The sequence below is a fragment of the Triticum aestivum genome, chromosome 2D, assembly GCF_018294505.1.
Source record: "Triticum aestivum cultivar Chinese Spring chromosome 2D, IWGSC CS RefSeq v2.1, whole genome shotgun sequence".
Lineage (NCBI taxonomy): Eukaryota > Viridiplantae > Streptophyta > Magnoliopsida > Poales > Poaceae > Triticum > Triticum aestivum.
In genome coordinates, this window is record NC_057799.1 from 132,087,034 (window position 1) to 132,159,122 (window position 72,089).

A 72,089-nucleotide genomic window follows, 5' to 3' on the forward strand; every position below is an offset into this window, starting at 1 on the left:
AAATCTTACTTTCCGGGTTACTCTTCGGACTTTCGGCCTTGGCAAGGGCTCCGAGTCGGAGGAAAGTATAGTTACCTCTTCAGTCACCGGGTTACTCGCTCCGGTATCATCCTGCGGATAATCAAGTCAGTAAGGTGGTTAAAAAACAGACGAAAAGCAGAATAAGAGCCTGACAAAACAAGGGTTACCTCTGACTCGGAGCTATCATCTAGCTGAAGCAGCTCTGAGGCGCTAGGCTTACTCCCCTTCTTGCGGGGAGCGGCTCTCCTGGCGGCTTTCTTAGCCTTCCTGGCCTTTTTAGCCGCCTCATGGTCATACTTGACCTTCCAGAACTTGTCATTAGCCTGAAAAATACGACAAAGATTTCTTAAGGTTCAGATGAAAACTATTAAAAGGGAAAGCAAGGTGCTCAGGTCAGTGGCTTACCGCCGGAGCCGGGTTAGCTTGGCAGAAGGGGCTTAAGCCGGTCCTCCCGCAGTCTGCTAAGCTCTCGTTCAAGAGGGACTTGGTCATGTCGTCCACGACGTCCTCAGGTAGATCGTTGGGGCTGTGCCGCAGAGGGTCATCCTTCCGGCCCGTGTAATTACACATTAAGCCGGGGCGGCGGCTCAAGGGAATCACCCGCCAAGAAAGCCAGACCCGGACCAGATCAACGCCGTTGAGGCCATTTCCCAGAAGAGCCTTAATCTTGTTGATGGTAGGGATCAATGGTTGACGCTCAGCTTGAGATAGTTTGTCTGGCAGGGGGTGATTTGGCTCCAGACGCAGAGCACGAAAGCCGGGCAGAGGGTTCTCATCAGCCGGAGAAGTGTCCTGGCAGTAGAACCATGTCTGGTTCCAGTCCTTTGGGTGGCTTGGCGGCTCAGCATAAGGAAAAAGGCAATCTCTCCGTCGTTGAATGGAGATCCCGCCAAGCTCCAAGCTAGGCCCGTTGGCGCACTCATTCTGGCGATTCAGATAGAACAACTCCCTAAAGAGCAGTAGGCTGGGCTCTTCTCCAAGATATACTTCGCAGAATACTTGAAAGTTGCAAATATTTGACACGGAATTGGGTCCTATGTCTTGCGGCCGCAGATCGAAGAAGTTCAGAACATCTCTAAAGAATTTTGAGCCGGGCGGTGCGAAGCCCCGGCTCATGTGATCAGCAAATATCACCACCTCGCCATCTCTTGGTTGAGGTCTTTCCTCCGACGGGTCAGGGGCACGATAAGACATGACCTCCTTCTTGGGCAGGTAACCCGTCTTCACGAAATCAGCTAAGGTTGCACGTGATGGGTGCCTTGGGAGCCTTGGGCGGCATTGTGAAAGATGAAGCCTATGACAAAAGGAAATGTCCGGTTCAACTATAAGCCGGAAGAAGTTTACAGTTCAGCACTCAAAATGGCGGCTTATGAAGGGGCCTAATGACATATGGCTAATTGTGTCGGGTTATCTAAAGCCGCTGTGGGCATCGTGAGTAATTCAAGTTGTCTATAGCTTTATCATAAATGAGCCGGAAATTTTACAGCGCGTGGCCTCTTTTAAGCCGGAGATATGAGCCGCCATAGCTAAACAGATGCAATTTTTGACTAAGTGTGGCGCAAACAAGTTTCACATATCGCAGTAATTATTTTGGATCAAACGATCGGCTAAAAATAAAAATTTCTAGACCTAGAACTGACACAGATGAAGTTCATAGGCTCGAACGGGGCCTCTGTGCAATGGAAAGGATCTATGTGCATTCGGAAACGGGTGCGAAATGATTACCGCAGCAGTTTTATACTGTCTAAAGATCAGGAAAAGGTGGTAAAGGTGGAATCCATCAAGTGTTCGTGATGAACGGTGACGAACACCGACGAACTCGAAGATCACTAATGCGGATCTAAGGAACAGGGAGGGGAAAACTTACAGATGCAGAGATCCGTCGCGTTTTTCTGGTCAAGTCAGGTTGATGCAGCGGCCTGAGTTGGTGAAGACGAGGAGATCCGCGGCGGCGGCGGTGGAGCTCGAGCGGCAGTACAGTAGCGAGAGGAGGAAGACGATGGAGGCGACAAGTGAATGAAGGCTCATGGGCCGGGCTTATTTATAAGGTGCGGCTAATAAGTGGGCGCGAGAAACGAGGAGGCCACGGCGTGATTATCTCGCCACAGAAGCGCCTCGATTTTTGGGATGGCCATTAAAGATAAGATCCGTTGGGATATAGCAGAATAAAAAATGAACTTAATGGAAGATGACGTCATGGCGGGTTATCAGGAATCCAGAAGATGACGTCACGGCGGGTTAAAACCTCCGTACAAATGTAAGCCGGAAGATTTTCTCTCAAAGGGATTGAAGATTGACATGAACCGGTTCAAATCAATCTGGGGCCTAATGTTGAGGATATAACCATTAGAGTCACCCGCCCAGGAGGGGCCGGTTTACGTCATAATGGTCATCACGCGAAGCCCAGCACCAAACTTGAAGACGGCGGGTCAATAATGGGCTTAAGACCCGGAGATGGCTTAAGGCCCGTAGTGTTAACCGCCGTTAGGGTGAAACTTGTAGTGTAAGGCAAGAATAGTTAAGAGTCCGAGCCGGACACTGTTATGAGCCGGCCGGGGCTCTGGGAGCCGCTGGGCGTCAACCTCTCTATATAAAGGGACGACCCGGCGGCGGTTTAGGGACAAGTAAGACAAACTCGATAACCAGGCAGGACGGTTTAGCTCCTGGTCATCGAAACCCTAATCAATACCACCTCAACTGGACGTAGGCTTTTACCTTCACCGTAAGGGGCCGAACCAGTATAACCCTCGTGTTCCTTGTCCCATTTAACCCCTTCAAGCTTCCTAGCTGCGATGGCTCCATGACTAAGTCCTTGCGCGAGGACATCTGCCGTGACAATTCCACGACAGTAAGAGTAGGAACTTGTTAGGTATATATGCAAAAACTTAGTTGTACTCATAATAGAGACGCCAACTCCAACTCGCCCACTGCCAACTCCACTCCTCTGGACGTTTCGCGTTCCCACCCACCGCATCAATATAGACGCCCACCCACCACACCACCTCCACTCCCCACTCACCACCGCCGACCACCGCCGCCATGGTGAACAGCTTGGGCTGGAATAGAGCGCTGGAGGATCTAGCCGGCGACAACCAGTCGTTCCGTGCACAGATTGCAGAGGTGTGCACCTGGTTCCCGACCCCAAAGATGATGCTCAATCACGCGAGCGCGTTGTACAAGGTGCTAATAGACGGCGAGAAGGCACGTGCCTTCCTCAAAGGCCTCACAGTGCCGCCGCCATCCTTCCTCATCTGGGCAATGCGGGAGGCCACACTCAGCGTGGATCCATACCAGCGAGCTAGGTGGTGGATGTACCTGATCGCTCTCTGACTATAGCGCCAGAAAAGCTCATGTCTGCTAGCACTACGTCGGTATTTCCCCAAAGAGGAAGGGATGATGCAGCACAGCGACGGTAGGTATTTCCCTCAATGATGAAACCAAGGTTATCGAACCAGTAGGAGAACCAAGCAACACAACGTAAACATCACCTGCACACAAAGAACAAATCCTCGCAACCCGACGTGTTAAAGGGGTTGTCAATCCCTTCCGGGGTACAGTGCCTCAAGATAGGCAAAATGGACGTGAGGAAATTGTAGTAGATTGATAGATCGAACGCCAAACAAAATAAATAAGAATAAATTGTAGCAAGGTATTTTTGTATTTTTGATTTAATAAATCTGAATAAAATGCAAAGGAAAAGTAGATCTCAAGCAAATATATGAGAAAGAAGACCCGGGGTCCGTAGGTTTCACTAGTGGCTTCTCTCGAGAAAAATAGCAAACGATGGGTAAACAAATTACTGTTGGGCAATTGATAGAACTTCAAATAATTATGACGATATTCAGGCAATGATCATTACATAGGCATCATGTCCAAGATTAGTAGACCGACTCCTGCCTGCATCTACTACTATTACTCCACACATCGACCGCTATCCAGCATGCATCTGGTGTATTAAGTTTATGAAAAAACGGAGTAATGCAATAAGAACGATGACATCATGTAGACAAGATCCATTTATCTATTGCGTAGATATAGACCCCATCTTTTTATCCTTAGTAGCAACGATACATACGTGCCGTTTCCCTTTCAGTCACTAGGATCAAGCACCGTAAGATCGAACCCACTACCGGGCACCTCTTCCCATTGCAAGATAAATAGATCAAGTTGGCCAAACAAAACCCAAATATCGGAGAAGAAATACGAGGCTATAAGAGATCATGCATATAAGAGATCAAAGAAACTCAAATAACTTTCATGGATATAAAAAGATATAACTGATCATAAACTCGAAGTTCATCAGATCCCAATAAACAAACCGCAAAAAGAGTTACATCATATGGATCTCCAAGAGACAATTGTATTGAGAATTGAGCGAGAGAGAGAGAAAGCCATCTAGCTACTAACGAAGGTCTACAAAGAACTACTAACGCATCATCGGAGACGCACCAATGGAGGTGGTGAACCCCATCCGAGTTGGTCTCTAGATTGGATCTGGTGGTTCTGGACTCTGCGGCGGCTGGATGAATATTTCGTCGACTCCCCTAGGGTTTTGATATTTTGGGAGTATTTATAGAGCAAAGAGTCGGTCCGGGGGGCACCCGAGGTGGGCATAACCCACCAGGGCGCGCCTGGGCCTCCTGGCACGCCCTGGTGGGTTGTCCCCTCCTCGGGACTCCCCCTAGGTGCAACCAGGGCCCGTTGTGTTCCTTCTGGACCATAAAAATTCATCGTGGAGTTTCGTGGCATTTGGACTCCGTCTGGTATTGATTTTCTGCGATGTAAAAAACATGGAAAAAAACAGCAACTGTCACTTGGCACTATGTCAATAGGTTAATACCAAAAAATGATATAAAATGACTATAAAATTATTATAAAACGTCCAAGATTGATAATAAAACAACATGGAACAATCAAAAATTATAGATACGTTCGAGACGTACCAGCATCCCCAAGCTTAACTCCTACTCGTCCTCGAGTAGGTAAGTGATAAAAACAGAATTTTTGATGTGGAGTGTTGTTTATCAAGTCATATCATATTCTTTTCTTTATAGCATGGACATTTGGACTTTTATGTGATTCAAAGCAATAGTCTAGTTTTGACATAATAATTTAGATACTCAAGCATATCAAGAATCAACCATGTCTTTCAAAATATCAACACTAAAATAAGTTATCCCTAGCCCATCATGCTCAAACATTGATCCGTTCATGAAACACACTCGAATATTAGCTACACCCAATACTTAAGTACGATCATATTGCCTCCTAGTTGGTGCTTTTTATGAGAGAAGATGGAGACTCAAATTCAAAATAAAATTTGCATAAAGTAAAAGAAAGGCCCTTCGCAGAGGGAAGTAGGGATTTGTAGAGGTGCCAGAGCTCAAAGCGAAAAATTAGAGATAAAAACATTTTGGGAGGTGTATCCATCCCACCAACGAAAACGAGGTAGAGCTACGAACACTTTCCATGCTAGATATGCCATAGGCGGTTTCCAAACAGAAAATAAAGTTTATTCATTTTTCCACCATACTTTCACTTTCCATGGCTAACCGTGTCCACGGGTGCCCTCCATACCAACACTTTTCAGGGAATTTATTATTTGACAACATAAAGTAAATTCATTTTTGCATTTCGGGACTAGGAATCCCTAAAACCTTTGCCTTACTCTCGTGCAATGACAAGTGAATAAACACTCATCGTGAGAATAACACATCCAGCATGGAAAATATTAGCCACCCGTTACCATTCCACGAGCAAAACAAATACACAAAAGAGAAGTTTATTATGAAAATTAGAGATGGCACATTCAAATTTGCTTAGAAAGGCAAAAGAATACCGCATATAGGTAGATATAGTGGACTCATGTGGCAAAACTGGTTTAAAGGATTTTGGATGCACAAGTAGAGGTCATACTTGGTGCAAACTAAAGGCTAGCAAAAAGATTAGGAAGCGACCAACCAAGAAACGAATAATCTCATAAGAAAGCATTAAGCATAATCAACACCGAATAATGCACCACAAGTAGGATATAATTTTCATCGCACAATTATTGACTTTCGTACTTGCATAGGGAATCACAAACCTTAACACCAATATTCTTACTAGAGCACAATTACTCATCAACATAACTCACATATCACATCATCATATCTCAAAACTATTACTAAGAATCAAATTTATTTTGTCCAATGATCTTCATGACAATTTTTACTTTATCCTTCTTGGATATCTATCACTTTGGGACTAATTTTCATGTGTTGCTTTTCATAATCTCAAACAAATATAAGTGAAGATCATGAGCATAATTTTTTTTTCTTTCTCTCAAAATATTTTGAGTGAAGCAAGAGGGAATTTCTTCAAAATTTAACGAACTCTCAAACAAATCTAAGTGAAGCAAGAGAGCATTTCTTCAAAAATACTAAGCACACCGTGTTCAAAAAGATATAAGTGAAGCACTAGAGCAAGTCCTAGCTCATAAAAGATTTAAGTGAAGCATAGAGAGCAATTCTAACAAGTCATGACATAATTTTGGCTCTCTCAAATAGGTGTGTACAGAAAGGATTGATGACTTAAAACACAAAATAAAACAATCAAAGACACATATCATACAAGACGCTCCAAGCAAAACACATATCATGTGACGAATAAAAATATAGTCTCGAGTAAAATACAGATAGTCGTTAGAAGAAAGAGGGGACGCCACTCGGGGGCATCCCCAAGCTTAGTTGGTTGCTAATTCTTGGATAATAGCTTGGGATGCTGGGGCATCCCCAAGCTTAGGCTCTTATATCCTTCTTTCATCCATCGTAAGATAACCCAAAATTTAAAAACTTCAATCACACAAAACTCACCAAAACCTTCGTGAGATCCGTTAGTGTAGGAAAAGTAAATCACTACTATAAGTTCTGTATCAAACCAATTCATATTTTGTTTTTGTATTATATCTACTGTATTCCAACTTTTTTATGGCAAAAACTCATCAATGAAAACCATAGAGCCATCAAAATAAGCACACAACACAAAGAAAACAAAATCTGTCAAAACAGATTGTCTGTAGTAATCTGAATTTTGCGAATACTTATGGAACTCCAAAAATTCTACCAAATTAGGAAGACCAGGGTAATTTGTATATAAATCTTCTGCAAAAATAATCAGGGCAAAATCTCTTTTGTGTGATTTATGAAAATTATTTTCGTGAGCACAAAGTTTCTGTCTTTTTTAGCAAGATCAAACAATTATCACCCAAGAAGATCCTAAAGGCTATACTTGGCACAAACACTAATTAAAACACAAAAAACACAATCATAACAGTAGTATAATTGTGTTAACACTCAAAAAAAGAAAGCAAAAAGCAAAAATAAATTTTATTCATTGGGTTGCCTCCCAACAAGCGCTATAGTTTTACGCCCTTAGCTATGCATAAGGCAAGGATCTAAGTTTTGTCATCTTTGGTTCGAGATCCATAAGATGCCCTCATGATTGATTCATAAGGTGGCCTAATTTTTGTTCTAGGAAAGTGTTCCATACCCTTCCTCAAAGGAAATTGGAACTTGATATTGCCTTTTTCATATCAATCACGGCACCGATAGTGCGTAAAAACGGTCTACCAAGAATAATTGGACAAGACGGATTGCAATCAATATCAAGAACAATAAAATCTGTGGGCACATAGTTCCTATTTGCAAGAATAAGAACATAGTTAATTCTTCCCATAGGATTTTTAATAGTAGAATCCGCGAAGTGCAAATTCAAGGAACATTCTTCAAGATTGGTAAGACCAAGCACATCACATAAAGATTTCGGAATTGTAGAAACACTAGCACCCAAGTCACACAAAGCAAAACAATCATAATTTTTAATCTTGACTTTGATAGTAGGTTCCCATTCATCATGCAATTTTTTAGGAATTGAAACTTCTAATTCCAATTTTTCTTCCAAAGCTTTCATCATAGTATCAACAATATGTTTAGTAAAAGCTTTGTTTTCTTCATAAGCATGGGGTGAATTTAGCATGGATTGCAACAAAGAAATGCAACCAATCAAAGAGCAACTATCATAATTAAAGTCTTTGTAATCCAAAAGAGTGGGTGCATCACTAACTAAAGTTTGGACCTCTCCAAACCCACTTTTATCACCTTTTCAACAAGATTTTACCTCTGAAATATTGGGACACCTTCTACCTAAAGTTGACTCTTCTCCAGTCCATTTTTTATCAATCTTATCTTTACTAAACAAGGAATCAATAGAATAAACACCAATCATTTTAAGATCTTCATCATTTTTGCAAGAATAATCACTAGAAAAGGCTTTCTCTAAAAATTCTCTTTTAGCTCTAAGCATAGCAGTTCCTTTCTTACATCCATCCATAGAAACATAAAGAGCTTTAATTGATTCATCAACTTTAGGAACAAAAAATTTCAACTTGAGATTTTCCACATCATGAACAATTCTATCAACACTTCTAGACAAATCATCAATCTTATTCAACTTTTCTTCTATGGAAATGTTGAAAACTTTTTGCGTGTTGATAAATTCTTTAATATTATTCACAAGATCAGAGGTATTCCTATTATTATTGTAAGGTTCATTTCCATAGGAATTACCATAATTATTAGAGGAATTACTAGGAAAAGGCCTAGGATTAAAATTTCCTCTATCAGCATTGTTTTTGAAATTATTGCGAGAAATAAAATTCACATCAATGGCATCACTATTTTGCTCAATCAAAGTAGACAAAGGCATATCATTAAAATCAATAGGATCACTTTTACTACCAACCAATTTCATAAGAGCATCAACTTTATCACTCAAAGAAAAATTTCTTCAACCGAATTAACTTTTTACTAGTAGGAGCTCTTTTGGTATGCCATTGTGAATAATTCGCCATGGTATTATCAAGCAATTCGGTGGCTTAACCCAAATTAATTTCCATAAAAATACCACCCGCGGCGGAATCTAAAAGATTACGAGAAACAAAATTCAAACCCGCATAAATTTTTTGTATGATCATCCAAAGATTTAACCCATGAGTTGGGCAATGCCTTAGCATCATTTTCATCCTTTCCCAAGATTGTGCAACATGCTCATGTTAAAGTTGCTTGAAATTCATGATCTGGGTTCTAAGGGAAATAATTTTTTCGGGCAGAAAATACTTAGTGATAAAAGCGTCTTCGCACTTATTCCAAGAATCGATACTATTACGAGGCAAAGAAGAGAACCAAATATTCGCAGAATCACGCAAAGAAAACGGAAATAATTTCATCTTGAACACATCATTGTCCACATCTTTTTTCTTTTGCATATCGCATAATTCCATGAAGGTATTAAGATGGGATGCGGCATCCTCATTAGGAGTACTGGAAAATTGATCTTTCATAACAAGATTCAGCAAACAGTATTAATATCACAAGTCTCCGCACTAGTGGCGGGAGGAGCAAGCGGAGTGCCACTAAAATCATTGTTCTTGGTATTTGATAAATCACATAACTTGGTGTTCTCTTGAGTCATGATGACCACACAACAAGATTGCACTCAAAAACAGATCTGGCAAGAAAACGGCGAATGGAAAAGGGCGGATAAAACGGCAATTTTTTTTGAAGTGGGGGGGGGGACGAGAGGCAAATGGCAAATAATGTAAATTGCGAGGAGATGAAATTTGTGATTAGGAACTTGGTATATGTTGAAGATCCTCCCGACAACGGTGCCAGAAATTCCTTTTGATCGCTCTCTGACTATAACGCCAGAAAACCTCCTATCTGCTAGGACTACGTCGGTATTTCCCCAAAGAGGAAGGGATGATGCAGCACAATGACGGTAGGTATTTCCCTCACTGATGAAACCAAGGTTATCAAACCAGTAGGAGAACCAAGAAACACAACGTAAACAGCACCTGCACACAAAGAACAAATCCTCGCAACCAGACGTGTTAAAGGGGTTGTCAATCCCTTCCGGGGTACGGCCCCTCAAGATAGGCAAAACGGACGTGAGGAAATTGTAGTATATTGATAGATCGAACGCCAAACAAAATAAATAAAAATAAATTGCAGCAAGGTACTTTTGTATTTTTGGTTTAATAGATCTGAATAAAAATGCAAAGAAAAAGTAGATCGCAAGCAAATATATGAGAAAGAAGACCCGGGGGGCGTAAGTTTCACTAGTGGCTTCTCTCGAGAAAAATAGCAAACGGTGGGTAAACAAATTACTGTTGGGCAATTGGTAGAACTTCAAATAATTATGACGATATCCAGGCAATGATCATTACATAGGAACCACGTCCAAGATTAGTACACCGACTCCTGCCTGCATCTACTACTATTACTCCACACATCGACCACTATCCAGCATGCATCTAGTGTATTAAGTTCATGGAAAAACAGAGTAATGCAATAAGAACAATGACATGATGTAGACAAGATCTGTTTATCTATTGCGTAGATATAGATCCCATCTTTTTATCCTTAGTAGCAACGATACATATGTAGCGTTTCCCTTTCTGTCATTGAGATCAAGCACCGTAAGATTGAACCCACTACCGGGCACCTCTTCCCATTGCAAGATAAATAGATCAAGTTGGCCAAACAAAACCCAAATATCGGAGAAGAAATACGAGGCTATAAGAGATCATGCATATAAGAGATCAAAGAAACTCAAATAACTTTCATGGATATAAAAAGATATAACTGATCATAAACTCGAAGTTCATCAGATCCCAACAAACACACTGCAAAAAGAGTTACATCATATGGATCTCCAAGAGACCATTGTATTGAGAATTCAACGAGAGAGAGAAAGCCATCGAGTTACTAACTACGGACTCGAAGGTCTACAAAGAACTACTCACGCATCATCGGAGAGGCACCAATGGAGGTGGTGATCCCTATCCGAGATGGTGTCTAGATTGGATCTGGTGGTTCTGGACTCTGCGGCGGCTGGATGAATATTTCGTCGACTCCCCTAGGGTTCTGGTATTTTTGGGGTATTTATAGAGCAAAGAGGCGGTCCGGGGGGCACCCGAGGTGGGCACAACCCACCAGGGCGCCCCTAGGCCTCCTGGCGCTCCCTGGTGGGTTGTCCCCTCCTTAGGACTCCCCCCAGGTGCAACCAGGACCAGTTGTGTTCTTTCTGGCCCATCAAAAATCATCGTGGAGTTTTGTGGCATTTGGACTCCGTCTGGTATTGATTTTCTGTGATGTAAGAAACATGGAAAAAATAGCAACTGACACTTGGCACTATGTCAATAGGTTAGTACCAAAAAATGATATAAAATGACTATAAAATGATTATAAAACATCCAAGATTGATAATAAAACAGCATGGAACAATCAAAAATTATAGATACGTTGGAGACGTATCAGTACCGCTACACCACCTCTCTGGCCCCGGTCCCCCTCGACGGCGACCCTGCGGACGTCGTCAGCGTCTACTCGCGCTGCCTGCTCCAGTCGACCCTGCGGACTACGACTCTGATGACGACCTGACAGAGGTTGTTGTCATCCCTGATGACGACACAGATGAGGTCGAGGTTGTGCTCGTTGCGCCGGTCGCCATTGAGGGTGGCAAAAACATGCCCATCGACGTCGAGCTCCTGCCGGACATGCCTGACATTGTGAAGATTGAAGAAGCAGAAGAGGTGGAGGAGCCAGTGCAAAAAAAGAAGAAGGGAGCAGTGAAGAAGGAGCCAGTGCGCCGCTCCATGCGCCTACATCTGCTGAAGAAGTGAAGAACAGAAGATGTCTGCAGCTGAAGAAGATGTCAGGAGCTGTGAAGAAGTGAAGAAGATTTAGTTAGGTATGCTGATCTATATATTGGCATATAAGTTACCAACTATTTTGAGTTGCTGCTATCTATCTATCTATGTTGCTATGTATCTATGTTGAACCTATGTTGAACTGCTGCTATCTATGTTTATGGCCTATGTTGAACTGAAGAACCCTATGTTTCTGGCCTCTCTTTCCTATAAATGATGTTGCAGTGTTCTGTGTTGCTATCAAGTTGTGTGTTGCATGTTTTCTGCCCATGTTGTGCGCATGTGCACACATCCAAAAATAGAATGTACCAGGTGCTCACTTTCTGCCAAATATGCAACATTCCAAACTGTACTACCTGAAGATCCCTGGGCCCTTCCAAATAAAGTGGTCTGAATTTTGCTTACAGTTAAGTTAACTAAAATTTGCTTGCATTATCTGAATTTTGCTGCAACTATCTGAATTTTGGTACAATGCACAATTTCAGTTCTCTGAAAAACAATTTCATCATCATTTCTTCATTTGGTCACTACATCAACATTTCTCAGCTCACTAAAAGCACCCTACTTGCTAATAATGACAGCTATCAGAATGGCAAACAGGCCAACATACAGAAGAGCTCCAAAACAAAAAATCTTATCCCTAAATTGCTCTCTTTCCTTCTGCATCTTAACAATTGCTCTCTTTTCTTTCTCATTCCTTTTAGTTTCCGCTTCAAGTACTTTAATCTTGGCCTCCAACTCCATGTTCTTCATGGCTAGATCCAATCACTGACTTGGCTCTGCCATCCCACTCCCCAGCCCACTCCTGAAAAAATGATGAGCAATTCAAGTCAATGCCTTAATCATCGTATAAAAATGGAATTTTTCATATCCCCAAAGTCAAGAATTGCCACCGTTATTCCTGGGGATTCATGATTGTACTTACCTTCTTGCCACCGAAGTCAAGAACTGCAGTGACCCTGGCGCTAGGTTCTCCCGGCCCGCCGCCGACCAGGAACCCGTCGGCGTCGACGCCTACTCCATGGGATCGACCACTGCCACCCCCGCTCTTCTTCTCGCCGCTGCCGCCACCGGACGCTCTCATTCTCTCGCCGTCGGGATTTGGACAGGGGGAAGGGGAAATGGGAGAGAGCTGGGGATTTGGACAGGGATAAAGAAGACAAGGGAAACAGGGATGGGCGTGATTTCCATTAATGTTGAGGGGTTTCCCGCAAAAAAGCCGGTCCGACCAGGTGTGCCACGAAGCAGCCAGCTGGGCGCCAATTGTCCGTCTCTGATTCTGATTGGCTGTGGACTAAATCATCACATAGTTTGCAAGTTTGTGGATGAGTTAATCTTCTTTTGCAAGTTTATGGACTAAACCATCACATCCAACGCAAGTTTCTGGGTCTCTAGTGCTCTTGCCTCAAAACGCTTGTATCCGGCGCACCGGCCGAATCTTTGGCCGGTCGCGGGACACGCTGGCCCTTCCACGCCCACTAAAATTGTTCCACACGATACGCATGTGTGGTGGGTCCCCGTGTACTTTCCTTTTCCCTTATCTCTTTCTTTTTCCTCGTTCGCCTGGGCACAGGACGCTGCAGCTCTCTTCTTCCACCTCTAGCCAAACACCACACACTTCTCTGCAAAAGGCGACGGGGAGCGGCGAGCAATGCCCCGGCCGATGCTACAAGCACGGTGGCCGCCGGCGGACTGGACGTGAAGGTGCGGCAACCTCTGGGAGCCAGAGCTGCAACCACCCATCGGAGATGCTACCACCAGTGGCGGTGGATGCTACAACTACCTGTCGATGGAGCTGCATCCACTGGCTTCTGACGGCGGATAGCTGCAACCGTGCATTAGGGAAGCTACAACCGGTGGCGACTAAAGCTGCAACTGGCGCGAGGGCCCGTGCTGGAATGGCGTGTCACAATGCTTCAAGACTCAACGGAAGCTACAAATGCTGGAACTAGTAGATGAATTTGCTGGAACCGGCATTTACTAGAGCTGCACATGGTACTGATTTTTTTTGTTGGAACCGGTAACAGACGAGCTGCAACCGTTGAGGCGGATTGCTGGAAGCGTTTGTCCACGAAGCTGGATCCGGCAATTGTTTTGCTTCAACCAGATGGAAGTGGCGGCGCGACGATGGGAGGTGTTGCCGTGGCGGCTGCAACCAGCAAACGGGAAAGCTACATCCAGTGTGTTTTTTTTTTTTTTTGCTTCGTTCGTGTATGTGTGGAAGCGGCGACTTTGAGAGAAGGCGAGGGCAGCGGGGCATCGCACCCAGCTACTACAACCATGGAGTTGCAAGGGGGGCTGCCAGACGGCGGAGGCACGGGGGGCGCCGTCTCTGTGAGCGCCACGGTGAGGCTATGAGCATGGGCAGCGACAGCATCCTGCAACCGGCGTTGTCAGGTGCTTGCGACGAGTCTCGAAGGAGGTCGTGGGCGCCGAGCTGGCTGCGGCGAGGGACGAGAGGACAACGCGAGCTCGATGTGCGGCGCTGGGGCACGGAGGCGCAGCTGTTTGGTGTGGGGGGAGGAGAGAAAGGTTGAAGACGAAGCTGAAATCGGACGGCGCCGCACGCTTGTATTGCACGCTGGGCAGGTTACCGGCCGAAATTCGGCCGGTCGACCGGCGCTTAGTACTGCCCATCAACTTAACACGAGGCGCTAAATATAATTGCTTAAAGTGAGATCCACTGCAACTCAATTTTGGCGAAAATTTCACATGTGCAAACATAGCAGGACGTGTCGAATTTCGCCGCGCACGAAGTTTCGCGGAAAGTCCCACGAAGTAAAACCCATCGGTGTACAATTTCCTCAATCAGAGACACACATCCTCTGTGAAAAAGTCACGAAGCCAACCATTTCAGTGAGCCAGCCACGCGCATTCACTCACCAACACCATCTTTTGAGTGTCCAAAGAGAATTGGAATCGAGGTAGTTGCGATAGGCTAGGCACTGGGTCTGCAGTTGAAGGCCGGCCGCCGGCCAAAAACCCTCTTTTTCCCCTGCTCATCCAGTGTTCTCACTTCTCGGGGCCGGAGAAGCACAATGGCGTCGCTCGCCGGAGCCGCACTCGCCTCCTGCAGCATCCTTCTCCTCCTGCTCGTCCCCTGCGCCCAGGGGCAGGGGCAATCACCCGAGGCGCCGGAGGAGGCTTGGGCCGAGGGGCAACCACCGGAGGCGTCGGAGGACGCTTTGACGATGCTCTTGTCCGAGGGCGGGTGCGGCGCCTTCGCCGGCCTCGTCGCCGCGACGGCCGGCGTGGGCGACGCGTTCCGCGAGCATATCGGCAGCGACCTGGGGCTCACGATCCTCTGCCCCGACGACGAGGCGGTGGGGACGTTCATCCCGAGGTTCCATAGCCTCAACGTCGACGAGCAGGTCGCGGTTCTCTTGTACCACGGCCTGACGATGGCCTACTCCGAGGAGCTGCTCAGCTGGGTCCACTGGGAGGAGTTGACGCTTGATGGAGTGCAGATGCTCACCATGCGTCACCACAGCGGCAGGGTGATAGTTTCTTCGTCACGGAGCGAGGCCAGGATCACCAAGACTGTCGTCGACGACGATCATCTCGCCGTCTACCTCATCGACGCCGTGCTGATTCCGGCAGATCCCAAGCGTCAAATCTCGTTCTGGGGTGTTTTGGCACTTATCGTCTTCCTTCTGGTACTTGTTGTCGTCGGGGTCGTGGCGTCGTGAGTTTTCTTTCCTCACGCTTAATTCCGCTGCGATCAAATGGAAGCACATGCAAAAGCGCAGCACGTACGCCTGTCCATAGCATCAGTTCATGCGATTTGTTGGTGTGCTAGAGGATTCCATGTATAAATCGTATAGTACATTTAGTCGACAATAATTTAGATTTGGGCTTTCTGTACATACGTCAATTTAATAAACATTACTAGTTTTTGATTAACTCGACTATTATGCTTGAGGTTCTCCAGCCTTTTCTAAATCTTGATTATGCACTGTATGTGTTATTACAGTATTATTTTGCGGGTAGCTAACTGTATCTATGTTTATTTACCCTGCAGAATATTGATGTGGCATGCGCTTGTTTATGTTTGTTCTCTCTTGTGCCGGCTGAGAAGATGGTGCAAGGATCGCGCCACTGCCTACGTTTCGGCCGCCCGTGTCACTTCACATGGACAACAAGAACAATAGTCTGTGGCCGCTGAACAGTGCCTCGCCTCCCCTCGTATTCCCTCTTATGGTCTGTACTCGTCGTATAGTTTGAACGATCAGGTCGGTGACTTGTGTATATAGTGTTTGCTCACTTTTGAATCTAGGCTTCGTTTGATTTAACAAAATGTTGGTGACTATGAATTCGATATGTAGTAGTGCTATATTTTGAGGCAACTTCTACTGCAAGCATCCGTCCATGGGGCCTGGATTAGCATCTTTTATTGCAATATTGAGTTATTATAAAGAAAGTGTAGCATGCATGCTAGATGGGGGAGGTTCCATTTAATTTATAGTTACTTTCAACAACTTTTTCAAAACTCATATGTCCTGCAAATGACATGACGTGAACGGACGTGGCGATAAATGACAAAGCAAAGTGCTGTTGATCTATTGATTAGGTTGTGTTTTGGGCCTGTTCAATCCAGAGCATGACAAGGTGAGTTCACACATGTTGCTCAGGTGTTCCATGTAATTTATACTGTATTCATGATCTTGTGCGTACATACAGTCAGCGGTCTGCTCTAACATATATGTAGGCTGCGGGCTGCCAACTGATTCATTGTTATGAAGATGCCAGGAGCTTATTCTGCAACATAATCGTGCTGTTTCATGTGCATGCAGCAAGTGTATATTCCTTGCCACAGTACTAGCAGTAGCACGCATAGATGCCATGTTCACAGTTTATCCGTAGTAAAATTGAAACCATCACACAAATCGCCTGCTTTACCTCAATTCGTCCCCTAAATTATGTGCCATGTGCCGACTCGCCTGACTAATACTGATGTGCAATTCAGCATCATGTCAGCATGGCGTGTGTGCTCGGTCTGTTAGAACAGAATGCAAAATGTTGATGAGAACATATCATGTGAAACCGCGTTTCCGTGCGCCTAAGGCACCGTGTGGATTTGAGCTATTGGATGGAAAACCAACGGATAAATTTGCATGAAAAATAGTTGCTGGCACATTTGCAAAGAGGGCCAAGAATTTCGTCAAAGTGAACATGTAGGCCGAGGGTTGATTTTGTTTAAATGTAAGATTCTTTTTGCAAACTATATTCACAACACCATCTATGTCTTAATATTGTTTATCGGGTTTTCATCCAATGGTCCAAATTCGCATGATGCATTGGGTGCACAAGAAGTCACGTTTCACATGAAATGCTCTTGATAGCCCCAACCATGCAGATTCGTGAAGTGCGCATAGCTCTGATGGTTAGGATCCTTGCAGTGGAACCAGCCCACTAGGATTCAAGTTCTAAACTTGACACTGGTACTCGCATTTTCTGTATTTATTTCGGGCTTTTCGACGATGTTCATTTAGTGGGAGGAGATGTTCTCGTCGACTGCGAGGCGACTGGTCACTTCATTAATCTCACAATAATGTGCCAACTCGGTATGTTGAAGGTACTAATAAGAGTAGGGTATGCATGCATGCATGCATTTCTGGGCGAGTGTATGTAAGCATCTATGTTTGTATTGTGTTTGAAAAGAAAAATGCACGTGCACATTCACTCACCACTAACACCATATTTTGACATTTCTGCTTCGGTACACCCCTCCTAAACACAAAGACGGTTTAGATTAGCCCATACCTCTTCATAACAAAGGACATGATAGTCATATTTCGCAGTATAAGTATACGCCATATACTTGCGAGCTGGGCCGGCCCATCTATCTTTTTTTTTCTCTTCTAATTTTAAATCGCAAAAAAATGTGATAGTAGCTGGATTCTAACAGGTTCAGAGTCCGACACCATATCAACTAGCTATCATTAGTTCACGATTTTACAGGTGTCTTTCCTATTCTTTTCTTCTTTCCTTTTATTCTTTTTCCCTTTTTCCTTTTTCCTTGTTTTTTTGTTTTTTCTAACGGTTTTGTTGGGTTTCCGTTTTCCTTTACTTTTGTTTTCTTTTTTATTTTACAATCTGCAAACTTTTTTCAATTTCGTTTTTTCAAGAAATGATTTTTTTAGTTTGTGAACATTTTGTCAAACTTGGTGAAATTTTTCCAAATTTGGAATATTTTTCTAATTCATAAAATATAATATTGATGAATTTTTTTCAAAATCGATGAATCTTTTTCTTAAAATTGATGAACTTTCTTAAAAATGAAAATTTGATTAATTTTTTGTAAAATCGATGAACTGTTTCAAATCCTTGAAGTTATTCCAAAATCCGTGAAATTTTCTCGGTTCATGATATTTTTTAGTTTATGAACATTTTGCAAATCCGCTAATATTTTTCAAATCCATGAACTTTTCCAAAATGATGAACCGTTTTTGAAAGTCAACGATCAAAGGTCAAACATGTCCATGGTCAACTTGTCGTCCAGATCAACCATGAATAATGTTTTGGTCGAACCACGAAGAAGCGATCGGGCGTATGCTCTAAGAGCGACAGCTGACCGCTTGTGTAGTTGGGCCAACCCATGAAAGGTGGTGTGCAAGTGTTGTGTCCATGAAAAAGTGTTCAAGTTTGGAAACATTTCGTACACAATTCAAAATTCCAAAATTATTGTTTTGAAGAAAAAAAAGGTTAGGACCGAAGAAGTTCATGTTGATTGATATTGATGGAAATTACAAATAACAGAAGCATTCAAATTAGGAAAAATTATATGCTCATGGATGCACCCGTCTGGTCTAGTCTGGCACGCTCCTCTACACTGGTGTTTTTTTTACTGCGGATAGATTACCACAACTTCTTGCAGCTACCTGGACCGGACATATGAGGCATTCATGACAGGTATGAACAATGTCCCACACCGTTGGCACGTTGCGACACATCTGGTTATTTATCGCGCCTTTTCACAAAAACTCCAGAAAATGAAAAACTTGGCAAAAATCCAAACAACTTGGCATAATGCCTTTAATTGGTAATAGAACCTGGTGCGAAAATTGTGGGTCCATTTGATGGATGTCGAGAAACAACATCCTCTCAAACGGAGCCATCTAGCACCCGAACACCCTCTGTTGACATGGTTTGTTTTCATACATTCTTGAAACAACCTCAAGTTTTGCAAGCAGGTGGGCAAGCCCATGGTAGGCATTCATGCATGGTTTGAATGACTTCTGACACCATATGCAAGTTGTGACACGTTCGGCCATTTATCGACTTTTTTTACCAAGAAAACTTCAGAAAATACAAAACTTGTCGAGAACCCAAACAACTTAGCATGGTGCCTTGAGTTGGACATACAAGGCTAGGAAAAAAATTAGGGCCATTTCAAGGATGTTGAGAACTAATGTGCTCTCAGACGGAGCCTTCTGAACTTCCCAAACACCCTTCATTCAACATGGTCTATTTTTAAAATCCTTGAAATTTGCAAGTAGGTGGGCATGCCCATGGTAGGCCTCCATGTCAGATTTGAACGATTTCTACACCGTGTGCAAGTTGCGACACGTCCAACCATTTATCTGCTTTTTTTATCAAGAAAACTCTAGAAAATACAAAAATTACCAAAAATAGAAACAAGGCATGATGCCTTAAATTGATCATACAAGGCCATGGGGAGAAATGGGGCCATTTTAAAGATGTCAAAAAACAACGAACTCTAGGACAGAGCCTTCTCGCCTTTTGACACCATTTGCAAGTTGCGACACATTCGACCATTTATCTGTTTTTTATCAGAAAACTCCAGAAAATGTAGAACTTGTGAAAAAACCAAACAATATGGCATGGTGCCTTGAATTGGTCATACAAGGCGATGAAAAAAGTGGGGGCCATTCAACGGATGTCATAAAAAACGTGCTCTTAAAAGGAGCTTCTGGCCTACCCAGGTACCCTCATTGAACATTGGGTTGCTTGGACATCCTTAAAATGACCTCAATTTTTTCCACCAGGTGGCCATGCCCATGGTAGGCGTCTGTGCCAGGTTTGAACGACTTCCGACGCCGTGTGCATGTTCCGACATTGTCGGATCACGGGTTCCGGCAAAACTCTCAAGGTTCGAACACTAGGGTGCGCGCGAAGATCTCCCACTACTGATCCACGTCCTAACTTCTCTAAGATCTCAAGGACTAACTTGACGAACTCGCAACACAAGGGACACAAGGTTTATACTGGTTCGGGCCACCGTTGTGGAGGAATACCCTACTCCAGTGTATGGTGGTGGATTGCCTCTTGGGCTAAGGATGAACAGTTACAAGGGGAAGAACAGCCTCCTGAGGTCGAGGTGTTCATACGCTCGGTGTGTGGCTAAGGGTTGGCTAAAGATCAGATGCCTGAGGCTCCGTTGCCTCCTACTGTGGTGGCTAGTCCTATTTATAGAGGCCCTGATCCTCTCCCCAAATATTGAGCGGGAAGGGAGCCAACAACGGCCAATTTGAAAGGGGACAACTAGTACAACTTATCCTGACAAAAGCAGTCTTCGCCTGCAAAAGGCTCTGGTTGACTCCGCCTTGGGTTCCATGTTGACCTCCGTCTTGCCGTCCTGCTGGTCTTGGTCTCGTTGCACCGATATGGAAACCTTTGCTTGACGCCTCGGTACTCCGCGCCTGCGCTTGCCCCCTTAGCACCAAAGAGGAAACAAGTACATTGTGCGTGCTGGCGCCCGCCTGGCCTTGATCGTCATGGCTCACGTCACGAAGGCCTCGCGAGGTTTGCCTAGCCTTGATCTCTCCGCTCCTCGCGAGCCAACCTGGTGAGGCTACTCCCGAAGAGACCTTGCGTCGTCCGCCTCGCGAGGCTTGGCCCCTCGCGAGGGTCTTGAATGCCTTGTTGATGAAGATGGGCCGTACGGGCCCACTTGCAGAGCCACACCATGGGCCGCAGGCAGGCAAGTCTGGGAACCCTCGTTCCCAGAATGCCGACAAACATGTCCGTCCATTTATCGACCTTTTTTTCATTGAGATAACTTCAAAAAATGTAGAACTTATCAAAAACACAAACAACTTTGTATGGTGCCTTGCATTGTTCATACAAGGTCATGAACTTTTGGGGGGGGGGGGGGATTTTAAAGATGTCGAGAAACAAAGTGCTCTCAGACTGAGTCTTCTGGCCTACCCGGACACCCTCCGTTGAATATTATCTATTTTTAGACATTACTAAAATGATCCCAACTTTTACAAGCAGGTGGGCATGTCCATGGTAAGCACCAATGTGAGGTTTGAACGATATCTGACACCGTCTGTAAGTTGCGATAGTTAGACCATTTATCACCATTTTGATAGAGAAAACTCCAGAGAATGCAAAATTTGTATAAACGAAAACACCTTGTCATGGTGCCTTCAATTGATAATACAAGCCAATTAAAAAACTATGGTCATTTAACGGATATCGAGAAACAACGAGCTCTCAAATGGAACTTTTGTAAGGACATGCCAATGGTAGGCATTCACACCAGTTTGGAAGGAAAAATATTTAAAATCATAATTTAAACAAATACTTAAAATTGTTACTTTTAAGTATTTAACAAAGCTAATAAATACAAAAGGACACAAATATTTGACGGAAAAAAGAATTTAAATAGTTACTTAAAATTGTTATTTCTGTATTCCAAGCAATTTTTCAAATTTGTAAATAAATTTTCAAAAGAATAATAAAGTTCAAAAAGGAGAAAAATGAGTTAACATAAAATGAAAATGAAAAAATATAAAAAATGCTTAGGCCTTGGCCCAACTAGGCGACATCATTGCTCCTGCCAGGCGCCTGTTAGGCCGACCCAAGCGCTCATGGATATGAAAAAAGTAAATCGATTTTTTTAAATGTTCATGGATCTGAAAAGTTTTACAGATTTTCAGAAAAAGGTTAAATAAATAAAGTTGCAAAAAAATATTCCCTGTTTTGGGAAACTCAACTTGCCAGCCGGTTTTCAAAAGAAATATCAATTTTGAATTAAATTCATTGTATGTAAAAAATGTTCACAATTTTGAAAATCATTCACGTGGTTTCAAAAAAAATTCATGCATTTGAAACAATTTCAGCCATTTAAAAACAAGTTCACAATTTTTTTTTATTTTTTTGAAGGATTTGAAAAAAGTTCACGGATTTGAAAAAAGTATCTTGAATTTAAGAAAAGTTCATATCTTTTGAAAAGTTCAGGAATCCGAAAAACGAAAAAAAAAGAAAAAAAAGAGAAAAACACACATGAAAACTCAGCAAAAAAAGGAATAAAAGGAAAACCCCTATGTTTTATAAGTAAGTATGGTGCGTAGCTAAATTAGCCACAACTATGAACGTGGCCAGTTGGTTGCCTCGCTGTACTATCTAAGTGGAAGTCTCTAGTTCGAAGCTGCATAATTTTTTAAACTTCAACAAAAGGGCAAAAAAAAAGTGAAGAGAAAAACAATGTACGGGCCTATACGTATATACATACTGGGGGGGGGGGGGTGTTGGGGTTGTACGGAAGCGTGACCACCACATTTCCATCTCAGGGCCGCCACGTCGGATCGAAGCGAGCGCGTGGGTTGGGCCAGCTTGTTTTGAGTGGGTCACCTGTTGAGCGTTTACCGGGCTGAATAATAAGAAGGAAAAAAAAGGAAGCGGAAGCTTAACACGAAATCATTAATTAAGGAGTACTCGTTGCAAAGAACCCTCCATCTTCCCAGGTCACGACAAGTGGCGCACATGCAGCGTGCCACTTGTCGCAACCTGGGAGTTTTCCCTTTTTTCGTAGATTCGTTTATTCAAAACGTTTTATCTCTTAAACCGTGCGTCCAAATCTCAAACCGTTTTCACCACTGGATTCCTCGCGTCAAGATCTTCAAAACTAGATCCCATGTTGATAGGTTTTGACGAACTTTTTTTCACAAAAAAAACCGGATAAAAAAACCAAACCGGGAGCATGGTTTTTTCCCTTTCCGGAAAAGGCACGCCCGTGCCTCTCGCGAAATCACAACCGTACCTCTTGTGGAAGCAAAACCGTGACTCTCGTGGAAAGAAAAAAAACAACAAACGCGTTTTTTCCCTTTTCGAAAGAGGCACGCCCGTGACTCTCGCGAAAGCACAACCGTGCCTCTGGCAAAAGCAAAACCGTGACTCTCGCGAAAGAAAAAAAAAACAGAAAATGCGTATTTTTTCCTTTTCCGAGAGGCACGGCCGTGACTCTCACAAAAGCACAACCGTGCCTCTCGCGGAAGCAAAACCGTGACTCTCGCGAAAAAAAAAACAGAAAACGCGTTTTGTTTTTCGTTTTCCGAGAGGCACGGCCGTGACTCTCACGAAAGCACAACGTGCCTCTCGCGGAAGTAAAACCGTGACTCTCGCGAAAGAAAAAAACAGAAAACGCGTTTTTTTCGTTTCCAAAAGGCACGGCCGTGACTCTCGCTAAAGCACAACCGTGTCTTTCGCGAAGAAAAAACGTGACTTTTCACGAAAGAAAAAAAATAAACACGTTTTTTCGCGCAAATTTTTTTTTTGTCGAAACGCTAAGGAAGACCGAGGAAAAACCAAAACGTCAAAAAAACGTTTAAAAAGCCGAAAACACGTGCGAAAAATAAAAAAATAAAATCTGAAGGGAGCGTCCAAAGCGCGACACGTGGCGAATGGCTGAGAGCGCGCCAAGTGACGCTGATGGCTGCGAGGCTCTAGAAGGAGCGCTAGTTGCTCCCAGCTTAACAGGCAAGGAGAAGGTCGCTCCGCACTCAGATTCTTTTTCCTCTTCCTCAAGCCCACAAGCAACCTTCCGACCTCTCCTCTCTCCCCTGTGCTCTCCGCCGCCGCCGTCCTGCCTCACCCCATCTCCTTCCCTTGTCCGGCGCTCCACCCATCCGCTCTCCCCATTTTTGTGCGAAACCCGCGATGGCGGCGGCTGATTGATGTGGGATTTGGCGGTAGCGACGGGGGCCTCAAGCAGGGATACGAGGAGAAAAGAAGATGGTCCTAGAGCACGAGGCGGGGATCCAAAATAGATCCCGGGATCAGCATCATGGCCGCGGAGACAACGGCCTTCTTTTTTTTTGTTTGGCGGAATGACAAAGGCCTTCTTCGACTCCAGACTGACCGCAGCCACGACGTTCCCGTGTGCCTCGGCGAGGTGGGCCAAGCTGGCGCATACGGCAAAGAGCGGCTGCGGCACCAGTGGAGCTGCGGCTGGTGGTGGATGGCCGCGAAATCGACTGGTGGCGCCGTCGTGGAAAGCTTCCACGCTCTGCAGCCGCACGGCGAGTCTTCCTCCTCCTCCTGCTGGGTCACAGATTAGTTCAATATACTGTTAGTGAGCGAGCAAAGGACGAATAATTATTAGCAGGTTCCTGTTCTTGACACTCCTGATGTTGTTTTCTAGAGCAATGCTATTGCACGCTATGGTATATAGTTGCGATAGGCTAGGCACTGGGTCTGGAGTTGAAGGCCGGCCGCCGGCCAAAAACCCTCCTTTTGCCATTCTCATCTCCATGCTCCTCGGTGTTCTCACTTCTCAGGGCCGGAGAAGCACAATGGCGTCGCTCGCCGGAGCCGCACTCGCCTCCTGCAGCATCCTTCTCCTCCTGCTCGTCTCCTGCGCCCAGGGCCAGGGGCAACCACCCGAGGCGCCGGAGGAGGCTTGGCCCGAGGGGCAACCACCGGAGGCGCCGGAGGAGGCTTGGCCCGAGGGGCAACCACCGGAGGCGCCGGAGGACGCTTTGACGATGCTCTTGTCCAAGGGCGGGTGCGGCGCCTTCGCCGGCCTCGTCGCTGCGACGGCCGGCGTGGGCGACGCGTTCCGCGAGCAGATCGGCAGCGACCTGGGGCTCACCATCCTCTGCCCCGACGACGAGGCGGTGGGGACGTTCATCCCGAGGTTCCATGGTCTCACCGTCGACGAGCAGGTCGCGGCCCTCCTGTACCACGGCCTGACGATGGCTTACTCCGAGGAGCTGCTCAGCTGGGTTCACCGGGAGGTGTTGACGCTTGATGGGGAGCAGATGCTCACCGTCCGTCACCACAGAGGCAGGGTGATACTTTCTTCGTGGCCGCAGTCGACACGGAACAAGGCCAGGATCACCAAGACGGTCGTCGACGACGACCATCTCGCCGTCTACCTCATCGACGCCGTGCTGATTCCGGCAGATCTCAAGCGTCGAAGAGTTGTGGCACTTATCGTCATTATTATTCTGGTACTTGTTGTCGGCGGGCTCGTGGCGTTGTGAGTTTTCTTTCCTCACGCTTAATTCCGCTACGATCAAATGGAAGCACATGCAAAAGCGCAGCACGTACGCCTGTCCATAGCATCAGTTCATGCAATTTGTTGGTGCACTAGCTCGCTCTTGTTCCGCCCCACAGAGTTTTGAGCGCCTTATTCGAGCTGGTGCTAGAGGATTCTATCTATGTATAAATCGCATACTAGTACAGTTAGTCAACAATAATTTAGATTTGGGCTTTCTGTACATATACGTCAATTTAATGAACATTGTTAGTTTTTACGGGAACTCGTATATTTTATTACAAACCCCACCGTTAGTTCATTTCAGAGGGGTGTACCGAAGCAATGCTTGTACGGCTGCTTGAATTGCTCCAGCTTTTCTAAATCTTGATTATGTACGCTAACTGTTTCTGTTATTATTGTTATTTTGCGGGTGGCTAACTGTATCTATGTTTCCCCTGCAGATTCTTGCGGTTTCATGCACTTGTATATCTTGGTTCTCTTGTGTGCCGGCTGACAAGATGGTGTAAGGGTCGCGCTGCTGCCTACGCTTCGGCCGCCCGTGTCACTCCACATGGGCAAGGACAACAAGAACATTAGTCTGTGGCCGCTTCGGAGTGCCTCGCCTCCCCGGGTCGTTCCTTCGTACTTATTTCCGTTCGTGGTGACAGATTTCACGGGTGTTTCCTCTGTCTTCGATGCATATAGTGGTGTTCAGCGGGGTGGTGGCATGGTCAGTTGATGAAACTGCAGGATCTAGATCGTGTTATTTTTCTATGCATATAGTATACTTATATATATCTTTTGCCGGGAACACTTTCTATGTATTTTGTGTTTACTTACTTATGGATCTAGGCTTCGTTTGATGTAACGAGATACTGGTGACCATGAGTTCGATATGTAGTGGAGTAGTAGCATTGGAACTTCTATTGCAAGCATCCGTCCATGAGGCTGCATTAGATGAGGGAGGAGTTCCATTTTATTATGCACCATAGTTACTTTCAACAGCTTTCAGAAAAACATATATATCGTTCAAATGACATGATGCGAACCGACTTGGTGACAAATGACAAAGAAGTGGTGTTGGCATGTTAGCATGACAACATAATTTCACACACGTTTCTCAGGTTGTTCCATGTAACTTATATTGTATACATGATCTTGTGCGTACATACAGTCAGCGGTCTTGTCAACCATATAAGTAGGCTGCAGGTTGCCAACTGATTGGTCGTTAGGAAGGTACCAAGAGCTTATTTTGCAACCTAATCATGTTGTTCATGTGCACGCAGCAAACGTATACTCCTTACAATGTACTATCAGTAGCATGCACATGTGCCATCTTTACAAAAAAAAAATTAAATTGAAACAGGAGGCAACAGATTTGCCTCATCTCATTAGTTAAGAAGAAGAAAGACAAGGTTTAAAAGGTAATATGACCATAAAGATCACTGACCGGACGCGAAAACCGCACCCAACAAGACCTTACAAATCCGGCCCAAACGCCCAGAATAACCGACACTCCCCATACCCGGCCCATACATGGGGCGGATATGGGGACGCCCGAACGCGCCCACTGTGTCGGCTCTGACAAGCCCGACCCATCCCAAATACTCTCAAAATTGACTAGTCCTCCACTTTGACCGATATCCTCCTACCTCCATCCTACATTTCCTGCCTCTGCATCGCAGCCCACCTCCTCCCTTGCTCGCTGTCCTCGTCCGTCGTCGCTGATGTCATCGTCGACAACCCTGTCTGCCACCATGGGCACGGATGATGCCTCGGTGGAACTGGTCGGCCTCCCCAGCCTGATGGTTCCTTGCAAAGTGGAGAACCTTGCCCGGAAGGACCGTCGCCGGAGGCGGCGGCGAAGGTAACTGCAGAGGTGCCCGGTCCTAAGTTGACCTTTGTGCCCGGTGCTAAGGACATGGACTTTGGTGCGACACAGACCAATCCGGAGGTTGTAGCCATGAGGACAAACAACTTGTCGGTGGTGCCCGACTCCGTTCCGCCCTCCCAGTGGAAGGGCATCCTAGATTTGAGATTTTCGCAAGCCGCCCCCGGTGCGTCCACGATGACCGACTCGCCGCAGCTCCAAAGGCATCGGGTGACATCAGACAATGTAGGCTCCGGGCATGCCCACACATTGTTCGACGGAATGTCTGACCAAGAGCAGGTACAATCTTTGCTCCATTCACGCTTGCATTCATAAATTGTATTGTTGCACATACCATCACATCAAAGTTGTAGGACGATAGTTAAATTGCGATGCATATTGTAGGAACAAATATTGCATAACAAGATAAATGATGGTCAAGAGTCTTTGCAATTTACCATGGAAGATACCAATTCCTCGGTGTTTGAAGTTGGGAAAACATCACACACTAAAAGAAGAACATAATGAAGCCAAGAGGTCTAGCATTCACACAATTTGAAGATGTATAGTTCTGTGAAAGTTGATGTAACACTAGCATGGATCCGATATGTGGAACTAAGCAAAAAAGGCAAGAAATATTGGAAAAATTCTCAAACTATAGCATGAGAAAAAACACTATGTGAAGCCACACCCAATTGCTAGCAACCATGTCTCGTGCTCTCTCCAACATAGATGGTCACTCATCCGAGATTCCATGAACAAATTTGTCCGTTAACTCAAACAAGTTGTTGGCCGGGACCAAAGCGGCATCGGAGTTTAAACCCATGCAGCTTTTACTGCGGCATTGTACCATCAAGTAGAGAAGAAGGCATTCACCTTTTCATATTGTTGCATGAAATTGAATGGGAAACCCAAGTGGCAAAGCTTCCTCGAGGAGATTGAAATCAGCACGAAGAAGATGAAGAAAAATGATGGGTCTGGCTCCGCTCAATCAATTGGATTTCATGAGGAGGAAGAAGAAAATGGTGGGGCGGACATACAAGAAACTGTGCTGAAGAGAAACCGGCAAGTTATGGCGAACAAGTGGGAGAAGGAGAGAGTGGCGCGTGAAGGCTTGGCAAGAAAAATGTCCGCCACTTGGACGGCCAGTTTTTCCGCCAAGGAGGTGAGGAAGGAGGAAATGTACAAGATGTTCGTAGATGTGAAAAAGAAGAAGATGAAGTTAGACCGGGAGAGGTTGAACTTGGAGAAGAACAAAACAAATTGAGACGCTAGAGAAGATTGCAAATTGGGAGCTTCAACAAAACAATGGAAGGAATTGAGTTTGAGACAAAGAAGTTGAGGCTTGTCAAAGAGACAGAGGAGTCAAGGATCATGTTGCAAGACATCAACCTCTTGGATGATGAAGCCAAGAAATCGTTGCTTCGCATGAAGAAGATTATAAATGACGGCAACAAGTCAAGTCATTCATTCATTCGTGTATAGCTTATCTATGTATGAATTGTTCAAAAAAAATTGGCATGTAATGAATTTCCATTTAATTTGTATCATTGAATTTATGATGAATTTGCGTTGTATGATGGACGTGTGTGGATTTGGGTATTGAGATATGTGGAGTGTTGTTGTGGAGGAGAAAAGAGGACTTGCCTGATGCTGTCCACGAACGTACAGGGGCTCGGATATGGCAACTATGGTTGCAGACGCTCTTATGTCCCCATTATCTAAGTGGATCTACATCTGGGTATCTGGCCCAAGTGGATAAACCCCCATCATGCGGATTGGTCTTCCGCTATGTGAATGATGTGGGCTTGGGCCTCAGTGGGCCTACTATGTGAGAGATAACCACGTCATTAGCCCTCCAATCCGTCTGGATCTTGAGAGCTAAGTCTCGTGATCCGTCGGAGCCGATTGGATGTTCGTGGAAAAAGGTACTCCCTCTATCCATATATATAGGGCCTAATGCATTTTTAGACTAATTTTTGACCACATGTTAAAGGAATAATATATGACATGCAAGTTACACAAAGCATACCGCCAAATTCGTATGTGAAAGGAGCTTCCCATGATATAATTTCCACACTATACAACTCATATACTATCAATCTTATCAACAGTCAACAGTTAAAGGAATAATATAGGCCCTATATATATGGATGGAGGGAGTATCGTGAATGTTTGCCAATTCAAGGCGACTCGCGAACTTGCTAAAGAGCGATCCTGATGGATTCTAAGAGCCAATCTTTCACAGTTTGAGTCTTTCAATACAGATTCATTAGAAAAACTTTAGTGATGCTCAATCGTCTCTCGGAAGAGGTTGACTAGTGATCCAAGTGAGGATATACCAAAAAAATCAAGTGATGGATTAAGCATTTGAGCTGATTCTCTCAGAGAGATGCCAAGCAATATCCCGGAGTGTAAGTGCATCTAGTGCCACCCCTAGTTGGTTTTGGAGTATTGACGACAAACTTGGTTGAGGGACTAATGTGTTTGTGAGAATTGCAGGATAACACAGGTAGTAGTCCCACATTGATTCGGTTTACCTACCAGAGATGACCCCTAAAAATGTGTGAAGACATTGAAGACAATGGTGGTTTGTGAAGATATTCACAACGAAGATTATGACTTGAGAAGACATTCACGTGAAGACTATGGAGTGCGAAGACATAGTTGTTTCGTAGTTTCCTTTTCTTTCTTGTTGAGTCATAGGAACCACCGCACTGTTAAGTGGGGTCCAAGTGAACAAATTCAGAGTGACTGAAGTGATGCTCAACCAAATCCTATGTCTGCGAGCGAAGACAATGAGAGCAAATCTTATCTTGAGCTGGATAAGTCAGCTTTACTTGTAGCCCAAGTCAAGCTGCCGCGTGTGTTTGAAATCTGACCGTTGGACACGTGTCAGTTCCTTAGTGACCCAGGGTCATTTCGGACAAATCAGGTCGGGTTGCGTCCTGGCTATAAATAGCCCACCCCATACACCATAAATTGGTGGTTGCTCAGAGTTAGTGCACGACTTTTGTCGTTTGAGAGCAACCCACCTCGGAAGCATTTGAGAGAGAAATCCTTGTGAGGACAAAGCCCAAAACACCCAGAGCCAAAGAGTGTTAGGCATCACTGAAGTCTTTCTGTCCGCATGATCTAAAGACTTGTTACACTTGAGGACTGTGAATCCTCCAACCGGTTAGGCGTCGCGTTCTGAGCATCCAAGAGTCATTGTGGATTGCCGGTGAACGAAGTCTGTGAAGGTTTGGAAGTATACCTTGAAGACTTACCAGAGTGATTGGGCGAGGACTAAGTGTTCTTAGCTCAAGGGGAATAAGGTGAAGACGCGGTCTTCTGAGTTAAATCTCAGCCTCCCTAACCAGACGTACAGTTGTCACAGCAACTAGAACTGGTCCAACAAATCCTTGTCCTCTCCAAGCAACTGGTCCTATCTCATACCTCACTTTACTTATAGTTTGTCTTCGTAAAGTCGTTGCCTCGTTGCTTGAACTGATTGGCTTCACTATGTAAAGACCGTTTGCTGTTTGGCTTCATACTATCTTCCATCCTGATCCATACTACCTAGCTGCTGATAGTCTTCGTGCTTTCACTTTATTGGTTACTTGACTATGGCTTGTCTAGTGTAGTCTACCTTCCGCTGCATATCAATAGGTTCATTTCTACTGTTTGTCTTCAAAGCCCCTGTGTTTTGAAGACTTTCATAAAAATCGCCTATTCACCCCCCCTCTAGTCAATAACTAGCACTTTCAATTGGTATCAGAGCGAGGTGCTCCCTTGTTCTGTGTGATTCGGTTTAACCACCTGGAGTTTTAGCTATGTCGTCTGCAAGGATAATCAAAGTCTCCACTGCGTGCCCTGTCTTCAATGGCACTAATTACCCCTACTAGAAGAATAAGATGCGTATGCATCTTGAAGCCATTGACGTCGACCTCTGGTATGTCGTCAAGAACGGCGTTCCCAAGGTCGGTGAAGGTGTCACTGCTGCTGATGTCAAGAGGTTCATTCAACTGGACTCGACTGCCAAGAACATCATCTGTGGTCATCTGACCAAAGGACAATATGGTCGTGTGAGTGCTCTGGAAATTGCGAAGCTAGTCTGGGACTGGCTCTCCAAGGTCAACAAAGGCGTCTCAACCCAGAGGTACTCTAGGATCAGTGTTCGTCGCAACCTCTTCAACCGCTTCAAGAGAAATGACAATGAGAATGTCCAGCTCACATTTGATCGCCTCACTGATATCACAAATGAGCTTCACGCGCTCAGCGCCACTGAGACCATCAAGCACGAAATCGTCAAGACGCTTCTAAGATCGCTTGACAGCTCATTCGACACCCTGGCCCTGATGATTCAAGAACGCCCTGACTTCAAGACTCTCTATCCGTCTGACATACTTGAGAGGCTCAACACACATGAGTTCCAGTTATCTGAGAAAAGGCATATCTATGGTCCCAATTATGGCCAAACTCGCGCTTTGAAGGCAAAGGTTGTTTCCTCATCTGAAGAAGAATCTGACTGTTGTTCCGAGGATCCTGAAGACATTGGAAAGGAGCTTGCTATGCTTGTGAAGAAGTTCCAGAAGTTCACCAAGAAGAAAGGCTTCGAAAAGTCTTCAAGATCCAGCTCAAGAAATGATGAAGCTTCCCCTCGTGATCACAAGAAGAGAACATGCCACAAGTGCAAGAAACCTAGTCACTACATCTTTGAGTGTCCACAGTGGGACAATGAGACCAAGAAGAAGAAGAAGAGCAAGGAATATGATTCTGATGACAAGAAGAATAAGAAATCCTCAAAGTCTTCTTCAAAGTCTTCATCAAAGTCTTCATCACACAAGAATAGATCATTTGGCAAGGCTCATGCGTTTGTTGGCAAGGAGATGGATTCAGAGGAGGAGTCTTCTTCTAAGGAGGCAGAGGTGGAGTCTGAGGAGGAGTCCGATTCAGGCGTGGCAAGCCTGGCTCCAGCTACTGCTTATGTTGTCAAGTCCATCTTCAACACTGAAGACAATGGCCCCGTCACCAACACTAATGATGAGGATGACTCTGCTCCCACCTACTGCTTCATGGCACGCGGCGCCAAGGTAAACTCACGCGATGCTTACTTTCAAACATCAAGCGAAGATGACTCTGAATGTGAATCTAAACCTAGCTACAAAACACTTGCTCAAATTGCAACTGAACAACGGAATGCTATGGAACATATTCAAAAATTGCTAGACAAAAGCGATGACCTGTTGGACGCGGAAATGACCCGATCTCAGTCCTTAATTGAAGACATCAAAAATCTTCATGTTAAGTACGAGGAACTTGAAAGTCGTCATGAAACGCTCTCAACAACTCATGAAAAGCTTTCCTATGATTATCTTCAAAGGAAGCAAGAACTTGAGAACTTGAGAGCGGCTCATGAAGATCTTCAAAAGGAGAATGAGTCACTTCGCGCTCAACAGATCAGTTCCGCTCAGAAAGGATTTGAACCATCATGTCTAAAATGTACTGAGTGTGATAACGCTGTCTCTATTGTTGAATGTTCTACTGCTGCTACTGTTGCAATATCTTCAACTGCTGATGTGGTAACTAACCCCTCTACTAAGGATACCACTACTATTGCTGATGAGAATGCCAGGTTGAAGACATTGCTTGAGATAGGAATTTACAAAAGTCTCAAAGGGCATCAGACACTATGTGATGTCCTCAAAAAGCATATTTTGAACCGAAACCCTAGGGAAGAGGGTGTTGGGTTCGAGAGGAAAATGAATGTTTGATGGTTCTTACTGGAAGCCTGAGCAGTATCCCAAAACCACATGGGTTGCTACAAAGGGACCTTCAGTGGATCTGTCTACCTTATCTGGCTTCACTTGTGCTAACCTGATTATCATTGATGAATCCTTTGATGCAAACTATAAACTGTTTAAGAATCAGAATGGTGAAGTGTTTGCCAGGTATATTGGTACTAACTACAGGAATGGGCTGCTACCTCTTGAGCATTCGTTGGTTTTCCCTTGAAGAGGAAAGGGTGATGCAGCAAAGTAGCGTAAGTATTTCCCTCAGTTTTTCAGAACCAAGGTATCAATCCAGTAGGAGACTACACGCAAATCCCTCGTACCTGCACAAACAATTAACAACCTTGCAACCAACGCGATAAAGGGGTTGTCAATCCCTTCACGGCCACTTGCAAAAGTGAGATCTGATAGAGATAATAAGGTAAATATTTTTGGTATTTTTATGGTATAGATTGAAAAGTAAAGATTGCAAAATAAATGGCGACAGAAATAGCTAGTTGACGGGAGATTATTATGATGGAGGATAGACCCGGGGGCCATAGGTTTCACTAGTGGCTTCTCTCAAGATAGCATATTCTACTGTGGGTGAACAAATTACTGTCGAGCAATTGATAGAAAAGTGCATAGTTATGAGAATATCTAGGCATGATCATGTATATAGGCATCACGTCCGCGACAAGTAGATCGAAACGATTCTGCATCTACTACTATTACTCCACACATCGACCGCTATCCAGCATGCATCTAGAGTATTAACTTCATAAGAACAGAGTAACGCATTAGGCAAGATGACATGATGTAGAGGGATAAACTCAAGCAATATGATATAAACCCCATCTTTTTATCCTCGATGGCAACAATACAATACGTGCCTTGCTGCCCCTGCTGTCACTGGGAAAGGACACCGCAAGATTGAACCCAAAGCTAAGCACTTCTCCCATTGTAAGAAAGATCAATCTAGTAGGCCAAACCAAACTGATAATTTGAAGAGACTTGCAAAGATATTAAATCATACATATAAGAATTCAGAGAAGAATCAAATATTGTTCATAGATAATCTTGATCATAAACCCACAATTCATCGGATCTCGGCAAACACATCACAAAAAAGTATTACATCGAATAGATCTCCAAGGGAATCGAGGAGAACTTTGTATTGAGATCCAAAGAGAGAGAAGAAGCCATCTAACTATTAACTATGGACCCGAAGGTCTGTGGTAAACTACTCACACATCATCGGAGAGGCCATGGTGTTGATGTAGAAGCCCTCCGTGATCGATTCCCCCTCCGGCGGAGTGCTGGAAAAGGCCCCAAGATGGGATCTCACGGGTACAGAAGGTTGCGGCGGTGGAAAAAGTGTTTCGTGGTGCCCCCGGATGTTTTTAGGGTATAAGAGTATATATTGGCGAAGGAAGTAGGTCGATGGAGCCACGAGGGTGGGGGCGCGCCTACCTACCTTGTGGCCGCCTCGTTGCTTCCTTGACGTCCACTCCAAGTCTCCTGGATTGCGTTTGTTCCAAAAACGATCCTCGCGAAGGTTTAATTCCGTTTGGACTCCATTTGATATTCCTTTTCTGCGAAACACTGAAATAGGCAAAAAAAAACAGCAATTTGCACTGGGCCTCCGGTTAGTAGGTTCATCCCAAAAATAATATAAAAGTGCATAATAAAGCCCATTAAACATCCAAAACAGATAATATAATAGCATGAAACAATCAAAAATTATAGATACGTTGGAGACGTATCAAGCATCCCCAAGCTTAATTCCTGCTCGTCCTCGAGTAGGTAAATGATAAAAACAGAATTTTTTATGTGGAATGCTACCTAGCATAATTGTCAATGTAATTTTATTTATTGTGGCACGAATGTTCAGATCCGAAAGATTCAAGACAAAAGTTTAATATTGACATAAAAATAATAATACTTCAAGCATACTAACAAAGCAATCATGTCTTCTAAAAATAACATGGCCAAAGAAAGTTATCCCTACAAAAGCATATAGTCTGGCTATGCTCTATCTTCATCACACAAAATATTTAAATCATGCACAACCCCGATGACAAGCCAAGCAATTGTTTCATACTTTTGATGTCCTCAAACTTTTTCAATCTTCACGCATACATGAGCATGAGCCATGGAAATAGCACCATATGTGGAAAAGAATGGTGGTTGTGGAGAAGACAAAAAGGAGAAGATAGTCTCACATCAACTAGGCGTATCAATGGGCTATGGAGATGCCCATCAATAGATATCAATGTGAGTGAGTAGGGATTGCCATGCAACGGATGCACTAGAGCTATAAGTGTATGAAAGCTCAACAAAAGAAACTGAGTGGGTGTGCATCCAACTCGCTTGCTCACGAAGACCTAGGGCATATTGAGGAAGCCCATCATTGGAATATACAAGCCAAGTTCTATAGTGTTAAATTCCCACTAGTATATGAAAGTGATAACATAGGAGACTCTCTATCATGAAGATCACGGTGCTACTTTGAAGCACAAGTGTGGTAAAAGGATAGTAACATTGTCCCTTCTCTCTTTTACTCTCATTTTTTTGTTTGGGCCTTTCTCCCTTTTTTGGCCTCTTTTCTTTCTATTTTTTTTATTTTTAGTCCGGAGTCTCATCCCGACTTGTGGGGGAATCATAGTCTCCATCATCCTTTCCTCACTTGGGACAATGCTCTAATAATGATGATTGTCACACTTTTATTTACTTACAACTCATAAATTACAACTCAATACTTAGAAGAAAATATGACTCTATGTGAATGCCTCCGGCGGTGTACTGGGATATGAAATGAATCAAGAGTGACATGTATGAAAATCACGAACGGTGGCTTTGCCACTAATACGATGTCAACCACATGATCATGCAAAGCAATATGACAATGATGGAGTGTGTCATAATAAACGGAACGGTGGAAAGTTGCATGGCCATATATCTCGGAATGGCTATGGAAATGCCATAATAGGTAGGAATGGTGGCTGTTTTGAGGAAGGTATATGGTGGGTGTATGATACCGGCGAAAGGTGCTCGGTATTAGAGAGGCTAGCAATGGTGGAAGGGTGAGAGTACGTATAATCCATGGACTCAACATTAGTCATAAAGAACTCACATACTTATTGCAAAAATCTATTAGTTATCGAAACAAAGTATTAAGCGCATGCTCCTAGGGGGATAGTTTGGTAGGAAAAGACCATCGCTTGTCCCCGACCGCCACTCATAAGGAAGACAATCAATAAATAAATCATGCTCCGACTTCATCACATAACGGTTCACCATACGTGCATGCTACGGGAATCACAAACTTTAACACAAGTATTTCTCAAATTCACACCTACTCAACTAGCATGACTCTAATATCACCATCTTCATATCTCAAAACAATCATAAAGAATCAAACTTCTCATAGTATTCAATGCACTTTATATGATAGTTTTTATTATACCTATCTTGGATGCTCATCACTTTAGGACTAAAATTTTAACCAAAGCAAATTACCATGCTGTTCGAAAGGACTCTCAAAATAATATAAGTGAAGCATGAGAGATCAATAATTTCTATAAAATAAACCACCACCGTGCTCTAAAAAGATATAAGCGAAGCACTAGAGCAAAATTATCTAGCTCAAAAGATATAAGTGAAGCACATAGAGTATTCTAATAAATTCCGATTCATGTGTGTCTCTCCAAAAGGTGTGTACAGCAAGGATGATTGTGGCAAACTAAAAAGAAAAGTCTCAAATCATACAAGACGCTCCAAGCAAAACACATATCATGTGGTGAATAAAAATATAGCCTCAAGTAAAGTTACCGATAGACGAAGACGAAAGAGGGGATGCCTTCTGGGCATCCCCGAGCTTAGGCTTTTGGTTGTCCTTGAATTTTACCTTGGGGTGCCTTGGGCATCCCCAAGATTAGGCTCTTGCCACTCCTTGTTCCAAAATCCATCAAATATTGACCCAAAAACTTGAAAACTTCACAACACAAAACTCAACAGAAAATCTCATGAGCTCCGTTAGTGAAATAAAACAAATCACCACTTTAAGGTACTGTAATGAACTCATTATTTATTTATATTGGTGTTAAACCTACTGTATTCCAACTTCTCTATGGTTCATACCCCCCTGATACTAGCCATAGATTCATCAAAATAAGCAAACAACACACAAAAAATAGAATATGTCAAAAACAGAACAGTCTGTAGTAATCTGTATCAAACGCAAACTTCTGTAACTCAGAAAAATCTACCAAAATAGGACGACCTAAATAATTTGATTATTGATCTACTGCAATTGGAATCAGTATTTTCTCACTTTCTGGTGATTTTTAACAATTGTTTTCGTGAGCAGAAAGTTTCTGTCTTTTTCAGCAAGATCAAATAATTATCACCCAAGAAGATCTATAGGTTTTACTTGGCACAAACACTAATTAAAACATGAAACCACATCTAACCAGAGGCTAGATGAAATATTTATTACTAAACAGGAACAAAAAGCAAGGAACAAAAATAAAATTGGGTTGCCTCCCAACAAGCGCTATCGTTTAACGCCCCTAGCTAGGCATAAAAACAAGGATAGATCTAGGTATTATCATCTTTGGCATGTAATTCTTCAATTGAACACTTATAACCCGTAGGAGTTTCCTTCTTTTTATTAATGATCAAACTCCTAGGCAAGAAATGAAGAATTTCATTTGTAGCAAAGGGTTCCTTAATGATAGCAAGAAAGTTGGGGTGAACACTTATTGACTTGAGATCCGCATTTTCCTTACTAGAAGATTCACCCTTATTTTTAGGAACATACATAAATTTGGCAACTTTGGTAGTAGGAGGATTTGGAGTATTTCTTACGGAAGAAAAGGCAGACCCTAAGTTGGTAATAATATCCTCAAGTTTATCAATTCTTGTGGAATCTTGATCTATTTTTTCGTTAACTATGGGTTCCTTTTCCTTAAAAAAATTAAGAGTAACTCCTACCTTAGATCCATATTGGGTAATTTCGTTGTGGATCTTTTTATCCAAATTCTCGATCAACTCTATAGTGGCAACTTTATTTTCAATAATTTCAAGCCTTTGCATCACATGTTCCAAAGTTAAAGTGGTTCCATTAACCAAAAGAGGTGGTGGGCCGAATAAATCTATCATAGCATTATAAGAATCAAAAGTATGACTACCCAAGAAATTCCCTCCGGCAATGGTATCAAGAATATATCTATTCCAAGGAGTGATGCCTACATAAAAATTGCGAAGAAGAATGGAACTGGATTGCTTCCGAGTAGATCTATTCTGAGCATTGCAAATTCTATACCAAGCATCTTTCAAATTTTCTCCCTCCCTTTGTTTAAAATTAAGAACTTCATGATCGGGAGTACTAACAATGATAGAAGGACTAGCCATGATGGTGAAACAAATGATCTAACACACGGAGACACAAGAAGCAAGCAAACAGAGACGATCGAAAAAAGGGCAAATAAAACGACAAGGGTGAAGTTGGGGAGAGGAAAACAAGAGGCAAATGGCAAATAATGTAATGCGAGGGATAAGAGTTTGTGATGGGTACTTGGTATGTCTTGACTTGTTCGTAGATCTCCCCGGCAACGGCGTCAGAAATCCTTCTTGCTACCTCTTGAGCATGTGTTGGTTTTCCCTTGAAGAGGAAAGGGTGATGCAGCAAAGTAGCGTAAGTATTTCCCTGAGTTGTTGAGAACCAAGGTATCAATCCAGTAGGAGACTACACGCAAATCCCTCGTACCTGCACAAACAATTAAGAACCTTGCAACCAACGCGATAAAGGGGTTGTCAATCCCTTCACGGCCACTTGCAAAAGTGAGATCTGATAGAGATAATAAGGTAAATATTTTTGGTATTTTTATGGTATAGATTGAAAATTAAAGATTGCAAAATAAACGGCGACAGAAATAGCTAGTTGACGGGAGATTAATATGATGGAGGATAGACCCGGGGGCCATATGTTTCACTAGTGGATTCTCTCAAGATAGCATATTCTACGGTGGGTGAACAAATTGCTGTTGAGCAATTGATAGAAAAGTGCATAGTTATGAGAATATCTAGGCATGATCATGTATATAGGCATCACGTCCGCGACAAGTATACCGAAACGATTCTGCATCTACTACTATTACTCCACACATCGACCGCTATCCAGCATGCATCTAGAGTATTAAGTTCATAAGAACAGAGTAACACATTAGGCAAGATGACATGATGTAGAGGGATAAACTCAAGCAATATGATATAAACCCCATTTTTGTATCCTCGATGGCAACAATACAATACGTGCCTTGCTGCCCCTGCTGTCACTGGGAAAGAACACCGCAGGATTGAACCCAAAGCTAAGCACTTCTCCCATTGCAAGAAAGATCAATCTAGTAGGCCAAACCAAACTGATAATTCGAAGAGACTTTCAAAGATATCAAATCATACATATAAGAATTCAGAGAAGAAGCAAATATTGTTCATAGATAATCTTGATCATAAACCCACAATTCATCGGATCTCGGTAAACACACCGCAAAAAAGTATTACATTGAATAGATCTCCAAGAGAATCGACGAGAACTTTGTATTGAGATCCAAAGAGAGAGAAGAAGCCATCTAGCTAATAACTATGGACCCGAAGGTCTATGGTCAACTACTCACACATCATCAGAGAGGCTATGGTGTTGATGTAGAATCCCTCCGTGATTGATTCCCCCTCCGGTGGAGCGCCGGAAAAGGCCCCAAGATGGGATCTCACGGGTACAGAAGGTTGCGCCGGTGGAAAAGGTGTTTCTTGGTGCTCCCGGATGTTTTTAGGGTATAAGAGTATATATAGGCGAAGGAAGTAGGTCCGTGGAGCCACGAGGGTGGGGGCGCACCTACCTACCTCGTGGCCGCCTCATTGCTTCCTTGACGTCCACTCCAAGTCTCCTGGATTGCGTTTGTTCCAAAAACAATCCTCGCGAAGGTTTCATTCCGTTTGGACTCCGTTTGATATTCCTTTTCTGCGAAACACTGAAATAGGCAAAAAAAACAGCAATTTGCACTGGGCCTCCGGTTAGTAGGTTAGTCCCAAAAATAATATAAAAGTGCATAATAAAGCCCATTAAACATCCAAAACAGATAATATAATAGCATGGAAAAATCAAAAATTATAGATACGTTGGATACGTATCATGGGCCACCTATGAAGAAGATCTTAGTGCCCAAAAGTTGTCTTGAGAATCTTCTTGTGAATGTCATCATGACACCACCTGGGAAGAAGACAAACCCCAGACCAAAGGCTTCATATGGTCCAAAGGCTTCATACAGATAGAGGACTCACCAGAGTCACCTAACGCCAATGTTTTGCAGGGAAACCATACTCAGACTTATGAATATGAGCGTGTTTCGTCAAACCGCTATGTTCATAAGACCAAGAACTTTTCTGCTTATTCTTATGAGTATTATTCACCACCTGTAAGGCTATTTTCTAGGGCTCCAAATCCGAAGTTCTCAGATGATGCACTTAGACTCATTGCTTCTAAGCCACCCCTGAAGATGTGGGTGGTTAAGAAAAATCAACTCTCTTTTGCAGGGAAAGGTCTCCAGCCGGAAATCAAAGGCGTTTGATGCTTATGCTGGGGACCTAAAACATCTTGTGGGGCGCAAGATAAAATGCCCAAATGGTCTTACTATGTATTTTGTTCCTGGATTCCTTGACAATCATCCTATCTGCCCTAACCAGGATCTGAACTTTGATAATATGCTTGTTCGTCAAATGTTTATGCTTCACATTTCCATTGGTGAAGCCTATCCCCCTAACTGCACTGTAGGGTACGATACCAAAGTCTTCTGAGTGGATTATGTCAGTGGATGCACTAACCACATGACTGGTGATCGAAGTCTTCTCATGGACTCAACCTTACGTCCATCTGACAAAAGTCACATCACATTTGCTAACACTAGTAAAAGGAAGGTATTGGGTCTAGGTAGAGTTGCAATCTCAAAGGATCAGCACATGGATAAAGTGATGCTTGTTGAATCCCTTGGTTTCAACTTAATGTCTGTCTCAATGCTTTGTGACTTAAACATGATTGTGATATTTGGAAAATATCGTTGCCTTGTTCTTATGGAATCTGACAAATCTCTAGTATTTGAAGAGTACCAAAAAGATGATCTGTACATGGTAGATTTCTCAGCAGGACCACAGTTGGCCGTATGTCTTCTAGCAAAAGCTTCAGAGTGTTGGCTCTGGCATCGGAGGCTAGGGCATGCTGGCATGAGGAACTTGTACACACTCGCGAAGAAGAAACATGTCGTAGGCATCGAGGGCGTCAAGTTCAAGAAGGATCATCTCCGTGGTGCCTGCGAAGCTGGAAAGATGACAAGGGCCAAGCATCCCTCGAAGACAATCATGACGACATCTCGTCCCTTCGAGCTGCTTCACATGGACTTATTTGGCCCTACTCACTACTCTACTCTTACTACCACTGCTTGCCTCTATGGCTTCATCATTGTTGATGATTACTCAAGATATACATGGGTGCATATAATCCTCTACAAGAATGAAGTGCAAGATGTCTTCAGACGATTCGCCAATTGTGCCATGACGAACTATGGCATCAAGATCAAGCACATCAGAAGTGACAACGGCACAGAGTTCAAGAACACCGGCCTCGACACTTATCTTGATACATTGGGCATCACTCATGAGTTCTCTGCTCCATACACACCTCAACAGAATGGCATCGTGGAGCGCAAGAACAGAACCCTCATTGAGATGGCTCGGACGATGCTTGATGAGTACAAGACTCCAAGGAAGTTCTGGCCTGAAGCCATTGATACTGCATGCCACGTCATCAACCGTGTTTATCTTCACAAGCTTCTAAAGAAGACATCCTATGAGCTCCTAACTGGTAAGAAGCCAAATGTCAGTTATTTCAGAATATTTGGTGCTAGGTGCTGGATCAAGGATCCACATCACACTTCAAAATTTGCACCGAAAGCACATGAAGGTTTTATGCTTGGCTACGGAAAGGATTCGCACTCCTACAGAGTCTTCAACCTCTTTCACTATAAAGTGGTTCAAACTGTGGATGTGCGGTTCGATGAGACTAACGGCTCGCAAAGAGAGAACCTTCCAGATGTGCAAGATGAAGTCTCACCTAGTGAATCGATCAAGCTTAATTATGGGTACTGGAGAAATCATACCTTTAGAGGCACAGGCTGAAGAAGAAATCATCATTTTTGCACCTAATCAACCTGAAGGCACTGCTCAGCCTGAAGCCAATGCTGAAGACGAAGACAATGATCGGCAAGGGTAAAATCTTCGTCCAGTTCATCCTCGTGTTGCAAATGATGTACAGATTGAGAAGATAATTGATAGCATAAATGCACCTGGTCCACTCACTCGTTCAAGAGCAACACAACTAGCAAATTTCTGTCGGCACTTTGCATTTGTCTCTATATCTGAACCCAAGAAAGTTGCTGAAGCCTTCATGGAACCTGAATGGATTCAAGCTATGCAAGAAGAGCTTAAATAGTTCGAGGTGAACAATGTGTGGGAATTGGTTAAGCGTCCTGATCCTCACAAGCACAATATCATAGGCACCAAATGGATCTATCACAACAAACAAGATGAGCATGGTCAAGTTGTCAGAAACAAGGCTCGTCTCGTTGCTCAAGGATACACTCAAGTTGAAGGGATTGACTTCGATGAAACATTTGCTCCGGTGGCTAGGCTTGAAGCCATTCACATACTGCTAGCCTATGCCAACCATCACAACATCCTCCTGTACCAAATGGATGTGAAGAGTGCTTTTCTCAATGGCAAGATTGAAGAAGTGTATGTTGCACAACCACCTGGCTTTGAAGACCCAAAACATCCTCACAAGGTATACAAGCTCAACAAGGCACTGTATGGCCTCAAACAAGCCCCTCGCGCTTGGTATGACACACTTAAAGACTTCCTGAAGAGCAAAGGCTTCAAACCTGGTTCCCTGGATCTCACTCTCTTCACGAAGACATACGATGGTGAACTGTTTGTATGCCAGATCTATGTGGATGACATTATCTTCGGCTGCACTGACAAGAGATATAGTGATGAGTTTGGGCACATGATGCAAGAGCAATATCAGATGTCCATGATGGAAGTTTGAAATGCAAGACTGCAAAGGGTACACGACGCCAATGCCAACCAAAGGTCAATTGGGTCCCGACGACAATGGTAAAGAGTTCGATCAAAAGGTATATCGCTCCATGATTGGTTCTTTACTCTATTTATGTGCATCTAGGCCAGATATAATGCTTAGCGTTTGCATGTGTGCCCGATTCCAAGCGGCACCAAAGGAATCGCATCACTTAGCAGTGAAGCGAATTCTTCGATATTTGGCTTACACCCCAACACTAGGATTATGGTATCCAAAGGGCTCAGAGTTTGATCTAGTTGGATTCTCAGATGCTGATTATGTTGGTGACAACGTCGATCGCAAGTCCACATCAGGCACGTGTCACTTTCTTGGACGATCTCTTGTCTGTTGGTCTTCAAAGAAGCAGAACTGTGTATCTCTCTCCACTGCTGAATCTGAATACGTTGCTGCTGGATCTTGCTGCGCTCAGCTTCTATGGATGAAGCAAACTCTCAAGGGCTATGGCATCCATCTGAAGCAAGTGCCACTTTACTGCGACAATGAAAGTGCCATCAAGATTGCCAACAACCCAGTCCAGCACTCGAAGACAAAGCACATTCAGATCCGTCATCACTTTCTATAAGATCATGTCATGAAGGAAGATATTGATACCATTCACGTCAACACTGAAGAGCAATTGGCAGATATCTTCACAAAGCCCTTGGATGAGAAAAGGTTTTGCAAGTTGCGGTGGGAGCTAAATATCTTAGAATCCTCAAATTTCTTGTAATTGGACACACATCCTGACGGTTATGCATATTGAAGACTTAGTTGTGCAACACACGAAGTAACGTATATCTTCAATCAATGAAGACATACACTCTAAGTGTGAATACATTAATGCGGAATTTGACTTCGGAGCGCCACGATAATTGTGCGTCGTGTCTGAGTCTAATACTTCATATACGGTGGGTAACGCCACCACCAAAGTCTTGTTTGAAGTGTTTCAATTGGCGTCATAATTGCATAGTCTTCGCATTTGATTTGTCTTCAACATTGATTTGACTTCATGTTTATCTTCACAATGTTGAGTTGGTCTTATGCTGATATATACATATATTCATGTTCAGTCCTCTACAGCATTCACTTATAGCTATGTCTTCATATTTGAATTTTTCTTGATCTAAGTGAATGTGATCGGACCCTAACCCCTTCTGTGCTTCTACCTCAAATTCTATCTATCTATATCATATGCATTCTATTGAAACCTGTCGATTGTCTTCTCTGAATCCTTGTCAGCAGAAGACAAAGAGACAAAAGTTTAAATCTATTTTTAGTGCCATATACTTATTGCCCGAATACCGGAGAAGCCGGAACGACCACCCGACAATCCAGGCATGCGTGGGAACATGGAACAACTTCCAATAAGTTGCATGCATGCCCTGTGTCCTTCAAATGTGAACCGCCAGGGGCACCTACATAATTACGCTGTGATGTCCCTCTCCTTATAAATATACACTCACCACGGTCATTATCTCTTCTTCCACCTCGCCACCTCGCACAAACCCTATCGCCTCCACTAGCTCGCGTCGACGTCGGAGACGAAGCGCTTTGCTGCCGCGACTTCTTCGACGCCGTCCTCACGCCGGCCACGGACCTTGTCCTCTTCGCTGCCGCCGTAGGTGTCTTCCGCCGCCAAGTTAGGGCGCAGAAGATTGAACTGCTCGGCCTCTCTCTCTCCACCTCGTCTAGCAGCTCATCCGCGGTAATTAAAACTTACTTTTTACAACCTTTTTGATCTGTCAAATCCATCCACTTCAACCAAAAGTGGTTTCTTCACTTCCAAATCTGGATCTGTCTTTATCTGCATCTCATATCATGCCAAGTATATTCACTTATGCTTCATAACTAGTTAGATTCATCACTTGTACTTATTCATGGATTCGTACAAATCTGGAACCAACTCTCATCAAATAAGTGAATGTCTTCGCACTATGAGGTCAATGTCTTCAAACTGATTTATCTTCAAAATCTTCTGAGAATGCATATGACCTCTTCCCCTTCCCTCGCACCACTAATGCTGTCACAGGTACAGGTCCGTGGGAGAATCCCTTGGTTCTCATAGTCTGCATTCGTTTGCAGAGTTCCTGTCTGACCAGAAAAATTAGCAAGGAAAGGCGGCAGGCAGCGCCGTGGAGATACAACTAAGGATTTACCTCCTGATCTGTTTGAAATGTACAAAACCGATCCTGAGGAAAGCTATGGCCAGCGCAAGACTCGAATCCAATGGAGTCGAAGATATTGGGCAGAGGAATGGTTCAAGTACAACTTCGTAACCCGGAATATGCAGAGAACAATGCTATCAAGCGCCCATGGGGAGATATTCTGTACAAAAATCTGCAGCCCAAGTCCAAGTCTGAAGCCATTGCTCAAGGCTTCTACCCATGCATAGTCTGAGGACCGAAGCTAGAGAATTCTGACCCATCATCTATGTTATGGTGTCATGAAGACAATCTTTTCAAGCGCAACTATCAGTTTGCAAAAGGTTCTGCTGTGAAGAACAAGAAAGATCTTGGCCTCAACTTCAACCCTGGTCCATCTGCTCCAAGGGCTGATGGCACACGCGATGCCAATCCCAATGCCATCGACCCCTTCGACAACTTTGATGGCCTCCTCTCTCACATCGTAGCTCAGAGGGCCACCGTAGATCAATCTGCTGATGACGCTGACTCTGAAGAAGCGCCAGCACCACCAAAGCCGTGGAAGAAGAAGAAGACAAAGGCTTTGAAGCCCTCTGCCACACCAAAAGCTTCGATTGTGAAGCCATTGGCCACTTCACCTCCTGAACCTAGTGCGCAATCTGAAGATCTGTCTTGTGTCTCCAAAAAGACCGAGAAGACCAAGAAAACCAAGAAGCCCAAGAAGATTTCTGGGTATGAACTGACTCCTACTGCAGTTTTGTGCAATGAGGATGAAACCATTGATCTGTCCAGCGATGAAGATCTTGGTGATGATGCCCTTGAGCAAGTGATCAAGAGGAAGCAAGAGGCGGAGATCTTCAACGATCTACCCCTCTTTGATGTTGATATACTGAACAACTTCATTGATGAGTGGTTTGACGACCAGAGCATAAGCATTGATGATCTTCAGCTTCCTGTGGACATCAGCGTCACCTTCCACAGAGCCATTGCTAATGAGTTGGCCTTGGCTCAGAAGATTTTTGAGCTCAAGAACAAAATTGATTATGAGAAGGCTCACTTCAAGAAGAACATGGCCAAGCTCAGCGTGGCAGATGTTCAAATCTTCAAGAAGATGTTGCATGAGCTCAAGGAACAGTTTCACAAGAAGCGTGAAGAAGCAAAAGGTTCAAGAGAGCGCATGAAGTACTTTGCACAGAAATGTGTTCAAGCACACAATGAGGCTGAGAAGCGCAAGGCTCTTGGGCGTCCTGGCATCGACCCCAAGATGGCTGCCAAGCAAAAGAAGTCTGTTGTGGCCCAATCTGAAGCATCAAGGCAGGAAGAACCTCGCATTGTCTTCCTTGCCAGCATGACAGGCTCGAAGCCGAAGGTCCCCTGAGTGGCTTCAGAACTGAAGAAGACAAGGGCGGCTGAAGCCGAAGCCAAGAAACGCAAGCATAAGAATGCTTATGATGATGCACCATCGAAGAAGAAGCCGAAGACAAAGTCTTCAAAGAAAGAGCGTGCTGCAGCCTCTCAGCCCCTCATTGTTGAACCCATCTCTGTCACTCTTCCAGCCACCACCAACAAAGATCGTCGCATTGTGATCCACACGCCTGCTTCCACGGAGGCTCATGAAGATGAAGAAGTTCCAGCTGTTGACCCCATCATAGCTGAAGACATTGGTCGTAAAGACAATGTTGAAGATGATGAAGTCCTTCCTCAACTCGACCACCAATTGGTGTCATCGCCTGTTCTTACGAACAGCAAACTCATCAGCATTGGTCATCCATTGACACCAATTGCTCAGGATGATTCATGGGCGGATCACCCTCAACAAGACACCCCATTCATGATGAGACACCCAGAACTCCACCACCTCAAGTCACCACTCAGGTGCTTGACGACGACTACATGGTGCAGACCACTCCATCACCACAGGCGTTGCCCGCTTTTCGCAGGCTTCGCAAAGGCCCTAGGCCATAGGTCACCATGTCGAGCATTCCGGAAGTGGAAGCGCAACAAAGCTCAGTAGCACGTCAAGTGTTTCCTGAAGCCACCCCTACTTCGAATGTCTCTGAGTCTGAAGCTAAAACTGCTGAAGTCATTTCGGCTGCATCAGCCGATGAAGATCAAGAAACAAGAGAAGAAGAAAGAGTTGCCACAGCCCCTGCTGCTGATCCAGTCATTCTCTAGGAGAATGTGACTATGCCCGACCCTCCTGTTATTGAAGAAACGAAGGTTGAAAACACTTAGACTGCCACAAACAACGCTACTGACACCAATGACGTTGTCATGGCCGAAGACAATATGGAGCCTGAAGCTAATATGGTGCCTGAAGCTCAAGTACAACCTGATGCCACTATGAATGTTGAAGCCACTGTTCCACCTCCAAGGCCTCACACCATTGAACAGGCCTATGATCGCGGCCAACTTCTCACAGTGAGATGGCCCATTTTGGTTCCTCCAACTACTCCCGGACCACAGTACGACTACCATGTTGAGTAGAGGCGTCAGGTTCAGAAGCCAAAGCCCAAGCTGCCAAGGCTTCCAGGTGCTGCCACATCGCCAGGATCGTTCAGCGTGACCAGATTCAGGGCACACAACACATTCTTCGACAGCGCCAAGAATCCATATACGAAGCCAAAGATCTCTTCTGATCGCTTCTGGAGCTATCCGCAGCGCAGCTATTACTCCTGCATTCTATACAATCAAGAGTGAATATTTCCTCACATGCGTCTTGATCGTAAAGCTATTGCTGGGCTGCCCTGTCTTGAAGATGCACTGGACTGCTTCAGGGATGCTGGTCTGCTGCAATTCGTTACTGATAAAGAGCACTGGAATGAAGAGCTTCTGCTGCAGTTCTATGCCACACTTCACATTCGTGGCTACAACAGGGATCCAAAGACATGGATCCTTGAGTGGATGACAGGGGATGTGCATCATGAAGCCAAAGCTCAAGACATCATCGAGCCCACTTCCCTGCCCACTCCAGGTGAGCTATATGAGCCTGATTGTCACCTACACAGAAATGAGCTGCAAAGTATCTTTCAGAAGCCTGAGCCGAATATGAGCCAGATGCTCAACATGATGAAGCCATTGCCTCAAGATGCTGAATATCCCAAGGAATTCTTCGTCAAAGACCTCGAGTAGTTGCCCTACACAGTGTATCACATTCTAAGGTGTACTCTATGGCTAATCAAGGGATATTCTTCTGAAGCCAAACTTGAAGGAACCATGAAGACTTTGGTATTCTATATTGCCAATGGCATCAGATTCAATTCCCAGGATTTCTTCATCAGACAACTTGCTGCATCTGGGATTGATCTGTTTGGCTTGAAGTTTTATGTTCCATGGGTGATGCGCCTGATCAAACTCCATTCTTCTGTTGACTATTAGCCCTCAGCGTGCAACCATCTGGTTTTTCTGCCCGAGGTCGATCTGTCCGTTGAAGCCATCTACCCTGATCCTGCCAAGGAGCCTCTATATCCTCACAATGTTGATCGTCAAAGCTTCACGCAACCAATAGAAGGAATTCATGTTCCCAATGCTGCCACTACTGCTTATCCTCTGGCTGGCAATATGCGTGAGCCACATCATGCCAACACTGAAGCCACTGCTAGTACAATCTCCCAAAGGCCTCCGAAGCGTTCTCATGTACTCAATGACCGAGAGCTTCTTGTGGCCTTACATCAGAAGCAGGACAAGCACCATGACTGGCTAAAGCGTCAGATGCAGAGTATCTTGGTGGACGTCAATCACATCAGAAACTTGGCCACCAAGAACTCATTCGTAGCCCATGAAGCCTGTCGGCGGTCTTGGAAGAGTCTCACACTACTATGCCCTGAAGAAGATCTTCACGAAGATGGCTTCACTGAGGGCTTCAAATTTGATTCCAGACCTCCATGCAATGCAAGCTGACGCCGCACTCCATCAATAGAAGATTCTGAGTATTTATCTTCAGCTGCAACTGTTGTTGCGAGAGTTGTCGATGAAGAAGACGACGCCACTTCACCGACCATGGCTGCACTGCATCTCGACACTTCACCAGGCCCTTCTGCACCACTGATACATCTCCAATGTATCTATAATTTTTTATTGTTCCATGCTATTATATTATCTGTTTTGGATGTCTAGTGGGCTTTATTATGCACTTTTATATTATTTTTGGGACTAACCTACTAACCGGAGGCCCAGTGCAAATTGCTGTTTTTTTGCCTATTTCAGTGTTTCGCAGAAAAGGAATATCAAACGGAGTCCAAACGGAATGAAACCTTCGCGAGGATCGTTTTTGGAACAAACGCAATCCAGGAGACTTGGAGTGGACGTCAAGGAAGTAACGAGGCGGCCACGAGGTAGGGAGGCGCGCCTAGGGGGGTAGGCGCACCCCCACCCTCGTGGGCCCCTCATGGCTCCACCGACCTACTTCCTTCGCCTATATATACTCTTATACCCTAAAAACATCAAGGAGCACCACGAAACACTTTTTCCACCGACGCAACCTTCTGTACCCGTGAGATCCCATCTTGAGGCCTTTTCCGGTGCTCCGCCGGAGGGGAAATCGATCACGGAGGGCTTCTACATCAACACCATAGCCTCTCCGATGATGTGTGAGTAGTTTACCACAGACCTTCGGGTCCATAGTTATTAGCTAGATGGCTTCTTCTCTCTATTTGGATCTCAATACAAAGTTCTCCTCGATTCTCTTGGACATCTATTCGATGTAATACTTTTTGCGGTGTGTTTGTCGAGATCCGATGAATTGTGGGTTTATGATCAAGATTACCTATGAACAATATTTGATTCTTCTCTGAATTCTTATATGTATGATTTGATATCTTTGCAAGTCTCTCTGAATTATCAGTTTGGTTTGGCCTACTAGATTGATCTTTCTTGCAATGGGAGAAGTGCTTAGCTTTGGGTTCAATCTTGCGGTGTCCTTTCCCAGTGACAACAGGGGCAGTAAGGCACGTATTGTATTGTTGCCATCGAGGATAAAAAGATGGGGTTTATATCATATTGCTTGAGTTTATCCCTCTACATCATGTCATCTTGCTTAATGCGTTACTCTGGTCTCATGAACTTAATACTCTAGATGCATGCTGGATAGCGGTCGATGTGTGGAGTAATAGTAGTAGATGCAGAATCGTTTTGGTCTACTTGTCACGGACGTGATGTCTATATACATGATCATGCCTAGATATTCTCATAACTATGCACTTTTCTATCAATTGCTCGACATTAATTTGTTCACCCACCGTAGAATTTGCTATCTTGAGAGAAGCCACTAGTGAAACCTATGGCTCCCGGGTCTATCTTCCATCATATAAGTTTCTGATCTATTTTATTTTGCAGTCTTTACTTTCCAATCTATACCATAAAAATACCAAAAATATTTATCTATTTATCTCCATCAGATCTCACTTTTGCAAGTGGCTGTGAAGGGATTGACAACCCCTTTATCACGTTGGTTGCAAGGTTCTTATTTGTTTGTGCAGGTACGAGGGATTTTTGTGTAGTCTCCTACTGGATTTATACCTTGGTTCTAAAAAACTGAGGGAAATACTTACGCTACTTTGCTGCATCACCCTTTCCTCTTTAAGGGAAAACCAACGCATGCTCAAGAGGTAGCAAGAAGGATATCTGGTGCCGTTGCCGGGGAGAACTACTCACAAGTGAAGACATACCAAGTACCCATCACAAACTCTTATCCCTCGCATTACATTATTTTCCATTTGCCTCTCGTTTTCCTTTCCCCCACTTCACCCTTGCCGTTTTATTTGCCCTTTTTCCGTTCGTCTCTTTTTGCTTGCTTCTTGTGTCATCGTGTGTTGGATTGTTTGTCACGATGGCTCAAGACAATACTAAATTGTGTGACTTTTCCAATACCAACAACAATGATTTTCTTAGCTCTCTGATTGCTCCTATTACCGATGCTGAATCTTGTGAAATTAATGCTGCTTTGTTGAATCTTGTCATGAAAGATCAATTCTCTGGCCTTCCTAGTGAAGATGCCGCTACTCATCTAAACAACTTTGTTGATTTGTGCGATATGCAAAAGGAGAAAGATGTGGATAATGATATTGTCAAATTGAAGCTATTTCCGTTTCCGCTTAGAGATCGTGCTAAAACTTAGTTCTCTTCTTTGCCTAAAAATAGTATTGATTCACGGAATAAGTGCAAAGATGCTTTTATCTCTAAGTATTTCCTCCCGCTAAGATCATCTCTCTTAGAAACGATATTATGAATTTTAAGCAACTCGATCATAAGCATGTTGCACAAGCTTGGGAGAGGATGAAATTAATGATACGTAATTGCCCTACACATGGTTTGAATTTATGGATGATTATACAAAAAAATTATGTCGGATTGAATTTTGCTTCTAGAAATCTTTTAGATTCGGCCGCGGGAGGCACTTTTATGAAAATCACTTTAGGAGAAGCTACTAAACTCCTAGATAATATTATGATTAATTATTCTCAATGGCACAACGAAAGATCTACTAGTGAAAAGGTTCATGCGATTGAAGAGATTAATGTTTTGAGTGGAAAGATGGATGAACTTATGAAATTGTTTGCTAATAAGAGTGTTTCTTCAGATCCTAAGGATATGCCTTTGTCCACTTTGATTGAGAATAATAATGAATCTATGGATGTGAATTTTGTTGGTAGGAACAATTTTGGTAACAACGCGTATAGAGGAAATTTTAATTCTGGGTCGTTCCCTAGTAATTCCTCTAACAATTATGGTAATTCCTACAACAACTCTTATGAAAATTTTAATAAGACGCCCTCTGATTTCGAGACTAGTGTTAAAGAATTTATGATTTCGCAAAAGAATTTCAATGCTTTGCTTGAATAAAAATTGCTTAAGGTTCATGAATTGGCTAGGAACGTGGATCGAATTTCTCTTGATGTTGATTCTTTGAAACTTAGATCTATTCCACCTAAGCATGATATCAATGAGTCTCTCAAAGCCATGAGAATTTCCATTGATGAGTGCAAAGAAAGAACTGCTAGGATGCGTGCTAAAAAGATTGCTTTCTGAGAGCGTGTTCTTCTAGTTTTCATGATAATAATGATGAAGATCTAAAAGTGATTGATGTGTCCCCTATTAAATCTTTTTTTTCTAATTTGAATCTTGATAATGATCGGACTGCAAATGAGTCAACTTTAGTTAGAAGGCATCCCAATGATTCGGAGTTTTTAGATCTTGATGCAAAAATTGGTAAAAGTGGGACTGAAGAGGTCAAAACTTTACATAGCAATGAACCCACTATTTTGGATTTCAAGGAATTTAATTATGATAATTGCTCTTTGATAGATTGTATTTCCTTGTTGCAATCCGTGCTAAATTCTCCTCATGCTTATAGTCAAAATAAAGCCTTTACTAAACATATCGTTGATGCTTTAATGCAATCCTATGAAGAAAAACTTGAATTAGAAGTTTCTATCCCTAGAAAACTTTATGATGAGTGGGAACCTACTATTAAAATTAAGATTAAAGATCATGAATGCTATGCTTTGTGTGATTTGCGTGCTAGTGTTTCCACGATTTCAAAAACTTTGTGTGATATGCTAGGTTTCCATGAATTTGATGATTGTTCTTTAAATTTGCATCTTGCGGATTCCACCATTAAGAAACCTATGGGAAGGATTAATGATGTTCTTATTTTTGCAAATAGGAATTATGTGCCTGTAGATTTCATTGTTCTTGATATAGATTGCAATCCTTCATGTCCTATTATTCTTGGTAGACCTTTCCTTAGAACGATTGGTGCAATTATTGATATGAGGGAAGGAAATATTAGATTCCAACTTCCGTTAAGGAAGGGCATGGAGCATTTTCCTAGAAAGAAAATTAAATTACCTTATGAATCTATTATGAGGGCCACTTATGATTTGCATGCCAAAGATGACAATACCTAGACCTATCCTTGTTTTTATGCCTAGCTAGGGGCGTTAGACGATAGCGCTTGTTGTGAGGCAACCCAATTTTAATTTTGTTCTTTGCTTTTTGTTCCTGTTTAGTAATAAATATTTCATCTAGCCTCTGGTTAGATGTGGTTTTATGTTTTAATTAGTGTTCATTCCAAGTAAAACCTATAGGATCTTCTTGGATGATAATTATTTGATCTTGCTGAAAAAGGCAGAAACTTTCTGCTCACGAAAACAATTTTTAAAAATCACCAGAAAGTGAGAAAATACTGATTCCAATTGTAGTAGATCAATAATCAAATTATTTAGGTCGTCCTATTTTGGTATATTTTTCTGAGTTACATAAGTTTGCGTTTGATACAGATTACTACAGACTGTTCTGTTTTTGACAGATTCTGTTTTTCGTGTGTTGTTTGCTTATTTTGATGAATCTATGGCAAGTATCGGGGGGTATGAACCATAGATAAGTTGGAATACCGTAGGTTTAACACCAATATAAATAAATAATGAGTTGGTTCATTACAGTACCTTAAAGTGGTGGTTTGTTTTATTTCACTAACGGAGCTCATGAGATTTTCTGTTGAGTTGTGAAGTTTTCAAGTTTTTGGGTAAAGATTTGATGGATTTTGGAACAAGGAGTGGCAAGAGCCTAAGCGTGGGGATGCCCAAGGCAACCCAAGGTAAAATTCAATGACAACCAAAAGCCTAAGCTTGGGGATGCCCCAGAAGGCATCCCCTCTTTCGTCTCCGTCTATCGGTAACTTTACTTGAGGCTATATTTTTATTCACCACATGATATGTGTTTTGCTTGGAGCGTCTTGTATGATTTGAGTCTTTGATTTTTAATTTGCCACAACTATCCTTGCTGTACACACCTTTTGGAGAGACACACATGAATCGGAATTTATTAGAATACTCTATTTGCTTCACTTATATCTTTTGAGCTAGATAATTTTGCTCTAGTGCTTCGCTTATATCTTTTTAGAGCACGGTGGTGGTTTATTTATAGAAATTATTGATCTATCATGCTTCACTTATATTATTTTGAGAGTCTTTTAGAACAGCATGGTAATTTGCTTTGGTTAAAATTTTAGTCCTAAAGTGATGACCATCCAAGATAGGTATAATAAAAACTATCATATAAAGTGCATTGAATACTATGAGAAGTTTGATTCTTTATGATTGTTTTGAGATATAAAGATGGTGATATTAGAGTCATGCTAGTTGAGTAGTTGTGAATTTGAGAAATACTTGTGTTAAAGTTTGTGATTCCCGTAGCATGCACGTATGGTGAACCGTTATGTGATGAAGTCGGAGCATGATTTATTTATTGATTGTCTTCCTTATGAGTGGCCGTCGGGGACGACCGATGGTCTTTTCCTACCAATCGATCCCCCTAGGAGCATGCACGTAATACTTCACTTCGATAACTAATAAATTTTTGCAATAAGTATGTGAGTTCCTTATGAGTAATGTTGAGTCAATGGATTATACGCACTCTCACCCTTCCACCATTGCTAGCCTCTCTAATACCGCGCACCTTTCGCTGGTATCATACACCCACCATATAACTTCCTCAAAACAGCCACCATACCTACCTATTATGGCATTTCCATAGCCATTCCGAGATATATTGCCATGCAACTTTCCACAGTTCCGTTTATTATGACACGCTCCATCATTGTCATATTGCTTTGCATGATCATGTGGTTGACATCATATTTGTGGCAAAGCCACCATTCATGATTTTCATACATGTCACTCTTGATTCATTGCATATCCCGGTACACCGCCGGAGGCATTCACATAGAGTCATATTTTGTTCTAAGTATTGAGTTGTAATTTATGAGTTGTAAGTAAATAAAAGTGTGATGATCATCATTATTAGAGCATTGTCCCAAGTGAGGAAAGGATGATGGAGGCTATGATTCCCCCACAAGTCGGGATGAGACTCCGGACTAAAAATAAAAAAAAAGAGAAAGAAAAGAGGCCAAAAAAGGGAGAAAGGCCCAAACAAAAAAATGAGAGAAAAAGAGAGAAGGGACAATGTTACTATCTTTTACCACACTTGTGCTTCAAAGTAGCACCGTGATCTTCATGGTAGAGAGTCTCCTATGTTATCACTTTCATATACTAGTGGGAATTTTACATTATAGAACTTGGCTTGTATATTCCAATGATGGGCTTCCTCAATATGCCCTAGGTCTTCATGAGCAAGCGAGTTGGATGCACACCCACTTAGTTTCTTTTGTTGAGCTTTCATACACTTATAGCTCTAGTGCATCCGTTGCATGGCAATCCCTACTCACTCACATTGATATCTATTGATGGGCATCTCCATAGCCCGTTGATACGCCTAGTTGATGTGAGACTATCTTCTCCTTTTTGTCTTCTCCACAACCACCATTCTATTCCATATATAGTGCTATGTCCATGGCTCACGCTCATGTATTGCGTGAAGATTGAAAAAGTTTGAGAACATCAAAAGTATGAAACAATTGCTTGGCTTGTCATCGGGGTTGTGCATGATTTAAATATTTTTGTGTGATGAAGATAGAGCATAGCCAGACGATATGATTTTGTAGGGATAACTTTCTTTGGCCATGTTATTTTGAGAAGACATGATTGCTTTGTTAGTATGCTTGAAGTATTATTATTTTTGGGACTAACCTACTAACCGGAGGCCCAGTGCAAATTGCTGTTTTTTGCCTATTTCACTGTTTCGCAGAAAAGGAATATCAAACGGAGTCCAAACGGAATGAAACCTGCGCAAGGATCGTTTTTGGAACAAACGCAATCCAGGAGACTTGGAATGGATGTCAAGGAAGCAACAAGGCGGCCACGAGGTAGGGAGGCGCGCCCCCCACCCTCGTGGGCCCCTCGTGGCTCCACCGACCTACTTCCTTCGCCTATATATACTCTTATCCCCTAAAAACATCGAGGAGCACCACGAAACACTTTTTCCACCGCCGCAACCTTCTGTACCCGTGAGATCCCATCTTGGGGCCTTTTTCGGCGCTCCGTCGGAGGGGGAATCGATCGCGGAGGGCTTCTACATCAACACCATAGCCTCTCCGATGATGTGTGAGTAGTTTACCGCAGACCTTCGGGTCCATAGTTATTAGCTAGATGGCTTCTTCTCTCTCTTTGGATCTCCTCGATTCTCTTGGAGATCTATTCGATATAATGCTTTTTGTGGTGTGTTTGTCGAGATCCGATGAATTGTGGGTTTATTATCAAGATTATCTATGAACAATCTTTTATTCTTCTCTGAATTCTTATATGTATGATTTGATATCTTTGCAAGTCTCTTCGAATTATCAGTTTGGTTTGGCCTACTAGATTGATCTTTCTTGCAATGGGAGAAGTGCTTAGCTTTGGGTTCAATCTTGCGGTGTCCTTTCCCAGTGACAGCAGGGGCAGCAAGGCACATATTGTATTGTTGCCATCGAGGATAAAAAGATGGGGTTTATATCATATTGCTTGAGTTTATCCCTCTACATCATGTCATATTGGTTAATGCGTTACTCTGGTCTCATGAACTTAATACTCTAGATGCATGCTGGATAGCGGTCGATGTGTGGAGTAATAGTAGTAGATGCAGAATCGTTTCGGTCTACTTGTCACGGACGTGATGCCTATATACATGATCATGCCTAGTTATTCTCATAACTTTGTACTTTTCTATCAATTGCTCGACAGTAATTTGTTCACCCACCGTAGAATTTGCTATCTTGAGAGAAGCCACTAGTGAAACCTATGGCCCCTGGGTCTATCTTCCATCATATAAGTTTCCGATCTATTTTATTTTGCAATATTTACTTTCCAATCTGTACCATAAAAATACCAAAAATATTTATCTATTTATCTCTATCAGATCTCACTTTTGCAAGTGGCCGTGAAGGGATTGACAACCCCTTTATCGCGTTGGTTGCAAGGTTCTTATTTTTTTTGTGCAGGTACAAGGGATTTGCATGTAGTCTCCTACTGGATTGGTACCTTGGTTCTAAAAAACTGAGGGAAATACTTACGCTACTTTCCTGCATCACCCTTTCCTCTTCAAGGGAAAACCAACGCATGCTCATGAGGTAGCAACCACCAAACTCCAGCGTCGACCCTGCACCTTCATCTACTCCTAATGGGGACGAGTAGATACTCTATGTCTTCAAACCTTTTTGGTCATTACTGACAAAATGGGGAGAAGCATATGAGTTGATAATCGTCAAGCGGGTCCTTATGGGTGGTTGCACTATTTTTGCCAAGTGTTTACAACTCTCGTCTTTCGATATATTTGGTTCTTTTGGTTGTAACACTTAAACTCGATGGTCGTCTGCTACTTTTTCTACTACTCTGTGATGCGATGATAAATTCCGCATGAAGTCATTCCGCAGACGTTCATTTTTTATTATGCATGTCATTATCTTCGTTATATCTTTCTATGCATGATGAATTGTCTTCATAAGTTGAAGAGGATCTCCACAAAGTAAAACCTGCCATGTGCATTTGCATTGAAAAGCAAACTACTTATATGCACATCTTCACGGGGAGCCTTTTGCTACTTATGAAGACAATGCCTTAATCCTTAAACTTTCACATACTTTTATCCCCGTTGAAAACTTCAACCAGTTTCTCATCAATCACCAAAAAGGGGGAGATTGTAAGTGCATCTAGTGCTACCCCTAGTTGGTTTTGGAGTATTGACGACAAACTTGGTTGAGGGACTAATGTGTTTGTGAGAATTGCAGGATAACACAGGTAGTAGTCCCACATTGATTCGGTTTACCTACCAGAGATGACCCCTAAAAATGTGTGAAGACATTGAAGACAATGGTGGTTGATTATGACTTGAGAAGACATTCACGTGAAGACTATGGAGTGCGAAGACATAGTTATTTCGTAGTTTCCTTTTCTTTCTTGTTGAGTCATAGGAACCACCGCACTGTTAAGTGGGGTCCAAGTGAACAAAGTCAGAGTGACTGAAGTGATGCTCAACCAAATCCTATGTCTTCGGGCGAAGACAATGAGAGCAAATCTTATCCTGAGCTGGATAAGTCAGCTTTACTTGTAGCCCAAGTCAAGCTGTTGCGTGTGTTTGAAATCTGACCGTTGGACACGTGTCAGTTCCTTAGTGACCCAGGGTCATTTCGGACAAATCAGGTCGGGTTGCCTCCTGGCTATAAATAGCCCAACCCCTACATCATAAATTGGTGGCTGCTCAGAGTTAGTGCACAGCTTTTGTCGTTTGAGAGCAACCCACCTCCAAAGCATTTGAGAGAGAGATCCTTGCAAGGGCAAAGCCCAAAACACCCAAAGCCAAAGAGTGTTAGGCATCACTGAAGCCTTTCTGTCCGCGTGATCTGAAGACTTGTTACTCTTGAGGACTGTGAATCCTCCAGCCGCTTAGGCGTCGCGTTCTGAAAATCCAAGAGTCATTGTGGATTGCCGGTGAACGAAGTCTGTGAAGGTTTGGAAGTCTACCTTGAAGACTTCCAGAGTGATTGGGCGAGGACTAAGTGTTCTTAGCTCAAGAGGAATAAGGTGAAGACGCGGTCTTCTGAGTTAAATCTCAGCCTCCCTAACCAGACGTACAGTTGTCACTACAACTGGAACTGGTCCAACAAATCCTTGTCCTCTACAAGCAACTGGTCCTATCTCATACCTCTCTTTACTTACAGTTTGTCTTCGTGAAGTCATTGCCTGATTTTTTGAACTGATTGGCTTCACTGTGTAAAGACTGTTTGCTGTTTGGCTTCATATTATCTTCCATCCTGATCCATACTACCTAGCTGCTGATAGTCTTTGTGCTTTCACTTCATTGATTACTTGACTATGGCTTGTCTAGTGTAGTCTACCTTCCGTTGCATATCAATAGGTTCATTTCTACTGTTTGTCTTCAAAGCCCCCGTGTTTTGAAGACTTTCATAAAAATCGCCTATTCACCCCCCTCTAGTCGATAACTAGCACTTTCACGGAGGAACGCCAATTTTCATCAACTCAAGATCCAAACTTGTGATTTGAACACTTTGGATCCTAGAAAAAGGTCCAAACTGATCCGTGTGGGAGCATTGAGTTCACCCTTTATCGAACGTTCCGGAGTGGATTACCTCGTTTGGTACCTTCTCCTAACGGATGAGAGGTAATCATTTGTGTTCTTCCAAAAGATTTTCTGCAAACTTGCGGGGATAGCAAGAGATTTTTTTGATTCCCGAGCGTAATCTCCATGCACCATAGCAAACGCGATAATGGGCACTGGAGGCGCCTTGACTTGCACGCCCACTAATTCCACTTGCTAGAACCGCTCTAGTCAAGGGGAATCTGTGCACTGTAGGTCTGGTCAACGGATGGTGGAGATATCGCGTCGCTTGCTGCTTCCCCGTTATAAATAAGGGACGGAGAAAGGAGTACATCACAAATCCCTTGTTTTACCCCCAAATTTCCCATCCGGATCTGCCGTCGCGCTAAGAGCATGGTTAATAGGAGAGGCAGCAGTCGGCTCTATAGTCAAGTCCATGTCATCTATAGTCTTCATATAGCCAACACCATATAATAGGACAGCTATAGGTTGGCTGTTGGGTTGGATTTAAGTATTAATCTTTGCATGCTGGGATTGGAAGGAATGGCAAAGCGTTGGTTTACCGGCAGCTGCAAGCCAACTATTGCGCCTCGTAATGTGCGTATATGCGAGCGACTAGTGAAAGAGCGGGCTCTGCTCTCTCTCCTCACTTCTCTCTCTTCCATGTAGGATTTTTATGACGTGGCAAGTCTTCTAGCTTGCTAAGTAGGACTTATTATACTTGCTCTAATGCTCTTCAGGTTAACCCACGCACTCCGACCGCCGTGGAGTATATATCACCGACCGTGAAAAACATCAAGTGAATTGAGAGAGGAAATGAGTAAGGCATCAAAGTATACCGATTTGGTTTAGATTATGGACTACAATAGCGACCCTTGGCTGGCCAGATGACATTGCGAACGACGCAACGGGCAATTTTAGTGTTTGGGGATAGCATTTTTGATAAAAAAAATGTCATTTCATTTTTTTAGTGCATTTTTCATCCAAAATCTGCTACCGTTAGATCTTGATCAGGCAGCTATGAGGGGGTTCGCTGGGAATTTCCTACTAGAAACGGTCGCCTAACATTCCCCTAGATTATTCCAAGGTACTTTAGAGCAACTCCAACGGGCCGACCCAAACGGATGGCGATTTCGTTTGCTTTTTGTCCGTTTGGGTCGGCCAGGCGGATACGGACGTCCGCTTTCGCATTTGGGCCGTCGTATACGCCCAATGCTCGCCCGACCCATTTTGACGGCGCCGACAAAAAAAACTGTACATGCATATTTAAAATAAAAACAACTTAACTAAACATTAAAGCCAGCCAGAAAGGCCGGTGACAGTCCACGCGTCCACATTAGCATTAAATAAAACTAAAAAAACTAAACTACGAGGCGGCGCGCTGCCCTAGGCGTTGTAGTCGTCGTCGTCCTCGGGGTCGGTGAGGTCGATGAGCGTCGGCGCAGGGCCGGTCTAGGGGAACGCCGTGTTCCAGGCGGCGGCGATGTAGGCCGCGGGCAGCTGTTTTGGCGCAGGCAGTGCGGGCGCGGGGGGCTGTTCCGGCGCGGGCAATGCGGGTAGTGCCGGCGTGGGGGGCTGTGCGGCCGCCTGTGCAGCCGCGGCCTGGCGCGCCTCCTCCTCGAGGTCGCGCTCGAGCATCTCCTCGTATTTGCCGCGACGGCGCTCCTCGGCTAGCCGGTGCTGGCGCCACATCTCGAGGTACGCCTGCTCCTGCGTCGGGGACGCCCCCATCCAAACCGGTGGCGCGGACACCCACTCGCGCAGCACTCCCGTCCAGGAGTAGCGCTCGATGGGCTCTGGCTCCGGGTCGGCCTTGACGAGGCGTCAGGGAGGGGACGACAGCGCCACCGGCGCACCACGTAATCGCCGGCCGCGGAAAGGGCAAGGACCTGCGCCATGGCCGCCTCGTAGCGAGCCTCCTCTTCCTCCACCGCCTCCACTCTACGCCGCTCGTCCTCCTCGCTCTCGCGGTAGACCGCTGCAAGGGCCGCCTGGTAGGCGTCCTCCGCCGCCTGGTCCTCCTCCCGGACAACGAGCGGGGGCGGCGGCACGCTGCGGTCGACCTCGCGCACGCCGCGTTGCCTTGCCTCCTCGTGCTCGAAGGCGAACCACCTCTTCCAGTTCGGCGAGTCAGTGGCATAGGTGGCGTCGCGGCGCTGCTCCGGCGTCAGCAGCGCCCGCCGGCGCCGCACCTCCTCCGCGTGCGCCCTAGCCGACCGTGACGCCGGCGGCACTGGGATCCTCTCTGGATCCAGATGTCAATCGTGCGGCAGGATGACGTCGGGGTACGGCAGAGGCACGCGGTGCTGCCAGTGCCACTCCGCCTGGTGCACTGGTACGTTCACGCGCATCCTCTGCCGGCGAGCCGGCGCCGGCCGAGGCGGTAGGAACTCCGAAGGGAAAGGGATTGCGGGGGCCTTGCCCTTGGCCTTGCTGCTGCTGTCGGCGCCGGAGAAGAGCCCAATTTGGCTAGGGGTTGGCTAGGGTTTGCCGGCGACGGGGGAGCGAGTTTGCCTAGATGTGGACGGCGAGTTTGGATGAGGACAGCCCCGCCGCACGGTCGGCTTAAAAAAGGCCAACTGCCGTCGCTGACGCGTGGGCCCATGGTCATAAATTAAGCTGACCGCGTGGGCAGCGGGTAGTTGGACGACCGCCAGGTGAGGACGCGGCGGACAGCGAGAAGGCGCGCGTGGCGTCCATTCGGCGTCTGCGCCGACGCATTTGGGGCGCAAATTTGGGCCGCAAATGCGTCGGCGCGGACGCGAAGCGGACGTGATTTGGGTTTGGGTCGGCGCGTTGGGCCACCACTTTTGCCCGCGCCGACCCAAACGGATGTGGGCGGACGAAATGGGTCGCCCCATTGGAGTTGCTCTTATGCATCTTAGCTTTTGTTTTGTGCGACATCGATTCATATATTATTTTACATATATTACCAAAAAATCCAGAAGAAAAAAGGGGGAGGAGGGTGTGAGAGGAAAAGACGGGGGCTGAAGATGAGACGAACCTACCAACTTTCGTTAAACCGTACGCATTCACTCAGCAGAACCATCTTTTGAGTCGTCACCGCCACATTTCCAGTTGGATGCAAGGAGAAAAGGGAGCACATGGAAAGACAGAGTCGAAAGATAATTGGGATCGAGTGTGTTGTGAACTTGTGATAGGGGTTGGTCACTGGACCTCGAGTGGAAAGCCGGCCAAAAACCCTCTTCCCCCTCTGCCGTGCACTGAACACACGACTAGCACACGCGGCGACCACCGTGTGGGAGAAGCGCGATGCCGTCCGCAGTCCCTTCCGCCGCGCTTCTTCTCCTCGTCGTCCTCTCGGCCGAGGGGCAGCCGTTCAAGGGCCTCGTGCCCAAGAACGGGAGCGTGGTCTTGGTCGGCAGCAACGTCACCGCGACGGCCGGCGCGGCAGCGATGTGCTACCAGACGAGCGCAGTCGAAGAAAAAGCCAAGCAGAACAAGGCGGCCCTCGACGTGGCCCCTCTCGCCGTGTGCCTCGACGACGACCTGTTGCTGCCGGGGGAGCTGCTGCTCAACGGCGCGGGCTCAGTGCCGTCAGCGCGCCAGTCCGCGCCTACACCTGGAGCATCTCCTGCAGATGCAGATAAGAAGGGCTTGAGCGGGCGAGCAAAGGCATGGTGTTTCTGGGCCCTCGCCGTGGCGGCGACGGCCGTCGTTTTCGTTGTGCGGTCAGTTTTACTCTCTTGCGCTTCTTGATTCATCCCTACTACTACGGTGCGGAGCGGAGATCTAACGAACACGATATTGCATCCGGTGCTCAGGCCAGAAACGTTCCTGGTCTCGCGCATCGGCCCCATCTCCACTGATGACGACGTGCCAGTGGTCGACGGCGATGGCGAGCTCTTCGACTGCGCCATCTGCATGGAGACGGTGCCCGGCGTCCGCAAGTTCAGCGTCAGCTCGTGCGGCCACGCCTTCTGCTCGGGCTGCGTCGTCCGGTACGTCGCGGCTAAGCTGGGCGAGAACGTGCCTCGCGTCAAATGCCCCGACCCCGGCTGCGAGGAGGGCGCCGTCGAGCCGGAGAGCTGCTTCGGCGTCATCTCCTCGGACCTGCTCGACAAGTGGGGTTTCCTGCTGTGCGAGTCCGCGCTCGGCGCCAAAAGAGTGTACTGTCCCTACAGAGAATGCTCGGCGCCCCTTCTCGCCGACGCTGAGGCCGGCGCGGCGGCGATCGCGGAGGCCGAGTGCCCGCACTGCCACCGGCTGTTCTGCGCCCGGTGCGCGGCGCCGTGGCACGCCGACGTCGGGTGCAGGGAGTTTCAGGAGCTCGGGCAGGACGAGCGCGGCCGGGAGGACCTCTTGCTGAGGCGGCTCGCCGGACGGCAGAGGTGGCAGCGGTGTCCCAAGTGCAAGATGTACGTGGAGAAATCGGAAGGATGCAACTACATCAAATGCAGGTACGGATCAGATTAGAACTCCTGACGAATCGCCTGTTGCTATGCTTGACAAATGGAAATTATTACGGTCCGATTATCAAGTTAATCCGTAAATGTGAAATGATTTGTGGCATCCTTGTTTGATTTATTGTAGGTGTGGATACAGCTTCTGCTACAGATGTGCATTCAAGGTGTCCGCGCGAACCCATTTCTGCAACAAGTGCAAGCGCTAACGATTTGCTTGCTTATGCATCCAAGTTCCAAGGCGGCTTTCACCAAGGCACACATACTGAGCTCTATTTATTAACCAGCTACTAATGCATCGCTTCACCTTGGTCATGTTTATCTCAATCGCAAGATGGAAATCTAGGCATGATATAGATACCTTACTTAATCAGGTTTTACAGAACTGTACTTAATCAGGTTTTACCGAACTACGAACATAATCTTCTTCACTCGATTCAGCTTTCAGTTGTGATAATGGCTTGCACAAGCCCCAGGTAGTCCGTCTCAAAGATAACACGCCCCATGCCATGTTCCTCAGCTAGGCTGATAGAGCGCATCAGAGCAGTAGCTTCAGCATGCAGGGCTTCACTCATGTGGTCTAGCTTGCGAGCAGCAGCAAACAGAACATCATCTTTATGATTTGACAATGAACTCTGTATGCAGAGTTGCAGACCGCGCTGAGAAGGGTCCCTTGCTATCGAACTGCCACGCAAGAAAATCCTCATGGCGTTCAAAAATGGGAATTTTAAGGATCGCATCAGCCTCTTCCTCATTAAAAAATTTCCTTACTAGCTGAACATCTCAGGAGTGTGTGTAAGGATCGATTAGCTCGTCAACTCTCGTCAGCAGAGTGTTACCTCTTGGGGATCTTCTGAAGCATACATCACCCGTAGGGAGCCATGGATCTTGCCAAATCCGAATGTGCTCGCCCATACCCACTCTCCACGCCATCCCCTCCTTGATTACCTCCACGGCCTGCAAAATGATGCACCACACATGACTGATTCCAGGGGCTGCAGTGGCTGTAAGTATGTTGTCGTCCGGGTAGTATTTTGCACGAAGAACACGGGCACAGAGCGATTCTGGCGCATGGATCAGTCTCCATACTTGACGAGCAAACGTCGCGATATTGAAGGAGTGAAGATCCCGCCTTGCTCCCTAGGTAGTGCCAACTTATCCGAGCCAACCCATCGGTGTTTGTGCATGGGCGGCAGCTCGACCTTCGGGAACGACGGCAACCCCTGGAACGGCGGCAGCAGCTGTTGCTCCGGCGCCACCTCGGGCGCCTCGACCGGGTAGTCGTCCTCAGGCGACGACTCCGGCGTCTCGGCCGGGTAATTGTCCTCAGGGGCCGTCTCCTCCAGGCCCCGTGCCGCGCTGGCCATGCCGGCGCACGAGAGCAGCAGCACGTGCACGGCCAAGAAAAGAAGCGCGGTGTTCTTGGAGGAAGCCATGCCGAGTGGAGCTCGATCGATCGCTTTCTTGGGGCGTCTGTGTGGGATGATCTATGTGATGTTTAGTTCTCTTGTGCGCGCTCCTACTTATAGGACGTGACGGAACGAACGATGGTGCGTCAGCGTGTTTTTGTCTGGGCGGCGGTTCTGGCCTCACGTTGGGTGACCTGCCTGATTTTGCGGTTGGGTCCGGTGTGTTTGGGAGGTTTTGGCGTCTGTGCACACCCCGCGGTTTGGTTGGAAAACTGACGGGTCATCACAGTTGGTGAACGAACCATCACATTGGTGTACATAACCTTCACCCAGTATCTAGCTCAAATATTTGGGGCTGACCGGCATCATCCATATCCAGACTATATGCAGAAATGATATATATCGCCCATTGCAATTTTTTTTTGGAAGGGCATAGGTTCTTTATTCAATCACAACATCCAATGGTAAAATACAAATATCAGGTAGTGAATCTAGCCAAATATATCGGCCGGCGCTCATAGATGACGCCGCCTTTGCCAAGCTATGAGCTTCTAATGTAGACTCCCTCTTCTCATGAACCACATTAACTCTAGCAAAGAGCTTACTTCTCTCTTCCACTTCCCGCAAGATAAGTGAATAAGTGCAATTCGCCTTCCTTTATGTATTCATCACCATTTCTATACAATCAGAAGCAAGCTTTACCGGCCTGATATGAAGATCTTGGGCAAGTGCAAGGCCTTCATTGCATGCTATAGCCTCCAAACATGATGGATCTGTCTGGCCATCAAGAACCACTGTAGAAGCCCGCAAATAATGTCCGAACTCATCCCGACCGCTGCTGCTCCTCCTCTTCGCCCGTCTCTCGAGAACCCTCCGTCAACATTTATTTTACACCACCCAGGTTCCGGCGGAATCCACTTTCCATTGCGCCTTGATGGTTCCCCTGTTGGTTGTACTTCCCTCTTTAATTTTACCGGCACCTCAATTTCTTCTAGATACTTTGTGATGAAATCGCGGGTGGATATAAGATTCTGGAACTAATACCATTGCCAAATCATCTTGTTTCAGCGTATCAAAAAGCCAAAAGAGCCAGATCCGCGCATCTTCTAATATGTTAATGATCACATTCTCTACTACTTCCTCATCTACTAATGCCCATGCTGATCTCCACATGTTGCAATCTAGCAACGCGTATCTCCATGCATCCGAGGTTGCATTGCAAATTGGGCAAGTATCACCCATGTCCATATTTCTATGAACACAAACTTCTCCGACATGGATAGACATATTTGCTAGTCTCCATACGAACATCCGCACCTTGGCAGGAACTCGAACATGCCACAACTTCACCCAAGATTTTTTGGTCTCGGTTGTGTTATTTGTTGGGTTTATGTTCGAACATGCCACAAATTCACCTGTTGCAACTATTAGCGTAGGTATCGCCAATATGTTTCTCTGACTGGACCAGCCCGTTAGCAGCGAGAATAGCGGGAATGGATACAATTTCTTTTAAGGGACCGCTCACTGGCGCTATCTCTTGGCCGACCCATAAGCAGAGGCAGTCTCGTCCGAGGAGGTTTTGGGCTGGTTTTCAGAAGGTTCTAGGACTTTCCACGCGGTTTTGGGAAAGTTTAACAAGTTTTTTTACTGGGTTTTCAGATTTTTTTCTCTGTTTTTATTGTTTGTTTTTTATTTTTATTTTTATTTTTTTACTTCATGATTTTTAAAATTCAAGAACATTATTTGAATTTGTAAATATTTCTGTATTTGGTAAAAAAATCAAATTTGCCAACATTTTTCAAATTAGTGAACAGTTTTCAAATTCACGAACTATTTTTGGATTTTGTGAAGATTTTTTAAATTTTGTGACTTTTCCCAAATTCATCAACTTTTTTGTTTTCATGAACATTTTCCATCTTTGTGAGCATTTTTCAGAAACAAATTGTGTTTTTTGGTGCAGTAGAAATAAAAGAAAAAAGTCGAAAGGGAAAAAACACACCCAAATAATACTACGAGCTAGGTTAGAGGGGCTAGCGAACGTAAGTGTTAGGCAATCCGATCTGGTCATAGGCTGCCATATTTAGTGCTCCTATATTTGCATATAAATCGGGCCATTATGGTTAGGATTGTATTGATTTCTTTCCATGATTATCTTGTAACCTGTCTATATATATGAGGTAACACGGAACCCACACTTGTGTGGTCAATTACCCCTGCCTTCTCTTTCTATCATGGTATCAGCCAAACGATTCTCTTTCATCCCCATCCACTTCCGCCGCCGCCCTAGGGTGCCGCACCGCCCCTCCTCTCCACCTCCAGCCGTCGTCGTCATGCCCGACGCCGGCCCTCTCCATCCCCACGCTGCCCTATGGGCGCAAGCCAACTCCATCCAGAACATCAAGAGCCTCATCCCAGTCACCCTCGACCTCAAGGCGTCCAACTTCTCCAAGTGGCGCAACTTCCTCACCATTGTCGTCAACCAGTTCACCCTCGCCGATCATCTTGAACCGGCACCCCCTCCAGCTGACGCGGAGTGGCTGCGGATGGACTCCACCGTCCTTCGTGAAGGAAATATGCCCTAGAGGCAATAATAAAGTTGTTATTTATATTTCCTTATATCATGATAAATGTTTTATTCATGTTAGAATTGTATTAACCGGAAACTTAGTACATGTGTGAATACATAGACAAAACAGAGTGTCACTAGTATGCCTCTACTTGACTAGCTCTTTAATCAAAGATGGTTAAGTTTCCTAACCATAGACATGAGTTGTCATTTGATGAACATGATCACATCATTAGAGAATGATGTGATTGACTTGACCCATCCGTTAGCTTAGCACCATGATCGTTTAGTTTATTGCTATTGCTTTCTTCATAACTTATACATGTTCCTATGACTATGAGATTATGCAACCCCCGAATACCGGAGGAACACTTAGTGTGCTATCAAACGTCACAACCTAACTGGGTGATTATAAAGCTGCTCTACACGTGTCTCCGATGGTGTTTGTTGAGTTGGCATAGATCGAGATTAGGATTTGTCACTCCGATTGTCGGAGAGGTATCTCTGGGCCCTCTCGGTAATGCACATCACTATAAGCCTTGCAAGCAATGTAACTAATGAGTTAGTTACGGGATGATGCATTACGGAACGAGTAAAGAGACTTGTCGGTAACGAGATTGAACTAGGTATTGAGATACCGACGATCGAATCTCGGGCAAGTAACATACCGATGACAAAGGGAACAATGTATGTTGTTATGCGGTTTGACCGATAAAGATCTTCGTAAAATATGTATGAACCAATATGAGCATCCAGGTTCTGCTATTGGTTATTGACCGGAGATGAGTCTCGGTCATGTCTACATAGTTCTTGAACCCGTAGGGTCCGCACGCTTAACGTTCGATGGCGATCGGTATTATGAGTTTATGTGTTTTGATGTACCGAAGGTCGTTCGGAGTCCCGGATGTGATCACGGGCATGACGAGGAGTCTCGAAATGGTCGAGACATAAAGATCGATATATTGGAAGGCTATGTTTGGACACCGGAATGGTTCCGGATGAGTTCGGGCATTTTCCGGAGTACCGGGAGGTTACCGGAACCCCCCGGGGAGTCAATGGGCCTTATTGGGCCTTAGTGGGAGAAAGGAGGAGGCGGCCAAGGTGGCCCCCCAAGCCCAATCCGAATTGGGAGGGGGGCCGGGCCCCCTTCCCTTCTCTCCCTCTCCCTCTTCCTTCTTCTCCTACTCCAACTAGGGAAGGGGGGAATCCTACTCCCACTAGGAGTAGGACTCCCCCTTGGGCGTGCCATAGAGAGGGCCGGCCCTCCCCTCCTCCACTCCTTTGTATACGGGGGAGGGGGGCACCCCATAGACACACAAGTTGACAGTTGTCTTAGCCGTGTGCGGTGCCCCCCTCCACAGATTTCCACATCAGTCATATCGTTGCAGTGCTTAGGCGAAGCCCTGCGCCGCGCCATCGTGCTGATGAAACTCTCCCTCAACCTCAGCTGGATCTAGAATTCGTGGGACGTCACCAAGCTGAACGTGTGCAGATCGCAGAGGTGCCGTACCTTCGGTGCTAGGATCGGTCGGATAGTGAAGACGTACGACTACATCAACCGCGTTGTCATAACGCTTCCACTTTCGGTCTACGAGGGTACGTAGACAACACTCTCCCCTCTCGTTGCTATGCATCACCTAGATAGATCTTGCGTGATCGTAGGAATTTTTTTGAAATACTGCGTTCCCCAACAGTGGCATCCGAGCCAGGTCTATGCGTAGATGTTATATGCACGAGTAGAATACAAAGAGTTGTGGGCGATAATAGTCATACTGCTTACCTGCATGTCATACTTTGATTCGACGGTATTGTTGGATGAAGCGGCTCAGACCGACATTACGCGTACGCTTACGCGAGACTGGTTCTACCGACGTGCTTCGCACACAGGTGGCTAGTGGGTGTCTGTTTCTCCAACTTTAGTTGAATCGAGTGTGACTACGCCCGGTCCTTGTTGAAGGTTAAAACAGCAAACTTGACGAAAAATCGTTGTGGGTTTGATGCGTAGGTAAGAACGGTTCTTGCTAAGCCCGTAGCAGCCACGTAAAACTTGCAACAACAAAGTATAGGACATCTAACTTGTTTTTGCAGGGCATGTTGTGATGTGATATGGTCAAGACGTGATTATATAAATTGTTGTATGAGATGATCATGTTTTGTAACACAGTTATCGGCAACTGGCAGGAGCCATATGGTTGTCGCTTTATTGTATGAAATGCAATCGCCATGTAATTGCTTTACTTTATCACTAAGCGGTAGCGATAGTCGTAGAAGCAATAAATGGCGAGACGACAACGATTCTTCGATGTAGATCAAGGTGTCAAGCCGGTGACGATGGTGATCATGACGGTGCTTTGGAGATGGAGATCAAAGGTACAAGATGATGATGGCCATATCATATCACTTATATTGATTGCATGTGATGTTTATCCTTTATGCATCTTATTTTGCTTAGTTCGGCGGTAGCATTATAAGATGATCTCTCACTAAATTTCAAGGTATAAGTGTTCTCCCTGAGTATGCACCGTTGCGATAGTTTGTCGTGCCGAGACACCACGTGATGATCGGGTGTGATAAGCTCTACGTTCACATACAACGGGTGCAAGCCAGTTTTGCACATGCAGAATACTTGGGTTAAACTTGACGAGCCTAGCATATGCAGATATGGCCTCGGAACACTAAGACCGAAAGGTCGAGCGTGAATCATATAGTAGATATGATCAACATAGTGATGTTCACCATTGAAAACTACTCCATCTCACGTGATGATCGGACATGGTTTAGTTGATATGGATGACGTGATCACTTAGATAATTAGAGGGATGTCTATCTAAGTAATATAATTAATTGAACTTTATTTTATCATGAACTTAGTACCTGATAGTATTTTGCATATCTATGTTGTTGTAGATTAATGGCCCGTCCTGTTGTTCCGTTGAATTTTAATGCGTTCCTAGATAAAGCTAAGTTGAAAGATGATGGTACCAATTACACGGACTGGGTTCGTAATTTGAGGATTATCCTCATTGCTGCACAGAAGAATTACGTCCTGCAAGCACCGCTAGGTGCCAAACCCACTGCAGGAGCAACGCCAGATGTTATGAACGTCTGGCAGAGCAAAGCTGATGACTACTCGATAGTTCAGTGTGCCATGCTTTACGGCTTAGAACCAGGACTTCTATAACGTTTTGAACGTCATGGAGCATATGAGTGTTCCAGGAGTTGAAGTTAATATTTCAAGCAAATGCCCGGATTGAGAGATATGAAGTCTCCAATAAGTTTTATAGCTGCAAAATGGAGGAGAATAGTTCTGTCAGTGAGCATATACTCAGAATGTCTGGGTACCACAATCACTTGACTCAGCTGGGAGTTAATCTTCCAGTTGATAGTGTCATTGACAGAGTTCTTCAATCACTTCCACCAAGCTACAATATGCAAGGGATGGATAAGACGATTCCCGAGCTCTTCGCAATGCTAAAGGCTGCGGAGGTAGAAATCAAGAAAAAAAACATCAAGTGTTGATGGTCAACAAGACCACTAGTTTCAAAAAAAGGGTAAAGGGAAGAAGGGGAACTTCAAGAAGAACGGCAAGCAAGTTGCTGCTCAAGTGAAGAAACCCAATTCTGGACCTAAGCCTGAGACTGAGTACTTCTATTGCAAAGGGACTGGTCACAGGAAGCGGAACTGCCCCAAGTATTTGGCGGAGAAGAAGGATGGCAAAGTGAAAGGTATATTTGATATACATGTTATTGATGTGTACTTAACTAATGCTCGTAGTAGCGCCTGGGTATTTGATACTGGCTCTGTTGCTAATATTTGCAACTCAAAACAAGGGCTACTGTTAAGCGAAGATTGGCTAAGGACGAGGTGACGATGCGCGTGGGAAATGGTTCCAAAGTCGATGTGACCACCGTCGGTACGCTACCTCTACATCTACCTTCGGGATTAGTTTTAGACCTAAATAATTGTTATTTGGTGCCAGCGTTGAGCATGAACATTATATCTGGATCTTGTTTGATGCGAGACTGTTATTCATTTAAATCAGAGAATAATGGTTGTTCTATCTACATGAGTAATACCTTTTATGGTCATGCACCCTTGATGAGTGGTCTATTTTTACTAAATCTTGATAGTAGTGATACACATGTTCATAGTATTGAAGCCAAAAGATATAAGTTTAATAATGATAGTGCAACTTATTTGTGGCACTGCCGTTTAGGTCATATTGGTGTAAAGCGCATGAAGAAACTCCATGCTGATGGGCTTTTGGAATCACTTGATTATGAATCTCTTGATGCTTGCGAACCATGCCTCATGGGCAAGATGACTAAGACTCCGTTCTCCGGAACAATGGAGCGAGCAATAGACTTGTTGGAAATAATACATACTGATGTATGCGGTCCGATGTGTGTTGATGCTCGCGGCGGATATCGTTATTTTCTGACCTTCACAGATGATTTGAGCAGATATGGGTATATCTACTTGATGAAACATAAGTCTGAAACATTTGAAAAGTTCAAAGAATTTCAGAGTGAGGTGGAAAATCATCATAACAAGAAAATAAAATTTCTACGATCTGATCGTGGAGGAGAATATTTGAGTTACGAGTTTGGTCTTCATTTGAAACAATGCGGAATAGTTTTCGCAACTCCCGCCACCCGGAACACCACATCATAATGGTGTGTCCGAACGTTGTAATCGTACTTTATTAGATATGGTGCAATCTATGATGTCTCTTACTGATTTACCA

General features: G+C 44.6%; 3 protein-coding genes across 3 annotated transcripts; all 3 read left to right on the forward strand.

Annotated features, from left to right (window-relative positions):
- The first annotated feature begins 14,668 nt into the window (after positions 1-14,668).
- LOC123049031 (fasciclin-like arabinogalactan protein 2) lies at positions 14,669-16,118 on the forward strand. Its single transcript, XM_044472033.1, has 2 exons — positions 14,669-15,455; positions 15,792-16,118. The coding sequence occupies exons 1-2, from the start codon at positions 14,809-14,811 to the stop codon at positions 15,919-15,921; spliced, it is 777 nt and encodes a 258-aa protein (XP_044327968.1). The 5' UTR covers positions 14,669-14,808; the 3' UTR covers positions 15,922-16,118.
- Positions 16,119-23,545: 7,427 nt separating this feature from the next.
- Positions 23,546-25,982, forward strand: LOC123049033 (uncharacterized). Its single transcript, XM_044472034.1, has 3 exons — positions 23,546-24,039; positions 24,298-25,001; positions 25,463-25,982. Exons 1-3 carry the CDS (start codon positions 23,848-23,850, stop codon positions 25,596-25,598), a joined length of 1,032 nt encoding a protein of 343 aa, XP_044327969.1. The 5' UTR covers positions 23,546-23,847; the 3' UTR covers positions 25,599-25,982.
- A 36,125-nt stretch (positions 25,983-62,107) lies between these two features.
- Positions 62,108-63,801, forward strand: LOC123049034 (probable E3 ubiquitin-protein ligase RNF144A-B). Its single transcript, XM_044472035.1, has 3 exons — positions 62,108-62,635; positions 62,729-63,364; positions 63,498-63,801. Exons 1-3 carry the CDS (start codon positions 62,217-62,219, stop codon positions 63,574-63,576), a joined length of 1,134 nt encoding a protein of 377 aa, XP_044327970.1. The 5' UTR covers positions 62,108-62,216; the 3' UTR covers positions 63,577-63,801.
- Positions 63,802-72,089: the final 8,288 nt, after the last annotated feature.

Coding starts and splice junctions, on each gene's coding strand:
- LOC123049031 (XM_044472033.1), top strand. CDS start 14,809: ATGGCGTCGCTCGCCGGAGCCGCACTCGCCTCCTGCAGCATCCTTCTC. Junction 15,456..15,791: donor GTCGTCGGGGTCGTGGCGTC/GTGAGTTTTCTT, acceptor TTTACCCTGCAG/AATATTGATGTGGCATGCGC.
- LOC123049033 (XM_044472034.1), top strand. CDS start 23,848: ATGACAAAGGCCTTCTTCGACTCCAGACTGACCGCAGCCACGACGTTC. Junction 24,040..24,297: donor CCACGCTCTGCAGCCGCACG/GCGAGTCTTCCT, acceptor CTCACTTCTCAG/GGCCGGAGAAGCACAATGGC. Junction 25,002..25,462: donor GTCGGCGGGCTCGTGGCGTT/GTGAGTTTTCTT, acceptor TTTCCCCTGCAG/ATTCTTGCGGTTTCATGCAC.
- LOC123049034 (XM_044472035.1), top strand. CDS start 62,217: ATGCCGTCCGCAGTCCCTTCCGCCGCGCTTCTTCTCCTCGTCGTCCTC. Junction 62,636..62,728: donor GCCGTCGTTTTCGTTGTGCG/GTCAGTTTTACT, acceptor TCCGGTGCTCAG/GCCAGAAACGTTCCTGGTCT. Junction 63,365..63,497: donor TGCAACTACATCAAATGCAG/GTACGGATCAGA, acceptor GATTTATTGTAG/GTGTGGATACAGCTTCTGCT.